Source organism: Nothobranchius furzeri, chromosome 5 (genome assembly GCF_043380555.1).
Source record: "Nothobranchius furzeri strain GRZ-AD chromosome 5, NfurGRZ-RIMD1, whole genome shotgun sequence".
Classification (NCBI taxonomy): domain Eukaryota; kingdom Metazoa; phylum Chordata; class Actinopteri; order Cyprinodontiformes; family Nothobranchiidae; genus Nothobranchius; species Nothobranchius furzeri.
Window position 1 is genome coordinate 59785979 of NC_091745.1, and position 71322 is coordinate 59857300.

Below are 71322 nucleotides of genomic sequence, written 5' to 3' on the forward strand. Positions count from 1 at the left end.
TTACCTTTTTGGGGCGTTGCCGTGATGGTGGGGTAGCTGGTGCTTTTCAGGACTTTATGGGGTTGGAGTGGGGCTCTCATTTGCAGCTGTATACAGACGGCTCTAATGATCCTGATAGTGGTCGGGTGGCGGTGGGTTTGGTGGTCCCACACCTATGCTTCAGCTTTGGTTGTTGGCTCCAGGACCATTGTTCCGTGTTCACGGCTGAGTTGGTGGCTATCTTATGTGCCTTGCGTTGGGTGACGGAGCATGTCCTGGAGCGTGCTGTTATCTGCTCTGACTCAGCTGCTGTGTTGGAGGCTCTGTCAGGGTCTGGCTCTGGCTCCAGGCCAGACCTGGTGATTTCTGCCAGGACAATGCTGCATGATCTGCGGGCTTGTGGCAGTGAAGTTTGTTTTGTTTGGGTTCCTGCCCATGTGGGGATGGTGGGCAATGAGAGGGTGGACTCTGTGGCCAAGGCGGCGCTGAGGAGTACTGTTGTGGACCTGGAGGTTGCCATGGGCTCTCCTGAGTATTGTTCAGCGATAGGCAGGGAGGTCATGAGATTGTGGCAAGCATCGTGGGATGGTGGGGTTTTGGGTAGGGGCCTTTACGGGTTACATCGTTTGGTGGGTGGCTGTGGGTCGGTCCTTGATCTTTGGAGGAGAGACTTGGTGGTCCTCACTCGGTTGAGGTTGGGGCATTGTGATCTTCGAAGCAAGCTGTTTTTGGTGGGGAAACACGTGGATGGGAGGTGTGATTGTAGGGAGCCTGAGTCTGTGTGCCATGTTCTTCTGCACTGTGGACGGTATGGTCGTGAGAGGGAGAACTATTTTCAGAGTTTGAGGGCCATGGGTCTGTCAGTGTTTTCTCTGCGGACCTTGCTGGGTGTGGAGGACTGGCGTAGGGTGTGGGCCCTGATGTGGTTTCTGCATGTGACGGGGGTTTATGAGAGGCTGTGACGCTCTCTGGCAGTGTGTTTGGGCGGTTGTGGCAGCAATACGCCTTTTGGGTGTCTAGCCTACCTCCCTCACTGAAGAAGAAGAAGAAGAAGAAGAAACATATCAGACCTGGGCCAGAACCAGGACACGTTTAACTCTCTTTAACTATCGGGCTAAACCATCAACCCTGTTCCAACAGTCACCTTCCTGGAGGGGTCACCCAATAGGACAGTGGGAGGGTCAAAGGATTACAAAAAACCTAACTGCTGGAAAGGTAAATACTAATTAAATCATATTTACTTTTGTTTACAGTGAAAACAAAAACCCACAATCAGTAACATCATCAGTAAATTTACAGATTTTAAAACAGTTTTATAAACATACATGATATAATATATGAGCCAGTTAACACAGAAATCATATTTATGGTAATTGCATCTCAATTAACATATAAATAATTAGCTAACACCACACATGCATGAGAATATGTTAACTCCACTCAGAATGGCTGCAGCTGGGAATCAAACCTGCAAACTTCTTGCAGTAATTCAGAATTTATAAATCTTATTTTTATATTAATTCTCAGTAAATTAAAAAAACAAACCAGGTCCTGGTTCAAGTCCTAATTTTAGAAAACAAGATTGCTTTTTAAATGTATTCATCATGGATCTGAATAGTTATACAAAAATAAATCTAACAGAAAATAATTATTTAAAAATAAGATTCTGCTCGAAAGCAACAGATACATTTTATTTAAAATAAAATAAAAACTTTCTGTAATCCAAATAAAAACTAAAATACATTTACATATAAAATATTAATTTGAGTTTTTATGTTTTCTGAAGACATGTTGCCAAAAATCAATAGTCACAGATCTAACAGACAATATAATTTATTTCAGTAAAATAAAAATGAATATTTTCTTCTTCTGTTTTATTGATTTCAGTAACAGATTTGTTTGTAGAAGCAAATTCCGATATGGATTTATCTCCGAGAACTAAAAATATCAGGTTTTCCTCGATTTAGCTAAAATATCTGAGCATAAAAACCCTCTAGATTTATGATGTGTTACGAGTTCCTTTTTTCTAAATTCTCATTTTGCTGGAATAAAGCTGTTGTTCTGATTAGAAAAACAAACATTTCTGATTTCTAACCTAGATTAAGGGTCATGGGTCACTGTGTGACAGTCTGATCAGGACCTGCATTCTCCGGACTGCTCAGTGAACAGATCTCTGTAGATGCATTTGTTTTACTGTAGAACTCTGACGCCTCCAGAAGAACTGATCTGGAATCAGTCTTTTTCTGTCTCCAGGTGTGGAGGAAGCCCAGCACCAGGACACAGAGGCAGGCGGCCAGCAGGAAGGAGACCACCACCAGCTCGCTGTGGTAACTCTTGGCAATGAATCCTGCATGTTCAGAAAATTCATAACCTTCCTTATTGGACTTGTTTTTGGTTGAGAGATCCTCTGCAGTCATGTGGTCTCCTGGAACTTCTGTGTTTTCCGATCTAGAATCTTGTTTCCTGTTGATTATTGTCTTTGTCTCCAATTCTTGTATGAAATCTGAACTTCGGGTCGGTTCCTGAGTTTCAATGTCCTCGAAACTTTCTTCTGGGCTTTGTGACACCTCAGTTCTGGGTAAATGCCGTGGGTTTGGAAACAGCCGAACGTTGTAACTCACAACAACTTCCCTGAATCCGTCCTCCTCCGCCTCGCAGCTGTAGGTCCCAGACGTCCTGGAAGAGGCCAGGAATCTGAGGCTGCCGTCAGCTGAGTGGATGAAGAGATTCTCAGGTAGACTTCTGCTCTGAGAGAAGGTCCAGGTGAGAGAGGCCCGGTTGGAAGATTTCACACATGGAAGCTTCACAGCTTCATTCAGATGAACGCCGACTTCTGCTGGCAGGAGTGAATCAGGAGAGACAGGAAGACGGTTCAACAACAGCAGAGGCTTAAAAGGATACTATTCAACATTTTTTTTATTTTTAAAATCATTATGTTGAGCCAGTATGTGATCAAATGACCCTTTAATGAAAAGTCACTCAGACCCCCACTGTATCTGAATATCAACAGAAGCACTTGCAACTTCAGAGTGGCGGGCTGCCACCTTTTGGACTCAGAAAAAATTGAGTTGACATGCTAGCGCTGCAGTCTGCTTCCAGCACTTTTTCTGCATGTTTTAGATTGTGAACACAGCTGATTTGTTTCATTTAGTGTTGAACCACTCCTGTAGACACCAATGAAGGCTGAGGAGACATGTCAGCTGTTAGATTAAGGTGTTAAAAAGACAAATGCACAGCAAGGAGATACATTTTGGTTTTGGTTCTACTAAACAGACACTAGGGGGTGCTAAAAGCAAGCCAAAACTGCCAAGCATTCCTTTTAAACAGGAATTTTTCTCAAATATACTGGAAGATGTTACCTGTGACTTCAGTGGGCTTGTTTTCCTCCTGGCAATCCTCTTCCACACTTCTGCTTTCCAGGTTTTGAACTCTGAAATATAAACCAAGAGCCTATCAGTCAGAAGTCAGGACTTTAGTGATTTATGGAAAAAAATGAACACATTAAAAAAATGTTTACTTTCTCTTTCCATTAGAAATTTAAATTCAAGATTTCAAAATTTTCATCTAGAAAAACAGCAGAAATTTGCTTCCTGTTTCAGGTCCAGCATAGAAACCCCCAGAGGTCATTTTAATCTGATCAGTCAGAATAATGAATGAATGAATTCAACTTTTTTGCCATCAAGGTGCTCATTTACACCGTCAGGTAATAATATCCCTTTAATTTTAGAAAAGTGTAGCTTTTCTCTAAATTCAAGACCTTCTATTAAGTGCTTTTATTTTTAATTATGTAATGTATTAGTTTATTAATAATGGCCAAAATATGCCCACATGTCCAAATCCTCTTAATATTTTTTTTTTGTTTTAATGTTTTCCTGTCGAAAAACCAGAACAACCGTTCACATCTTCTCCAGTTTGAAATGTTTGTGATGTGAACCCTTAAGCTGCTTTGTGTATCAGCTGATGTCTCATCAGCCTGAGCAGGACAGACAACTTGATTATGTTCTGTTATCAGTAGCTGATTTATGATTATTCAAATATCGTGTCTAAATTCACTTCATATAAAATAATTTTTAAACACTAAGAAATAAAAACGTGTTTCTTCCAGACGTTCTGGATGATGATGATGGTTCACTCACAGGTCCTGATGATGGGCATCTGGACTGGTGCAGACCTTCGTGGTCCGACTCCACCCACACAGAGGATCTCTGGCCAGAAGGCACTGGCCACAGCTTTGGTAGGTTGAACACCTGGCCACAGACACAGCCGTTACACCCGCAGACGTCCCCACATACAGGACTCCCTACAGAACCAGAGCCACTCAGAAATCAGAAATGATATTTCTTATAAATCCGTTTATTGACTGGTGTTATAATAACAATAATTGTCTTATATTTTACTAATAAATTACTCATAAATGTAACCACTGCATGGGATATGACCCGGTGCTCCTGACAGCCAGGTCACCGCTGCTGACGTGTTACAAAAGCTGCTTTGCTGGGGATCTAGGGTTACATGATGAAATGGGTGAATCTCTTAATTCTGATTGGCTAAAAGCAACACAACTCTCCCACTGCCTCGATTCGCACTGAAACACTGATGTTTTATCTTCAAAAATAAAACACCACTGAAGGAGTTTTGCCATGTTATCTTTCACAAATGTAACATTCATTTTCACCGCTATGCCGATGACACCCAGCGTTACTTTTCCTTAAAACCCCAATCTCCACTTCCACCCCCCTCCATCTCTTCCTGTCTAGCTGAAATTAAATCTTGGTTCACCACAAATTTTCTCAAACATAACTGTGACAAAACAGAAATCCTTTTAGTTGGCACCAAATCCACCTTATCCAAAGCTCCCAATTTATCCCTTACAGTTGATGCCTCCTCTGTTTCTCCTTCCATGCAGGTTAAGAGTCTGGGTGTCCCCCGCAGATTCAGATCGATCCCGATCGATCGATCCCCCCCCCCCCCCCCAACCAAGGCCAGAAAGAAAACAAAGTCGGAGGTTAAGCGCTTGAAGCCCATTTTTCCAATTACACTGAATGCAGCATGACGTAAACAAACATCGACTCCAGAGGCGCCAAAGTGGTTGCTGCAAGGATGCAGGATGAAGCGAAAAAGGCAAGCAACGATTACTGCGTATTTAAAAAAGACCAACAGTGTAAGCAGGCGGGACCGATCTGTCTGTTTATGCATGCTGGTTCTAGTTTCAGTACGTTGTTGTCAGTGTTGGGACTTACTCGTTATAAGCGCCAAAGCCTCACTGCTGACTTTAACAAGTCTCATCTACAAATATGATGGTAAATGGTAAATGGCCTGTATTTGATATAGCGCCTTCTAGAGTCCTGGAACCCCTCAAGGCGCTTTACAACACAATCAGTCATTCACCCATTCACACACACATTCACACACTGGTGGGGATGAGCTACGATGTAGCCACAGCTGCCCTGGGGTGCACTGACAGAGGCGAGGCTGCCTAGCACTGGCCCCACCAGTCCCTCCGACCACCACCAGCAGGCAAGTTGGGTTAAGTGTCTTGCCCAAGGACACAACGACAGCGACAGACTGAGCGGGGCTCGAACCTGCAACCTTCCGATTGCGGGGCGAGCACTTAACTCCTGTGCCACCGTCTATGATCCCTCATGAAGTTACTACTTTACATCATAAGATAGTGGAGATGTGTAACCTTCAGGCTGAGCAAAGTTTTAGACTTTTTAGAGTTTGAAAAACGCCTCCCGCCGAGAGGCTCCCAGTCGGAAAGAGGAGGAGATGCGCACAACATGAAGAGCGCAAATATTAGATAAAACATATAATTGCCGGCAAGGCTGGTCTTTGTTGACTAATCACTTTGTCTGGTAATGACTGACTCTGATTATGAAGCAGAATATTGACTCTGATGAAGAAATTCACTCATCCAGGCGGGAAGATTGACGCTGCTGCAGCATCAGACAGCTGGTGCTGCACGAGAGGTGTGTGGAGTTTACAAGCCCCAAACGTTGGGTTTGATGTTTGTTTAACCTTCTGAGACGTGATGGATATAGAAATTATGGTATAAACACCGCAAATGTGACAGAAGTAGCGACAATGTAAAAAAAAAGCTGTAAAAAGAGACAGATGCCGATGCGTTAAATATGGAAGTCAAGTGTGCCACATAATCATAAAAAAAGTAAAATATAAAATTTAAAAAGAGATTTATATATTTAAATATAAATAAAAACTTTCTAAATATAATGAAAATTTCTAAATAAAGCAAAAACACAAAGGAACATCTGTTGGTCAGGCTGAAAAGTTTGGGAACCACTGTTCTAAGTGATAAGTGAATATCTTTGTTTAAATATATTTTATGTGCAGTTTTTTAGGGTTTTTATGTTTTCTGTAAAGATTGGTATGCTGAAAATCATTTAATGCTTTGCATAAAGCATGAGGTTTTGGTTAGTACTTCATTGGGAGAATAACAAATGACTGAATTAAATAGTGGGGTGCCTCTGTCAGTGCGCCCCAGGGCAGCAGTGGCTACATCATAGCTTATCACCATTAGTGTGTGAATGTGTGTGAATGGATGAATAATACACTGTAGTGTAAAGCGCTTTGGAGTCCTTACTCTGAGAGGTGCTATACAAGTGCGGATCATTTATCATTTATTATTTATAGTGTTGATCAGGCAGAGCTTTGTTGCTAGCGTTCCATTGCATAATGGCTTCAAACACGTATATAAAAGTTGGTTTTTACGTAAACCATTGGATGAAATTACACAAACTGACTGAGCTCTAGTTAAGGCGCTTGCAATAGTTTGTGTATGTGTACGTGCGTGCACGTGTGTGTGTGTGTGTGTTTGGGGGAGGGTACATTGGAACATTGTCCCCCCAGTTTGAAAATCCTATCTGTGCCCCTGCCTGTCTGACCTCATTCACATCTCCCATCCGTTCCCTCAGATCTTCATCCTCTATCACTCTCTCTGTCCCACCTTTCCGTCTCAGCACTATGGGGAGCAGAGCCTTCAGCAGCTCACTGGAATTCTCTCCCTCAAGCCACCCGTAACTCTGACTCGCTCTCCTCCTTTAAATCTAGACTCAAAACCCACCTGTTTCAGACTGCATACTGCTAGTGTCACCTTTTCCATCTTCATTGATTTTATTATCTAGTTTGTATTTTTAGGCTTCTGTGTGTGATTTTTGCTGTTTTTAACTTGGTTTCTTTGTTGTTATTTTATTGTTGTAAAGTGTCCTTGTGTCCCTTGAAAGGCGCTTTAAAATAAAATGCATTATTATTAGGCCCGAGCAGCGAAAGTGCTGCAAAGGCCTATTGTATCTGCTCTGCTTATTTTTCTTCCGCCAAGTAAATTGGCTTTTTGGAGGCCTTAACATACCCGAAAACTCGGGAATTTTTGCACACATGTCAGGCGTGGTGTAAAATTTTGTATTTTAAAGGTCCTAAAAAAATCTCAATAAAACTAGCTCCACAGCACCCCCTAGAATGTGAAAAATACCCCCCTCCATAAACCTTATGTATGCCCTAGTGGTGAGATGTGAAATTTATTGGGGGGCTCAGAGGAGACACTGAGTCAGGGTGAGGTGCGGATGAGGAGACCGTTCGCGGTTTTTGGTGTTGGGGTGGTCGACGTTTATGTCCCGCGGACATGACCGGGTGCACCGGGCTGCCGGCCAGGCCGGAGCGGCGCGGAGCTGCGAGGGCCGAACGACATTGCTTGCAGCTTTAATTATTATTATTATGTTGTGGAGTCACTAATGATAACGGTTAGCTTCTCCAAGCCAGGACTGGTCCTGATCTCCCCTGGATGCTAAATCAACACAGACAAATATTATATATTTATCAGTGAGCCTCACCTTGAAATCCATCTCATGTAAAGCGATCTCAGCAGCTCTTCACCATTTTCAGTACCTTCCGGGTGAGCCGTTTCAGGGTTCTGTCACTTGAAGGAAAGGAATCTCTTACGAGCCATGCCCACCCATGCCCTATTGGCTGGTATGAGGTGAGGAGCTCAGATATCTAGGAGGGGCTTGGAGTAGAGCCGCTGCTCCTCTTGAGATAACAGGTGGTGGTGGTGGGGTGGGGGGGTTCAATGCTAGTTTTTCTTGTTGTGATGTCACAATAAGAAACTTTTTGTAACAGCTCATTTTAAGTCAATAATTCCTAAAACAAACCAAGACCAAACGCGGATAGATGAGTTTTTACTCACATTTGGAGTGTTTATAGATGCAGTAGAGACCCACATGGCAGCTCAAAAGGATGTAAAAGGTGAGTTTTATATAATATGTTCTCTTTAATTCAGATTTGATAAACTTGGTGTTACAGGGTTAGCTTTCTGTGTAATTTTGTTCTTTATTTTATTTCCCAGTAAGAAATTCCTATCTGAATCTTTTGTCTAAATTTTTGTTGACAGAAATAATTTCTGAACTTAAAAGAAATCCACCCTAACTAGAACGAGACCTGAGAAGATCCCCAGATTCAAATGTTTTGTATTTACCTTGGAGGCCGAAAGGACCATGCTCCGGACCACCTGAGGTTGGGTGAAGACCTGAATCTCCTCAATGATCCAAGGGCCCTGATCCAACAAAACCATCTTGTGGAGAAACCCGGTTTCTAGGGATCAAACACGATGATTTATCAACCAAATAATGAAAGTTTAGGTTAAAGAGATAAGCATCTCACCTGTAAGAAGGAAGAGGACATTGTAGTGTTGGCTATTGGCTGCCTGTGTCCTCATTACAACCACTCTACTGTACTTCTGCTCAGAAGAAACAACGACCTGTCCAACAGGATTCACGCTCCTGCTGGTCAGGAAATTCTTCCTCACCTCGGCCAAATTTGAATCGGAGGAATTCGCTAAGCCGCACTGTTGAGAAAAAAAGTCCCACAACAAAATAGGCAAATTGTTTTTATGAAGATTAAAATGTAGAAACCACTGAAACTAAATTGGGTCAGGCAGCAACTCTGTGACAAAACACTGTAATTTCATTTCAAAACAATGATGTCAGAGCTCAGCAGGTGAGTGAAAGGGATGTCATCACCTTTCCCAGGTAGGGATGGGTAACCAACTGAAGTGTATTTATGTTCTTATAAGCTCCAGAGAAGACAGATCTGATGTCCTTCAGCCTGAACGTGCACACCGCCGACGCCGTCTGAGTCGACCTGAAACATGAGTCAGAGTTTTGACGCAAAGACCTGACAGAGAGTTAAAAAAATGTTTGTTTATATTTATGAACGTTTGCAGCAAGGTTCTGGAAAAAACCTACGGAAAACCAAACAGGGTGAAGAATTAAAATATTTGTTACAATTCCTAATTTTTTCCCATCTGTAACTGTGAGAAGGCCGAGCTGCTAAAATACGAACTAAATCTGAGACTGTGTGGTGAACCTCAGTATGCAGTCCTTCTTATAAACATCCACGTCTTAATTATGTCTATCAGAATGGAGATGCGACTAGAAGAAGGAAGAGCCATCTCAGAAATATCAAAGTGGTCCTCTGCACTTTGTCTTTTCACCACATAGTTATAGAAGCAGAAAACACATTAGCCCTGTCCCAATTCCCACACAGCAGCCTTCGGGTCATCTGTAAGTATACTTGGAGGAAGTGCATTTAAGGCTACGAGAGCATAACAAGATTGCAAATAGTTGCAGAATTGGGATGGAGAGCACTGCGTCATTGAACGAGACTTCTTACCAGGGGCTGCTGGTAGCCGTTTGTTATTACATTTCTGGCATATTTTGTCCAAAATGACACCCCATTACCGTTATCACTTAACATTTTTCTACAAACATGGAATGCATCTTTCCAACAGAGAAAATTTTGATTGTAATCATAATTGAACACAATATTAAAATATTCAATATTTCAATAATTACACTTGAAAATAAATATTTTCAGAAAGGTCACTTCAATTCAATTCAAAGATACTTTATTAATCCCAGAGGGAAATTAAAGTTTTAGTATACACAATTCTGAGATCAGACATACATACATAGACATAGACACATGACAAGAACTGGTGACTGTGGTCATTCCCAACCCGAGTCGCGCTACGTTAATAGAGATCAGAGGGTTTATATGAGGATTGAATCAGGTGGAGGGAAAACAAAGGCACTTCAGAGTTACCATTCACAGGGAGGGCAGCTTTGCTATGTTAAAAAAACACCTCAGACAGAAATGCAACAGACTTCAGACATTACACAACATAAGTGTCCACTAGGTGTGGAGGTAGGGTTGGGGACTCTCCACACATCAGTGCATGCAGCCATGATAAGCAGCACTCGTCACCTCCATTTGGACAGGGGAGGGAGGTAGTTGGGTTTAGAAAGCACTAGGGATGGGTACCGAATTCGGTACTTTTTAAGGTACCGACCGAGCACCGATTCACTTCATTTGAAACGGTGCCTCGTTTCGGTACCCGTTCTTCACAACAATAACTTGCCTAGACAGCTGCGCATGCGCAAGAGCGTTAAGTCATCGGCCGCTGCGAGCGAGTTGTAAACAGAGCAGCATGGTAGAAAGAAAGCACACTAACGCTTGGGTCCACTTCACTAAATGTGATGGGTAACTGGGTGATGATGACAAAGATCTAAGTGAGACATCCTCATCTTAATCTGCTCCGGTAGGTAAATAAAATGTAAGATAACGTTAGCTTGATTTGTTAGCTTCCGTTTCACTAATGGTGCGTTCACTTTCTCCTCGGAACTCCGAAATTCCGACTAGAAGAACACGAACGCGCACTAAAGTTTGGCTTCACTTTACTAAATGCGACGGGTGATTGGGTGAAGATGAAACCAGCGACAACGATCCAAGTGTGAGGCATCATCGTTTTAATCTGCTCCAGCAGTTAAATAAACTGTTTAAGATAATGTTAGCTTGATATGTTAGCTTCCTATGCCTCCATTGTTATCATCTAATGGTGCGTTCGCTTTCTCCTCGGAAATTCTAACTTCCCAGTAGGAAAAATCAAAAGAAAAAGGACGGCAAAAGGAATGAAGATACACAGTAAATTTAGTTCACAGTAAAGATGTTTGCTTCAGTTTAATTATCAGCTTATAAAACTACAAGGACAATGTTAAAATACAAACAGTTGTATGTTATTTATCGTGATATTTATGAAATATGGTTATAAATTGAGAAAAATATGTATCTAATTGTAAAAGAATTAAAATATTAAACACTCAAAAGTATCGAAAATTGGTACCGTTAAGTACCGGTATTGATTCGTAGGTACCGGGAATTAGTACCGGATCGATTCAAATGTCAAAGGTACCCATCCTTAGAAAGCACAGTGACTCCTGGAAATGATTCAACGGCCTTTACCGGTCGCAGTCCCGCCCAGGCTGGGATAGGGAGACACAGTTGCCTTAGCGACGGCAGCATTCCACATTTCTTCTGAGGGGGAGTAATCACTTCAGCCTCACAGGCTCAAAGGCACCAGATTCAGATAAGAAATTGTTTTGGGGCCAGACAGAGATCATTTCCTTTCTGTCTTAAAGTTCTGTTGGTCCTCAACCCCTCTAAATCCAATAATGGCATAATTAATCAATCCCAATCTGTGCTGGCCCGTCAACTTTCTCCTTGATCAAATCCACCTTCTGTGCCAGAGTCTGAATCTCAGCCAAAGTTCCAAACTTACGACTCATCTCGACAATTATATGAGTTTGTGCGTTCACAGTGTGGTGTAATCGATCCCTGAGCTCCGGGATTGAGCCAATATTCCTCGACAGCTCATTAATTTTCCGGTAAGCCAGGTAACCACTCAGGCCAAAAAGCAGTAAACCTGACACCAACACCCCGAATATCCAGACGTCTTCAGAATCCTCTACAGACAGTTGAGAGGCAGATCAGGTTCCACTGTTTTCAGGAGTCCATGATATGCCCAGCTGGCTCTGACCCAGAGGGCCATCCGGGAGCCACTTCTCCCGTTCTCATTGTTGAAAAAATGTTGTCAATCGCATTGAGAGACCAACTGACCAGATCCATTATTAATAATTTCCAGTTTTCAGAAAAAATGCAGAAGTGCCGTACACCCAAAGACAGACAAAGAGCCTTGGGATAAGACAGAGAGGAGAGGAGGAAAAAAGCGTCTGTACTCTCCAAGAGCCGGAAGAAGTTTTTTGGTGGTAATACCCTTCACTAAAGTCTGCTTCAATGGATACTACGGCAAGGGCACAAGTGGGACGGGGCCTTGGTCCACATTTAAAAATTGGGACACCTTAAGCACTCGCAATCCTGGATGGGAACACACATTTGAGAAGTGCAAGAGCGGGAGTGCAAGGCCCAATCCCAGTACTCGCACTTCCACCCTTGCACCCTTCAATTGCGCGATCCCGACCAAGGGTGTGAGTGCATAGGGTGTCTCAATTCTCAAATGCGGAAGTTTATCACACCCCTTTTGCACCCTTGATCTGCACTTTACCCAAGTTTGCAGCATTGCGGTCTTGGGTGAAGGATACCTACAATCCATTGCTGTGGGAGAAAAGGCTCAAGTGCCTTTTCTGAAAATATGTATTTTTTAATGAAATTAGTTCATTTTAGGAGGATTAGTTGATGCTCTGAAACTTTTAGACAAAGCTGCAATCAATGTAAATTTATTTCAAATAAGTGTTTGAAGCTCGGTCATCCGGGAGGGGCTCGGAGTAGATCCGCTGCTCCTCCACATTGAGATGAGCCAGTTGAGGTGGCTCGGGCATCTGATGAGGATGCCTCCTGGACGCCTCCCTGGTGAGGTTTTCCAGGCACATCCAACCGGGAGGAGACCTAAAGGGAGACCCAGGACACGTTGGAGGGACTATGTCTCTCACCTGGCCAGGGAACACCTTGGTATTCCCCCGCAAGAGTTGGCCCAAGTGGCTGGGGAGAGGGAAGTCTGGGCCTCTCGACTTAGGCTGCTGCCCCTGCGACCCGACTCCGGATAGGCGGAAGAAAATGGATGTATGGATAATTGTTTGGTTGTTTGTTTGAAAGTTGTTAATAAAGGTTTTTGAAAAATGTATCACAGCGACCAGCATCCTAGCATGCATTGCGGTCGATGACGCAATGCTCCCCATCTCAATTCAGCAATTATCTGCACACTTGGGTACTACGCACTCAAAGCGTTACAGCGCACTTTCTCCAAGTGCACTTTGCTAAAGACCACAAGGCGAGTATTGAGATTGGGCCCAAATATTGTAACTTGGCCATGGTTGTTTAAACGTTTTCTTCCTGTTTCTGTGTAAATGCTCTTTTCTTACCACTGAGAGGTGAAGATGCCATAAAACACGGTTTCTGATGACTCACTGCCCTCTGGTGGCTGGAGGGTGAACATATCCTGCAGAACATTGAATGGTGGGTGTTTGGGCTTCTGGCAGTTCAAGGTGGCTTTAGCGAAGGAGGTCCACTTCTTCTGCAGAATCCTCACTCCACCAACATCATCCTGTGGAACAAACAGTTTTACCTCCATCTCCTAACTCCACCATCATCTCGTCAGGTTCCTCTCACCTTGCAGACTTGAGCCACCCGAGCAGTTCGAAGCTCATTCGTAAAACGGAATTCTTTCCCAACTTCATTAAAGAAGAAGTAAATCTTCTGCTGCTCTGGATCAAATGAGGAGCTCACAAACGTTGGTTCTGAAACACATAAGTAGATGATCGAGAAGGTCTGACTGTTTCTGAGAGTCAGAAGCATTCAGACTCTGAGAGAGATAAAAGTCAACGTTTAAAGATCCCCTTATTGGTTCAGTCAAACCTTTGTAAGACTAAAACAAAAGCAAACCTTCTGACAAAGGTAATGGATCATCTGAGATCAAAAGAGGAAGTAAAGATTTACTGAAACATTAGTGTGATCGAGGATTAAGGTTCTCTGAGGTCAGCAACTAAGTTTGAAGTTTTAAATCATTCATTTCATTAACTCCAAAAAACTCTTCATGTGTTTGATTCTGTCATCACATCAGCCCCACTTATGGGACCTCCTGCTGGGCGTTGGTGTTTGACCAGATCTTGTTCCTGAACTCAGCCGGTGGTTTCCACCCTCACCACTCAGTAAGCTGATGGGCGAGTCCAAGCTGACGTCCGGACGTCTGCCTCTGCTGAAGTATCGAGAAATCTGTGGTTGGTTTCCCAAGAAGTTGGAAGTTGTGGCTGTGTAGAGTTCCTCGTCTGCACACGCAGAAACATAAATAACAGATAGAGCCTTAATCAAACAAAAACTCCACTCAACCGGTGCAATGTTTTCACCAGTTAAAACCAGTTAAACATGAGACTGATGCTATCCAGCAGAACAAACACCAGAGCTCCTAAACCTCTGATCCAAGTACTTTCAAAGTGTTTGCTTAGATTTTGAAGTACCTTCATAATGACTGATGTACAACAAAAACTCCAGTTACAAGTTTAAGCATTTTCCCAACCTTGACACCCCCACCCCTAAATAAAAACACTCGGAGATGGGTCAGACCTACCGATGGTGATGGCTGAGCTCCTCTCATAGGGACTGAATGGACAGTGACCTTTAGCTGCACCCTGATCTACCAGCGTGAAGCTTTCAACATCCTGAAGGACACAAACAGAGGCTGAACCAGAGAACCAAGCTGAATGTTCTGATTCTGAGTCTACACGATCTGCTGGGACTTACAATGAAGGCGTAGTGAGGGCTGAAGGCGTAGCTGCCACAGGCATAAAGGTGAGTGGAGTTTATTGGCTGGACCACATGGACAAAGTTGGGACAGTCGACCTGAAGACAGGCAAAATAAATAAATAAAACATCTGAACTACCTTAATTACCCTGCTGCTGATTTTCTTAAATACCTAATTTATTTATTGCCTGACAAAATGAATAAATAAAAATACATACACAGGAATGCTGGTATGTTAAAGGTGCAGTATGTAAGAATATAGTGAGGCTTTTACAGTGAGAAAATCCCAAATGAGTCTAATGTTTCAGTCATTTTGGAAGGAAGGTTATACTGAAAAGTATTTCATATTCAGCTGGCTGAGGGGACTGTCAGTTTTTCTCCTTTCAAATCAGAGGAAGGAGGGACGTAACTACTGTTTACCATCAGTGAGTGTGGGGTTGCCGTGTCTCCTGTGAGCTAATACTGCAGCGCCCACAACTGTAATATAACGACAGCTGACAAAAAGCTCCAGAGTTGTTAAAAGTGGTTGCTGTAACCAAATTTTACCACAGGATGTCCTTTTACTTCATTTCTACATAATGCACCTTTAATGAAGAAATAAAGCTTTTAAATAAATATTTATACGGTAATTAAATATAATTATCAAATAGTTGAGTTCTTACATTTCCATTAATGGATGTTTATTTGTGATACATGCGTTACTTTATATCATAACTGTAGTCTAATGACATCACCTGGAGAGTTGGCGCCATGAAAACATTCATTCTTTCACGTCATATTTACCATCAGACTTATTAAGGATGTACTTTAAAACTACATGACCAAAGTGCTGCCTACAAAACAGAAACTAGAAATATTTGTCAGATTTTCTGAAAAATTCTGGATTTTGAGCCACAAACCAAGATTATTAGAATAAATGATTAATAATCACCTGTGAGTTTTTCCCTTTCATCCCACACTTGGATATCTCCTCCGCAGTCGGTCTCCACGACACCTGAAGACAGGAGCAAGCACCTGAGTATAACATCAGACAGGATCAGAGGAGTTCTCACCTGAGTCAGTCTCACCTGCTTCTTCAGCCTGATGACATCACTCTGGCTGATGTCCAATGAGAGAATGGTGTCTTGTGCCCCGACATAAAGGGTGGAGACACCGTCGCTTAGCAACAGCATGTTGGTGTTCTGAACATCAGGAAGGCTGAAATGGACAAGAGGTCGGTCGATGGAGTCTGAAACACACACACACACACACACACACACACACACACACACACACACACACACACACACACACACACGCATACACACATAGTCAATGAACCATCAACCTTCTAAAATGAGTCTGAAGTGTGTCTTAAATTCAGTTTTTAGAACAAATCGAGGGCAGAAAAATGTTTAGATACTTATGTCCAAACAGACAGGACCAGCGAGGTCAAATGGGTCCAAATCAGCCCAGAATTATCCAAAAAGGATGGAATATTCACATAAACAAAACTTTAAAAAGAAAAGAAAATGTAATGTGTCAGAGTATAAAAACAAATCATGGTAAATTAAATGAGACCAAAGGAAGTTGTAAGTCTGTGGTGATCTGACTAAGAACCACCCTGACTCCGAAACGAGCGGGTCTAAATGTGTCTGGTGACCAGACCTGATCCTTCTTCACCTACTAGTTGACACAAACGTATTGTTTTCACTTCAGCAATTCTAAATGAGTTGATTCCTCTGAAAAACAATAGACTTGAAACTAAATGCAGAGGAATAAATAACACCATGTCTATAAGTCAGATGACTGGCAGATACCACTTCCTGTTTCTGAGGCCGAAGCAACGACGGTAATTCTAGTAGAGAGGAAGTGGTTAAGAGCTGCAGAAAAGCTGGAAGCCTCCACAAAGATAAGAGTTTAATCTAAGGGTTAATCTTCAGCTCGTTACTGAAGCTGCTTGCATCTACATCTACAGTCTGTAATGCAACAAACAATCAGCTGAGTTTCTCTGGATGGTGTTAAAATTCATCTAAACCAGAAGGTAAAAACCACTAAATAACTAAATATAAACAGCTTTGTTTGCCTAAAGGCTTTAAAACCTAGTAATAAAAATCAGAAACTTAATCCTGAAGCTTCAGTAGCGAGGAAGTTGTGAGCAGCTACACCTCATCAAAAGGTTGAGGAGATTCACAAGTGGCCTCTTCCTGGAGGATTCCTGGACACCTCTTAGACCTTGAGGGAGGAGACCCCGGGACAGAACCGGACCACATTCAGAGCTGCATGGAGCTCTTGAGTTGTACTCCCCAGACCTATTTCCTCTGTGATGTGATCAGGTACACGATTTCACACGTTCAGTTGTTTCAGCCTCTGCTCCCATTATAAATAGCTTCTGCCACCGAGTTGAAACAATCTGTTGTTCTTTGGTCCATAATGACGACACGTCAGAAACATAAAATGGAGGTTTCAGGTGACGTTTGTGTTCATTTCACTTCCTGTGAGGAAATTACAACATTAGATGGAGCAAGAGTTCAACATGCGGAATAACGTGAAGAAAAAACTTTAAAGTTACTAAACTTTAAGTTTCTTCATTTTTAAATAATGATTTACCTGTTTAACTGACAGGTCGACCACTAGGTTGTTTATCTCAGATAAAACTAGAAATAAAAAAAACTACTAAAAGCATTGAGAATCATTAATAACAGTAACTATAGAGATCACACTAATCAATTATTCATTAGATACAAAATACTGAAATTTCCTGACTTGGTAGAGTGGAAAATATTGCAAATAATGTACAGAGCGAATACAAGTAATCTACCAACTAATATTCAGAAAATGTTTCATAAGAGAGTAAGTGGGTACATGTTAAAAGGAACTGATGTCTTTGAGAAACCTAGATTCAGAACCAAAGTGAGGGAATGTAACATTTCTGTAAATGGTGTAAGATTGTGGAATGCCATTAACAAGGAATTTAAAGAATCAACTACACTTGCAATATTTAAAAAATGTATAAAATCTAATGTATTTAGTAATTATGAAAAGAAGAATTATAATGTCAAAGATTAGACGTGAAAATATTATAAAGTGACCGAGGTTATATTGTGTTTGTTTGGCGGATAATTTTATTTCGTAAAAAGGGGCAGAAATCATAAGATTTTTTCTTCTGTCTGCTCCTTTTCATTCAAATGTTTTTTTTTCAATATGTTAATGTATCCTGTATTTGTTTGTGTTTATTTTATACATTGTGAATGAAATAAAAGATAAAAAAAAAAAAAAGAAATGTTTAAAAGGTTTTGGCCTCTGAGAGACTCAGACTAAATAGTAAAACCTTGTTATAAAGTCCTAATCATCACAGTAAAAACTGAAAGTCTGAGTACGAATCCCTGAGGAACACCTTTAGTAAAAACAAGATGCATCCTTCCTGATTTCATTGATTTAAAATTTTCTCAGACTTTTTTTAAAGTCCGGGAGAAGTTGGACATCAAACTGAGAGCAAATTGGGACATAGTTCAGAGACAAAATTTCCTAAACTGCAACACGGCAGTCACGCAAACGTTTATGTGGTTTTAACAAACCGCACACTTGAGTGACTTTGTGTTTTTACTGTTTTTTGTTTCCAGCCATACTCCAGTTTGGAGTTTTAAGAAAGTTCAATAAATCAAATAAAATGAAACTACTTACACCTTCTAACTTTGGCTCCTTCATTATTTTGTTCTCTTGCTCATTTTACAGAAAATATCAAACATTTGCATGTTTGGTTTATTTCGCACCTAAATGCTTCTGGCAACACTTTAGTCACCGTGAATCACACAATATCATGCCTGCAGAAGCTGTTAATGACATTAATTTCCTGTTTACACATAAATGTTTCATTTTTATTTTCATTCAGAAATTAAACAGATTTCATTACAAACCTGAAAACCTGCCATGATTTTAATGTTTTAAATTTGCAAAACGCCTGCCAACACACGCCGGTATGCTCCAGAGCAGCAGACTATTGTCCAAATGGTCCAAACTAAAACAGTCTCAGAGCAGCTGCTGATGGTCACAGATCTACTTTTAAAACATTTATTAGTAAAGCTAAACAAATGGAAACTACAGTATAAATTATAAATAAGAAAGAAACTTTTTACTCATCCCACTTAGCAGGCAGGAAGTCCATTTGGTGCATTAGAGCAGCTTTAACCACTTCGTGTTCAGTGACACGACAAACGAGGAGAAAACAGGACAGACGAGACTGGACGGAGTCAGAAACACATAAACCCACGTAAGGCTGGTAGAAATGTTCTGTTTGATGGATGAAAGATAACTAATAAAATGTGTTATTTTTAATTTGGAAATAAAAGAAATAAAGCATCAGCTAACCCTTTTAACCAGTGGACCAACCGGTCAGTAGAGCAGATTTAACCTTATTACTATTAGGCTATTATTATTATTATTTATTACCAGTCCTTATTACAAACATGCACTCAAGTGAAACAAAAAAAATACTAAGTGAAAACATTTGGAGATGTGCAAATAAGAAATTAAGCATGATTATCTTGTATTCATTTAATAATATTTGTAGTTAATTATCAATAAGGATTTTAACAGGTGTTTTCAAATGTTTGGGGGCCAGGGACCCCTGACATGTTGTGACCAGGATCACCATCTGTTTTTATTCCTGGGGAGTGTAATCCTCACAGTTTAGCTGGAAGACTTTTAAGTCTGTTGTTGAACCAAGGCCAGTTAGTGAGGAGACGCCTCGGTGACCTGGCTGGTTTCACAGCTTCATTTGCTGCACATGAAGACATATTTTGGTTTTCCATCTTCATTCATGAAGCCAGACTTCTGATTTCTGCAGGTTCCGCTTCTGTTACTTTGTGAAGTGGAAAAATTTAAAATTGTGTTGGTTGTGCCAATTAGCTCGACCTCAGGGGATGCATACACCACACGTCTTCAGGTCCAGCTACGGATGTTTTACAGAACCCCAACTTATGGCTCATAGACCCCTGGGGGTCCAGGGATCCCAGCTTCAGGGGTCCTGCTTTTTAGTCCAATATGAATAAAACCAATGAAAAAATAATACAAATTTGTGCTATTTTTTGGAGGTCAAAGGGTCAAACACTAAGCTCTTCAGGTTTACTTTTCTGAATTTCATCTTTCTTTTGATCGTTTTTGTAAAGTTCATTTAGAAGATTTATGATTCCCCACAAACTCACAGGACTAAGACAATCAAATTTCACTCAGAACTGTTACTTACCGATGAGGAAGGAGATGCGAGGAGGCAGAGCGCTGGCGGAGCTCAGGACGAGTCCCAGGAGGAGGACTGAAGGAGCCATGCTGGAGCAACAGGAGGTGCCGAGTACTGAGGTTTAATCTGATCCAAAATGACGAGAACAGCAGCAAAGTGTGACTTCTGTCAGACTCACCCACAGCTTCCTCCTCATGCTCACAGGGGAGGAAAGGCACTTCAACACGAGGAGCGGAAACGATTCAGTGATGCGTTCAGAGACAGAAAGTCATCCCGAGAGCCAATCAGGACAGAGAAGCACAAAACACACTTAATCTGAGGATCCGAGATGTTCTGATGGTCCAGCCTTACCCAAAAGCCTCAAACTGGCCTGACTTCTCAGACTGGACCACAGTCATCACTAGAATCATAAGGAACAGGAAACTCTTTAATTAAAAACTCATTTATTATTGGTTCATATATGAAAACTAAAATGAAAGAAACCAGCCGGATCAGAACCAAGTCACAGAAGAGCTCCAGAAGGGTCTCTGGCGTCGCATCAGAAACACGTCCAGCTGAGGTTAGAGGGACCTCAGAACCAGGTAGAAAGAAGACAACCGGACCCAAGACGTCTGTAGTCTGCTTCGATCCGGTCCAGATGAGTTCGGGTTTACTAGAACTAGACGTTTCATCAACAAAAACAAGCCTGAGTGAATCCTCTCCCCTATCATCAGAACGGAGTCAGATTTTCAAAAGGAAATTCTTATGAATTTATTAAAAAACTTTATTTGTGAATGAATCCAACCAAACATAAGCAGCAAAATCAACAAACAACAAGTAAGACTTCAGAATGTTTTATCAATATTTCCTCTATAAAATAGATTTAGTGTCCATATCTCTAAACTTTTATTGTGAAAGTCTCAGAACAATGTTTCCTGGAACTGAATAAAACAATAATAAAAAGCTCAAGACGGTCCAGGAGCAGAACCCGGGTCCAGAATTCTGTAACTGAACAAAAGTCACAGGTTTGATTCCTGTCCAGTGTGTCCTTGAGCAAGGCACTGAGCCCTGTGGCGCCAGAAGGGGGTGCAACAGGACGACGGTAGCAAGTTTAAATCCTGAACGTTTTCATCCTTCCTGCTGAAGTGCTTCTGAGCAAGGCACTGACTCAGTCACTTTTATATCCAGTCTGAGTTGAAGGATTGAATCCGACAAGTGTAAACAGATAAAAGGACTTCATCTTCATCAACTCCTCCTCCTTCATTCCAAAAGTTCATGAGAGGAGTTGAAGGTCAGAGAGGAGGAGACGATTCAAACTTTGGAGGGACTGCAGGTCGGGTGGGGCGAAGAGGAGGCCGTCTGTCAACGGAGAGAAAGAGGGAGACAGGAAGCGGTGTTAAAACATAAACGATTAAATCTGAGGCAGATCCATCTTTTTATCTTTTACTGAGTGAAGTTCTGCTCTTCTCAGCCTGATTCAGAGAACAGGATCTTACCCTAAGTGGGATTTATCTGATTAAATCAACCAAACTTCTGACTGCTGATTCACTTTCACTCAAGCAGCAGGAAGTGCCGCCCCCGCCGCTTCCCGTCATCTTAAGCATTGACCTGAAAACCTGCTGGGGTTACTCTGCAGTGTGTGTGTGTGTGTGTGCTAGCTGTTACCATTCACCTACATAGTTTATGCTAAACTAAAGCAAATAGAATTCTGCCAGATCAGAATGACTGGGATGGTTACAAAATGATATTTCCCACTAAACTGTAAGGGTTTATGCAACAGATTAAACGGTTCAGGAGAGGTTGGGAACAGCTGCTCATGTGTGTGTGTGTGTGATAGTCTTACCTGGTTGGACCAGCTGCAGGAGCAACGGCGCCGTGGGTGGCCAGTTTAGTGGTGGGGGCATAGCCGGGGTTGGCCGGGAGGCCGGGATGAGGAGGCAGATATGGCTGAGGAGGTGAGACGGGAGGGCGGGGCTTTTTAGGCACTACAGGTTTAAGTGGAACAGAAACCTGAAAACAAAACAAAGTTGAGAAAGTTTAGGCTTGATGGAAAACGGGATCCAAACGTTGTTTTAATGAGACAGAGGAGCAACTGGATCTGGTTAATCAATACAGGAAGGTTCAGTCATTTATTTGTCTTGATTCTGTGAAACTGTCAGGACAGACGCTGATTTCTACTCCTGAACACAACCAACTCAGATCCCCCCAATCAACCCAACCAGCTGATCTCAGTAATCATAAGGATCCATTCACAAGCACACCTTATCGATCAGCCTTCTGTTCTACCAGCAAGCAGCATGCAGCGTACCTGTGCAGGTGTCACGGGGTCAGGGGGGAGAGGCTTGTTGGGCGGAGCTGGTCGACTCACCAGCGGCTGAAAGGTTAGTGAGGAGGAAGAGGAGAACGATGAAGAAACAGGCCGACAGCAAAGAGCAGAAAGGTTAAAAATGAGCTGCATGCAGGAATAAAATATTAGAAAAATAACAAACGACTTTATGTCACAACAACAAATTAATATGACGTTTTTCTGACCAAATATTTTTTCATTCAGAAAACCAACCATCTCAAACCATCCAACAAAAATACATCCTCGGAAAAAAACAAGAATCATGTTTATAACTGTAACTAAAAGACGTTTAGAAACAACAAACAAACAAACAAACACAGAGAGTTGTTCTGAGCCAGAAACATAATCTGATTCCACTTATTTCAGGTTTAGAAATCACAGAGTCCACTGTGTCCAATTTGCTGAAAACGTTCTGGTACTGGGACTAAAAATCTGCCAGAGTCCAAAGGAAAATGGCTGCAGACCTTAAGAGGGTCTGGACTGGAACCAGAACCAGACTTGAGCCCTCATTCATCAAACATTCGTAGAAGCTCTCCTATATTTCATCCTACTCATGAAATTTAGAACATTCGTATGAACGGCCAAAATCCTGATTTATTTAACGTGTAGTTGCCTCTCGAGGAGGACGTGGCTTTATGAGGGATGTTGGTAAATACCCAGAAACTTGTCGAATTCTGATTGGCCAAATTTGGCCAGAAATCATAACAAAGTAGTTTAATAAAACAAGAATTACTTCCCAAGTAATTCAGTTTCTAGCGGAGTTCCGAACCGGCCAATTCAGAACAAGCATCCTTGACGCATCTCTTTTGACATACAGTAAAACCCTGTTTGCACGATGCAAGCTGGCACAGCCAGACGGCTCCATTAGAGCCACATCCACTTTGGACACAAACAAGCATTCCAGCTACTGTTGTGACCTGGAGACATCTCAAGACTGGACGGGTCGTATTGGAGCTAATCTACTGGCTCCAGGTGCCGTGAGGTCCACCCGACTTCTAACAGTCCGGATCTGCTGGGGGGTCTCCGCCAGGGTTTGTAGACACAACAGATTGCATCTGATGCTGTTTTACTAATAATCAACTCTCTAGTTTATAGCAAACAACAAATTATTTTACACCCAGATTTCACAATTTCTTTCAGATACAAAGATTCTGATAAACATCTAGCTTACATCGCACCACCTACACATCACACTCCATCACCGCATATCCACTCCATCACATCTCATTATTTATACCTTGTCATGTATAATCATTAGTTTAGAAAAGGATAAAATTCCTTTTTAACTATATACCTGACTCTGTCTGAATTAATACGAAGTGTGTTTATGGTCCTTGAACAAGTAAAAGTAATTATAATCTTCTGATTAAACATTCAAAGATCAATCAGATTGATATTTCATAATTATATGGAATCATCACGTTATTGGTCATGATTAATTTGCAGACGTCACATTATAAAGTGTGACCGCTACATATTCGTCAATATATGTAAAGCAGCAATTCCTTATGTATTACTACATATATCGCTATTTATTACACTGGTATATTGTCTAATATATTTCTGACACCTCAGCTTTTCCTACATTTTTACATCCATGTATTGCTTATCAATATATGGTTACCGTATTTTCCGGACTGTAAGTCACACTTTTTTTCATAGTCTGGCTGGTCCTGCGACTTAAATACCAAATCATGTAAACCGCGCTCCTGTGGGCCGGCTGCGGTCCAGGTTTCAGCTCCTCTGCCCTGCCATCACCTGCTGGAGATCGTGGCGAGCTGCTGCGGGCCGGCTCCGACCCAGGAATGAGCTCCCCCTGTCCCGCTGGGAGGGCTTGAAACACCACCATCCTCTGCTGGAGACCGTAGCGCTGCTGCGTCCTGGTTGTTTATTCTGTTATTGTTACCGGTACTTGTCTTGCAATGTGAAATGCTTGGTCTCAGATTTTGTAAAAAAAATAATAATAAAATTTCCCCCCAAAATGCGACTTATAGTCCAGCGCGACTTATATATGTTTTTTCTTCTTCATTATACATTTTATGGCTGGTGCGACTTATACTGAGGAGCGACTCATAGTCCGGAAAATATGGTGCATATATTTTTCTTGCACAAGGGGTGGAGGGATGGAGGCACTGGTTGCTGAAGTTGAAGTTCCCTCAGCTTGGAGGTAACCAGTGGAAGAGAAAATGCCACCTGGGAGAAAGTGACAAGGTTGGAACAGAGGAGAGGCCCTTGACAGAGATAAATCTGGAAATGGTTTATCAAAACTGAAACAAAAAGAAAACATGGAGTAACGGACTGGGTGTTCCATTCTGTTATTTGCAGGAGTGTAAGAAGCTGTATGCATGCTCTGTTTGGAGTTAGTTTTGTTCGTGTCTGGATATGTTTGTTGTCTGAGTGCAGAGCTGTCAGTCAGTTTGGTTACCTTGGCAACATGTTTATGATAGAGGAGCAGAGTGGAAGGAAGTTCGGAGGGGTTCTTGTGAGAAATTTCACAGGTAGTTTGTGACACGGAGCTGTTGTTTTTGTTGACCTGAGAATAAATTCTTCTCCCTTACAACACCTCAGTATTCATAATGTTAAAATGTGGCTCAGTGATGATGGCTGCGATCAAGCCCCCACAATGCGGCTCAAAAATTGAGGCCAACTCGGAAGTACCAAAAATTGCAGTTCCACCCTCATCCGCTGGGGGGCTGGTGTCAGAAGCGAGCAAATCCTCATTGACTCCCATGTTAAAAATACCAATTTCACAGCAGAAATGAACATGTTTACAGCCTGGTACCAAAACATGTTTTTGGTTAAAATTATCTAGTTTACACTCATGACAACTCTGAGGGGGTGAATTTTTTTCTCACTCTTCTGTTTAAGTGTATAATTAATGAGCATCAGACCCACGTGACCACAGAGCTAGCTCCGTGGAAAGGCCTGAGTAGAGCCTCGGTCTGGCTTGGAAACTGTTCCGGGATTTTGAGTCTCTGTGTGTGTGTGTATTCTTTTTTGGATATTATTTGTGCAATTGTTGGACAAAATGACTTGCTGTGGCATTAATTGCACTAATAGAGCGTCCAAGGAGTCTCCACTTCATTTTTTTCTGTAAGTAAAATTATATTTATGTATTTTAGGTCACTGCCGAGCTGAGCTTAGATTTTAACATGTACTGTTAACCATGAAATTTAAATGTAATAGGGTCAAACCCAGTGCATTTAACATAATGCTGCACTTTAGAAAATGGGTTGAAATATAACATGTTGGTGGAGCTGGGTTCCGACTATCAGCTTGTGGAGCTCTCGGGAGACCGATGTTTTCCACCCGTTTCTCCCCTCCCCGCAGCCCGGCGCATCTCTGTCTGATCGCGGCTTCTGTGTGCTGCGCGGGCTGCCGGCTTTCAGCAGCTTTCGGGAGACCTCTGTGTTCCACCCGGTTTTGACAAGTCTCACCTTTATGTTAATATTGTTTTATTTGATGCACTCCACTTTGAACTGCACCAATCCAGCAACTGCTGTATTTTAAAAACTAGTATTAAAGGTGAATAAACCAATATTTGCACAAGAATAGATTTTGTTTTAAACTCTCAGTGACACACTTTGCAGGGTGGATTTGGCATTTAATTTTTCTTGGTGTCTGGAAAAACATCTCCTTCTGCCCCCTTTATTTTGGTCCAAGACCATTACTGGGCTGGCCCTATTAAAAACATTCTACACCCCTGCTTAGTAGACTTAATGAAGTATTTTTAAGCCAGTATAAAATGACTGAAACACAAATTTACATATTTGGCACTATTTACCAATATCTTTGATTTAATTTATTTGTTAAGAACATCAAGATGCATTACAGTGAACATTATGATAAAGTAAATTTTTCTAGTGCAGAGAGGAGACAACCCATAGAAGCACTGATTTGATCTCATTTCAGAGAAAAATAGAACAGGTCAGATGCATCTAATAAATAAAATTACTAACATAAACTCAGGAATCTGTTTCTTTGCTTCACTGTTCTGGTGCTGAAAATATCACTAATGTTGATCAAAGGAGATACACAGATGAATGCACCTTATTTATTATTTGGAAATTAGTGGGTGTGGTTTACATCAATACATTATTTTAAATCTGAAATTGATATGGATTGATCAGAAGTTGCTATGTGTGTTGTTTATTTGAAAACTATTTACAGAGCAGACTCAGAATTGAGATTAAATATTTCTGATCACAATAGTAAAGAAACTGTTACAGAACAAGTTTCTGTAAAATCAGAACATTAATATTTAATTGCATGAATTAATGCATCTGAACTCATGCAGTAGGAACTAGGAAATATAAAACACTAGAACCATTTTATTTTAATTTGATTAAACTGATTTTTTCCTAAAGTTGTTGACATTTTTCCCACACACAGTTAAACAAAACAATGTTGATTGAGGTGTGTGTGTGTGTGTGTGTGTGTGAGTGAGTGAGTGAGTGAGTGAGTGAGTGAGTGAGTGAGTGAGTGAGTGAGAGAGAGAGAGAGAGAGAGAGAGAGAGAGAGAGAGAGAGAAATTAAAAAAAATAAAAACCCGACCAGAGCGGAGGCAGTGACCGATGCAGGCACGAGCCGTTTTCAGCTCTGTCTTGTCAAATGCACCACATACGTTACGAAAAAAGTAACTTTTAAATATTCAACCGAAAAAGAGGCGAGCTGAAGAAAACCTAGGGAGCACTGAAGAAACGTGAGCAACAGTGAAGAAAGCACAGAGAGATCCGTTTGTGTGTGTGTGCGTGCGTGTGTGCGTGCGTGCGTGGATGGGCCGGACAGACTGAGCTCCTCCCGGCTGCAGTTTTGTATGTCGGGAGGGGCGGGCGCTCTATGTGACTGGCCAATCACAGAGCTTGAAGACAGTCAGTTACCCAATGAGGATTGTCCTTCAGCACGATTACAGATATTTTCAAGTTTTAATAATTTCATGCTGGTACTCATCAAAAATGTTTTATCCGTACCGGAAACTAGTCTGAAATGAATATCCGGCTCATCCCTAGCTGTAATCACCCTGCCCTGCCTCCTCCTTGCTGCCTGCCGGCTGTGATCACAAACAACAACAGAGTAGTTCCCGCTGCTTCTTCGGGAAATGGCACAAAAAAAAAAAAAATATATATATATATATATAAAAATCAATCAATAAAACTTGGGATCTTGTAGGCGTGGCGCTGGGATTTCAGCCGTGGCGGGCCGCCACGGCTACGCCTATGTAAGGGAAACACTGAACTGGATCGGACTTGTGTGGTTGGTTTGTTGCTGTACTAAAGGGTCCCAAATGATGTCATAGCTCCAGAAAGATCTCCTTAGGGAGGCGGTATCTGCTCAGGAGACACTCTGTGGTGTGAAGTGGAAGAGAGACTGTCTGTTAGCTCCTGTCTGCTTGTGAGCGTGGCAGCTACGCTGTTGCTGTGTCAGGTGGAGTAAAGCTGTGTTATTGCAGCATGAAATGTGACTGTGTGTGAACCCCATAGTAATTAGTACAGTTGATAAATGAGGGCCCAGGAGTTTTAATCAGAACCGGATCAGGACTCGTACAGGACTCAGACAAACACAGGACAGACGGAACCGGAACAATGACTGTACCTGTTTGTTGGGGTTGGGGGGGTCAGGGGGAAGAGGCTTGGAGGGGGGGGCGGGTCGATGTTTGACCAACTGAAGCAGCAGAAATAAAAGAAAAGCGAGTCAGTGAGGATGATGATGTTTTTCTGACTATATGAAACGTCTGAATCGGTTGCTACCCGGTTAACAACCCGGATCAGACTTGGGCCCTCATTTATCAAACGTTCCTAGAAACTGTCCTATATTCCTACAAATGAACTTTATAATGTGTGTACGAACTGTCAAAATCCTGATTTATGAAATATGTCACTCGTACGCACATCCCTCCGCAACCATCTGATGATAAATCCCACCTGTGCAAAGCCAGATGCTCGTGTCCATTCTTAGTCATTTACATACAGAAACACCCTCAACTAACCATATTTGGTCATGCTACATCTTCAGCACATGAGGGAACTTCCTGAGTTTTTCCCAAAAGAAAAACATAAAATAAAAACTCTATTGACAGCGAGATCGAGACACTGGCTGCTGAAGCGCAAAAGAACCAAGCAAGCTGCAGATGTTATTAACGCGGTCGGGAAAGAAGAGAGGTTCCTGTCAGAAATAAATAAAAACTTTAATATGATAAATCGTACAGTAACAGGTTGCCATTTACATTTTAGGAGTCTTTCTGGTAGGAGTTAGTCTTATTTGGGAATGTTGTCTGAGAGTGCAGCCTCTTCTGAGCTGTCATTCAGTCTGGTTGCCTTGGCAACATGGCATATATGATCAGGGAGCAGAGGAGGTTCTGGAGGGTTCTCATAGTTGTAAAATAAAATATAAACTGAAATCAGATTTGTGTGGTTTATCTGTTGCTCCACAAAGGGTCTCAAATCACAGCATAACTCCAGAAGGATCTTCGGGAAGATCAGTGCACTCACGGAGGATATGTTCCCTCCCTCCTGCTAAATCCTCCAGATCACAGATCAGCCACGATATAATGTCCGATTCCTGTCAATCAAATGTGTCTTTTATTGGTTTTAGCAACAAAGAAAGAAAGCAGTTTTTCCACCGACATCATTATTAATAGGGTAAAATAATTAGTGGATGAGGGACATGTGTGGACGACTTAAGACCTTCAGTACTGCTGTTTCCTCATTCTACCACTAGATGCTGTTCCTACGCATGGTCAGAGCTGTACTTATATTTAGGAACATTTCTACGCATAAGTACACATTGGTAAATATTAGGGATGCACAGATGGATCGGCATTTGATCCCAATTGGCCGATAGCGCCCCTATCGGTTTTGATCAGAGTTTTCAAAATAGATCAAAGCAGACCGATCAGGTAGGGTTGTCACAGTAACCGGTGTAGCGGTAAACCTCGGTAAAAAAAAAAGTTGACGATAATAATTGTCAAGTCTTGCCTTAACTTGTGTAGAATCCCCGCTTGAAAGGGATGGCAGAGTCTTTGCAGCTTTATATGACTGGGCTTTACTCAAGGACCACACAATTATTCCTTGTCGTCTTCATTTTATTTTGTTGTTTGTAGAAGGCTTAGGATTGTGGTTGGTCTTGTGCAGGTAAAAACCTCAAACAATTCAAACAAGAAACATGTAAATGCAAATGGTTACGACAAACCCATACTATACATTTTACTAAATTCAAATTGCACAAATACTTAACTGAGAACCAACAAAATAGTACATCACTTCAAGATCATTGTTTTTTATTGTAACTATTTAAATAGTCAAATGTTTCTCTAATCCATGCAGTGCAAATATCTTAAACATGTTTATTTATTTTTTAAACTAATCAATGGTTTTAAACTTTTAGCTCAATCCATCTAAAATTTACAAAAGCAGATGAAAAAGTCTATCAAATGTTGCTAACAAAGTCTTAAAACACAGTGCTTTGCAGTGCAGACTATTGATGTCAAACAATATGGCCATGCCACATCACCATGCTAGTAGGCCGGTGGCTAAGCTACAGCCAACCAGAAAACAACTCCAGCAATAAAGTTTCTTAAGTTTCTCTCTTACCAGCTGCCTTCCTGCTGCTTGAATCAAGGCTCTGCCAGCTCCACACAGGCTTGCCACATAAGCAAAAGTACTTCACATGGACCAAGGTTTGGTACCTGTGATTGTCTGATTACTAAAACTGGGCGTCGGCTGGTGCATCACCTTTTATAGTCCTGATCCTACCACTGCCAAACACAGTTCCACTATAATTGTTTCCAACTAATTTACATTTAAGCAAACATTACTTCCCCATTTATCTTATTTTATTAGACTTTAAAAGCATACATATATAAATTTTTTCTTTTTTTTTTTTTCTTTTTTAACAAAACACCTCCCACTCGACATTCCCATGTGACATCATTGGGAAGGTCGCGAATTCCATAGTCATTATCCACATAGAACTTTTCACACATTCATCAGGTTTGTCCTTGCTCTTCTTTGGGTAGCAGAACAATAAGTCTTCTGACATCCCTTCGGAGAATAGTAAAATTTGGTACCTCCTTTATTTCTGAATGTCTTGGACGTTGTTTTGGTTCTCTTAATCCTTTCGCCATCGAAACACTGCAACTGGGGACAACTTTAATTTCCACATCCCTCACGATGCCTTTGCGATCAGGGTTTGTAGCCACAACTTTTCCCAGAATGAATTGGCCTCTGATAGCATTCTGATCACACACCCAGACGATGTCGCCGACAGAGACATTTCTTTTTTCTGTGTGCCACTTTTGTCTTACAAACAAATTTGGACCAGCAAGTTGCCTCCAGTTCTTCCAGAACTTTGTAACTTCAGTTTCCATCTCTCTTAACCTCTTGTAAGGGTAGCTGGAAAAATCAAAGTTCTTTAAATCCCCACCCTGGGATGCTCGTCCAAGCAGAAGGCTATTGGGAGTAACATACTGGATACATCCCTCTCTGCTTTGCTCTCTTGCGGCTATCGGTCGCTCATTTGCAAGGTTGGCAGCCATGTAGAGGGTAGTGTGAAACTCACTATAGCTGAGCATGTTCCCTTTGGCAAGATTTCTGAGGGCTCTCTTCATGATTCCGACAGCCGCCTCAGCACTTCCATTTCTGTGCGGCGAGTCAGCTGGGAGCACAGTCCATGTCCATTCTGTTCCATTTCTTGCAGCGCTTTCCTCAAGAGTTACTTTATTCTGGGTGTTAAGGTAATTGTAGAGATCCTTCAAAACAGGTTTAGCCCCAACAAAGTTTGTACCAGGGTCTGACCAGATTTTCTTTGGGTGGCCCCGAATTGCTGTGAACCTTAGGTAGGCCATCAAAAAACTTTCTGTAGATAGAGTATTAGCTATTTCAGTATGAATGGCTCTACTTGCCATACAACAAAAAATGATTCCCCAAACCTTGAGTGTAACTCTCTTCTTGACTTCATCTCTTACATGATATGGCCCAAAGAGGTCTGTTGAGACGTACTCAAAGGGGGCTGAAGGCTTAGTCCTCTCTGATGGTAGGTCTCCCATTACTTGCTAACACTTTTGAGCTCTTGCTTTTCTGCAGATCAAACAGCAATCAACAACTTTTTTAGCAATTCTTCCTCCCTTTACAACCCAAGCCTTTTGTCTCATCTTTAACAGAGTTCCAGCTATGCCATCATGAAATACTTCATGGGCTTCCCGGGCTAACAGAGTTGATACCCAGGAACTTTAGGGGATTATTGGAACGGAAATGTTGTCTTCTCTGAAAATTTGCACTCTTCCTCCACAGAGAAGCAATCCAGACTCTTTATCCCGATAGACAACCAGTCGGTCCAGTGTTGCTGTTGGAAAGGAAATTCCTTCCTGGACCGTGAAAAGGATGTCTTTCAAGGCACTTTCTCGCTCTCGTACAGAAATGACTCCATTAAGATGGATCTCCTCCCACTTTGGTTTCTTTAGAGTTTTGTTATGCCCGAGGAACACCTTAGCAACTCTCCAGGTATATGCAACTGCTTTGACTAATTTGAGAAATGAGCTGAACCGATTGAAATTCAAAAGATTCTTCAAAGAGATGGGATTTCTTCGTTCCGAGGAGATTGGGCTGTTTGTTGGTTCTCCCTGTTCCAACTTAAGTTCTTTTGCTTGAGCTCTCGTCAACACAGCAACAAAAGCCTTTTTCTGAAGCTTGGTGATGTTCTCTCTAGCAGCATTTCCAAGCTCTTTTGGTGATTTAGTTGGCCAATCTTCTACAGGTGTTTTTAGGAAGGTCGGACCTTGTTGCCATCTAGAATTGTCCTCAAGATTTTGGGGGCTAGCACCTCTGGTGATCACATCAGCAATGTTGTGATGACCTGGAATCCATTTCCAATCTTGGATCTTTGAATTACTTTGGATTTCACCTATTCTGTTTGCAAAAAATGTTTGAAAACCATAGCTTTCTCGCTGTATAGCTCCAAGGACTGTTTGGCTATCGATCAGATGATACCATTGATGAATTTTAATTTGACTGTGCAGCTCAAAGTACTTTTTAAGGCGGGACGCGAATACTGCACCACAAACCTCCGCCTTGACAGCATCACCTTTTTGGTCCAAAGGGGTCAGCTTGGCTTTTGACTCTACCAGCTTTATGATTGGGCTCCGATCTGACTCCCACCTCAAGTACAGAACAGCTCCATAGGCATGCTCGCTCCCATCCGAGAAGGTTATGGCTGTTGGATCACCGCTGAAATGCAAGGGGGTTAAAGCTCTGTTAAACTGAATCTTATTGAGCTGAGTATATTCTTCAAACAGCCTAATTGCATCCTCTCTGAGATTATCAGAGAGTGCTAAATCCCAGGTATCTTTAACCTGATTACTGGTGAGTCTTGCCTCCTGGAATGCTCTCCGCACCAGAATCGCTCCTTTCTGCTTTGCGGGCGCAACCAAGCCGATTGGGTCATACAGGCCTGATATTTGGCTGAGAAGCTCCCGCCGTGTCAATGGGTTTGGCGTCAGATTTCACTTTGAGTAAGATTTTTCCCCAATCTCAATTTTTTCTTTCTTTTTGAAAAATTGATGCTGACCATCACATGAAGCTTGTCATCTTCTGCAATATATCCCAGCCCAAGTGCTTTGTTTTCTTCCTCTTTCATTTGGTTTGGGAGGATTATAGTTCTCACCTCTGACTTGACTTGCTTGCCAGTGTACTCACTCCTCCCACTTTGACCGGAATATACCCAGGGCTTCAGTTCAAACCCTCCAGCTTTCAGGATCATTTTCACATTAGCTGTGATTTCCCTCAATCGAACTGGGTTATTATGGGACACAAAAATGTCGTCAACATAACTGCTGAACTGAAGGACTTTCCGTTCCTCCTGAAGGTGAGAGAAAGGGGGTAAGTTGGCAGTTTCCCTCATTGCCAACTGCGCTATGCATCCTGCTGGCTTATCACCAATGTTGACTCTTGTAATTGCATAGTCTCCAATCTCCTCATTCTCTGAGTCACGCCATAGAAACCTATGTAGATGTAGCTCTTTCTCTTCTAGCCAGACGAAGTTGTACATCTTTCTTATATCTCCAAGTGCAGCATAAGTTCCTTCTCTGAACCTCAAAAGGACAGCACGGATTTGATTTAAGACATCGGGACCTTTCACCAGCAAGTCATTCATGCTTATCCCTTGGAACTTCTGACTGCTGTTCCAGACCAGTCGGATGGGAGTCGTCACTGAATGTGGGTTTGGGGCGATGAGATGGCTGATGTACCATACTGGACCCTCCCACCCAGTGATTTCTTCCTGGGTAAGCTTGATTGCAGCTCTCCGATCAAGCATATCATGGACTTGCTCAGTGTAGGCAGTTTTCCACCCAGGCTCTTTGCTCAATTGTTTCTCTGTTCGGAGGAATGTGGCTTCAACTGCTTTCCTGTTTCCAGGTAAGGATGCTGGATCACTCACCCAGGGGTAGCTAGCATGCCAATGGGGTTCATCTGTGTGGTGGTCTCCTTTAACATAGGTCAAACCTTCTTTCACAGTTTCCAGCTCTCGTTCCTCAGCAAGGATCATCTCTTTACCACCCGGATGACAACCACCACACCGGCAGCTACCACACTTTGGTACACAAGCAGCACCAATGCTGTCCCAGTGCCACCATTTTAAGAAGTCTTGACTTGTTGTAGCCGTTGTTGACATCTTAACTTGATTAGGGTTCCACTCATTTAAAGGGTGTTTTTGTGGTGTTTTCTGGCCGAGTTCCTGGTACTTTATAGCGGCTGTCCTCATTGACCTTGCGAAGTGTGTCTTTGTCATATGAGCAGTCATGGTTATCCCCTCAAAAAGTTCTGGATGGGTCCCGCCGACCGCCTTGCCCAAGGGTCCATCCCACAAAACAAGGTCCCCCACAAATCTTTTCCTTTGAGGGGCCAACTTCCCTTCCCTGTGGCTGATGAGCAAGTTAATTTCACTTGGTCGATTTAATTCCTCCAAAGATACATCTGGGAAGATTTGTTGGAGTTGCTCTGCTGTGACATGTTTGTGAATGGTTGCAATGTTATCAAGTCCATAACAAACCAATTGATGTGACTTTATTACTCCTCTCTGGGTCATTACACGAATTTTTAGGAGGTAGCGTCTAGTCTTGACATGGATTTTCATGCCGCCCACTCCGTGCACCACAAGTGCAATTTCCTCACTGCAGAGGTTTAATTTTCTTGCTGCTTTATGGGTGATATAATTGGTATCAGAGGCTAAATCAATCAGCGTTCCAATCCTTTGCCCATAATTTGCGGTCACTTCCAGAATCATCATGAGCACTGGTGCCTCCTCAAGTCCACTTCCCATTAAGAGATTAGACTGATCTTTTTTAGCCTTCCGAATTCCACAAGTTTTAGTAATAGCATTAGTAAACACATGTTTACAGTGTTCTGCTAATTCAGGTGAAAGCCTCCTGAGAAATTCTTCCTGGTCTTCAGTATACTTTCTCATGGAATCGCTTTCTTCTGCTACAAATCTGTTTTTTCTTTGAGTTGAATTACTCCTTTCAGCATGTGGACACAGATAATAATGGTGATCAGGATTTTCTTCACCTTTACAGCTTTGATTTCGGCACAAGTAGGTTGGTTTGCAGTACTGTCTTTTGTCATGAACCTCCATACATTTCATGCATGCTCCAGTTTTCCTCAAAGCATCCTTCTTCTGCGCTAGCGTTAGTGTTCGGAATTTCTTACAGAAGTAAAGTCTTCGTTTATGTTTTGGATCTCCACAAACAACGCAACCAACGGAGTCGCCTTCCGATGCAGCTGACTTTGTCCTGGCAAGTCTTGGTTCTGACCTGACTCCTTTTCTACTTGGCTCCTCTTCCTTTAATTGTTCGAGTTGTTCTAGTTGCTCATAGATGTCCTCTTGTTTTTTCAGAAATGCCAACAGGTTGTCGAATCGATTTGCCGATGCTACAGAGTTCTTTTTGTCAGCTGCATAAACAAGCCATTCCTTTTTCAGACTTTCTGGAAGTTTTGTTTCTATCGATTTGGTCACAAGAGGGTTTTTTTATTGCTCCAGTGTCCCCAAGGTCACTCAGATCTTCAAGTGCCTTCTCTACAGCCTGGATTAACTCAACGATGCGTCTTGGTTGGTGACCTCTCACTGCAGGGATTCTCTGTAGCTCCTCAACTATTTCAATGGTGATGGCTGTCCGGTTCCCAAACCGGTTCTCAAGGACACGGAAAATATCATCAGATGTATTGTAGGAATTGAGACGCAGGTCCTTAGAAAGTTTTTCACTAATGCTATCAAGTAGTTGTGCTTTCTTTACTTCTTTTGAACCTGTTGGTTCTCCTTGTTTTTGCAGTGCCTCCCAGTCCTTCCTCCATCGACAGAAGTCACGTTTATTTCCTGTGAACTTGGGGAGAGACGTTGGTTTTAATCTGATGATTTGCAGAGGTTGATTTGGAAAATTCATCATTTGACCATCTTTTCCTTCATCATCCTTTGATTCCATTTGAATAAATTCTGCAGTTCGGGAAACCAATTTTGGGAGTATGAGGTCCAGGTCTCTTAATCGTATCTGAAGCTCCTCTTGAACATCACGAGGGATCCATTGTCTCCATCGAGAATATGCTTCCTTTGCAGATTTCAAAAGCATTTGTAAGTGACTGAGGATGAAATCATATGCAGCCTTCCCCGCCTCGGGCTTTATGGTGGTAGCATATGTACTTTGGTCCTCTGCTACTTGGATTTCAGTTCCTAGTTCAGCTTTTCCATACATCCTCCACAAAGTTTCTTGGATGGATGTTTTGACCTGCTTCAGTCTTTCCTCACAGTCTTTTGTCGCTTCATCTAGGTCTGCTTGTTGATCAGAGGTTAATTCAGGTTCTTCTTCATCCAGTCCATCTTCTGTTTCTGCAAGAAGTCCAGCACCAACCTCGTCGTTTGCAGTCATAACTTTTTCAGCTTCTAGGGAAATTTTATTAAAATTCTCCTTAAGCTCTTCCTCGGACATGTCCTGAAGCTGTCTGGTTATGTTGTTAGCTAGACGGGTGAAGGATCTTTTTGCTGATGTCCTTTCCGCTTTTAGTTGTTTAACAGACTTTTTGGCTGGTTTTCTATCCATCTCGATGCTGAATCTGCAGTGAGTTTTCCCCACCAGTTACAAGCTGGATTTTACTCCGGTGTTTAACTGGTTTTTACTGTCAAGTCTTGCCTTAACTTGTGTAGAATCCCCGCTTGAAAGGGATGGCAGAGTCTTTGCAGCTTTATATGACTGGGCTTTACTCAAGGACCACACAATTATTCCTTGTCGTCTTCATTTTATTTTGTTGTTTGTAGAAGGCTTAGGATTGTGGTTGGTCTTGTGCAGGTAAAAACCTCAAACAATTCAAACAAGAAACATGTAAATGCAAATGGTTACGACAAACCCATACTATACATTTTACTAAATTCAAATTGCACAAATACTTAACTGAGAACCAACAAAATAGTACATCACTTCAAGATCATTGTTTTTTATTGTAACTATTTAAATAGTCAAATGTTTCTCTAATCCATGCAGTGCAAATATCTTAAACATGTTTATTTATTTTTTAAACTAATCAATGGTTTTAAACTTTTAGCTCAATCCATCTAAAATTTACAAAAGCAGATGACAAAGTCTATCAAATGTTGCTAACAAAGTCTTAAAACACAGTGCTTTGCAGTGCAGACTATTGATGTCAAACAATATGGCCATGCCACATCACCATGCTAGTAGGCCGGTGGCTAAGCTACAGCCAACCAGAAAACAACTCCAGCAATAAAGTTTCTTAAGTTTCTCTCTTACCAGCTGCCTTCCTGCTGCTTGAATCAAGACTCTGCCAGCTCCACACAGGCTTGCCACATAAGCAAAAGTACTTCACATGGACCAAGGTTTGGTACCTGTGATTGTCTGATTACTAAAACTGGGCGTCGGCTGGTGCATCACCTTTTATAGTCCTGATCCTACCACTGCCAAACACAGTTCCACTATAATAGTTTCCAACTAATTTACATTTAAGCAAACATTACTTCCCCATTTATCTTATTTTATTAGACTTTAAAAGCATACATATATAAAAAAAATTTTTTTTCTTTTTTAACAAAACAATAATAACAGTCTTGTTTTTTTAAAACATATATTATCTCGGTGGATTACCGTGGCTGCAGTGTAGGCGCGGTGACCCTTACCAGCCACCGTATCATCTGCTGAAGTTGCCGGCGGTACATGCGCGCTTTGATGTTTACAACCAAAACTTTCTTGAAGCTAAAGCTGAAATAATGGCCAAAGGAGGAGATGGCAGCGCTCAGGAGGACATTTATTATCCCTCAAAGAAGACAAAGTGGGAAGTACGGGCATTTTTTGGATATTTGAAGAATGCCGAGGGACAGCTGATAGAAGACGGCTATCCTGTTTGCAGCACGAGCAGAAAAAGTGTTTGTGAAAGGCAGCAACGCTTCCAATCTCATGACACATCTGCGTGACCATCACCCACAACTCTACAGTCAACGCAAGGCAAGCTAACGTTAGCGTTTTAGCTAAAATGCGTGATCCGAGGATTTGGGTTGAAGGAGAATGCAACGAGTTGCTATATAAAGCAGCCGCAGCGCCCGCTACCTGCATATAAAACGTGTCACGGAGACCCCCATATTGAAATGACGCTATGCATTAAGGGGCTCCCAGGGGCAGATAAGAGTTGGTCTCTCTCCGAAAGTAATTATGAATTAAACAATGATTACTGCCTGATGACATTTTCCCACATCTGCAAAGCTCACTGGAAGGACACAAACCGAGGACAATATTTTCCTGATATAGGGTTTATTACTCAAGTAAGGGTAAAAAAGTATCTGATTAGAAGGCTACTTGAGTACTGAGTATCATCTGATCTAATATTTTTAAATGATGACATCAAACAGACATAAAATAAGAAGTTATGGGCAAATATTAGTATTTTAAAGACTAAAGGGAAAAAATGTAAACAAATAAACAACATAATTACAAAATAACACATTTTAGGCAAAATTTAGGCACAAACTGAGGACAATATTTCCTGACATACAGGGTTTATTTAATTGTGTGAAAATGTAGCACGTTTAAAAAAAATACAGCGATAATACCGAAAACCGTGGTAATTTTGGTCACAATAACCACGAGGTTAAATTTTCACACCGTGACAACCCTAATACAGACCATTTTAGATTAGGTTACATTTCCTTTATTCCCAGATTATGTAGTTTGTAGCACTCATTATAATGTTGTAGAAAATTTCTGGCCAATCCACGTGATCGGTATCGGTGATCAGCATTCTTTGATATCGGTATCGGTGATCGGCAGCAAAAAACCTGATCGGTGCATCCCTAGTAAATACTACACAATGTGTAAAATCGGTCCTACTCACGAAATACGCACTGATCTGTTCGTAAGTATGGTTGATAAATGAGGGCTCTGGAGGGTTGGATTTTATTTTATTCTAACTGATAATGATCGTCCCTCTGCGTATTTTTACTTTTTTTTTTAATGTTTAAGTTAAAGTTAGAAGTAATACAATAAAAACTAGAAGTGCATCAAAAATCATCTGGCCAAAATTCAGCATGACTGAAACCCACAAATCAGAGGTTTATTTGGTCCGTGAACACACCACTGCCTGGTTCATGCAAGCTTCTTTGCTAAATGCTAATTCATGCTAACAATCAGATTAAGAGGAAGTGTTCTGAGTTGGATCAGAGTGGGACAAGAGCCAAACATCTGGATTAAAAACCTGACTTGATGCATCAGAAAATAAACAAAAAAACAGAATGAATCAAGAGGTTCTGATTTGTTGGTTTTCTGATCAGCACGCTGCCGAGTTCTACAATCATAGAATTTGGAAACTTTTACTGAAGTTTATTTGTAGGAAAGAAATTCAGTTTCCAAAGATTTTAAATGATCATTTCTAAAGATTTTCTTTCATTTTTGGAAGCAAGCACAAACTCGTCTGGACTGGGACGACAACAAACACAAACGACAACAACAACAACAACAAGAGACCAACGACCAACACCTGAAGCACACTAACACACACGAGAACAGGTTCAGGTGAAGTTACCTGCGGTGAGGGGTTTAGGGCGGGGTCAGGGGGGAGGGGCTTAGTGGGAGGAGCAGGTCTGTCATGAACCTGATAGGAGAGAAAACAGGAAGCAGAAGCAGCAGGGGTGTTAAAGCCAGAACCAACAGGAAGTAAAAATGCTTCACTTCACCTGGAATATGAAGTAACTCAGAGGTTTAACTCAGATTTCCTCTTCAAACATCGTCTTGTTGTCAGGACAAATTTTAGTCTGAACGAAGTTGGAAATTACTATACGTATTGTTTTATTTTTTTTTTAATTAAGAGAGAAAAAATAAAAAAATAAACATCATGTCAGACCTAAACCTATACACTTCCAGTTCCAGCTGCTGCGTTTTCCTGGAGGTTAGTTTCAACTTTATAATTTTAGAGGAAATAGAAAGTTTTGCAAAGTTCAGAACAGATCTTAACAAAGTAATTTTTACAGGAATTAGGAAAATATATATTTTTCCCACTGATGGGGTCATGAAAAAGCTTCAGAATGAAATAATGCCACATGACCCGCATGGCCAGGTTCCGTTCACACGGCCTTCTCAGGAACGCAGATGTCTCCAAACACATGGGCGGGGCTAATGACAGGCACAGAAGTCTATGTTGTTTTACTTAAATTAGTAAACAAAGATGGCCGTGAGCAGTGTTGCTCACAGCTTTCTTATCTCTCACTGAGAGTGCTGTCAGCTCATCTGTTTCTTGTGGGAATAATTTTATAACTGATCAATAATTAATTATATTTTCCTGTTTTTAACTCAATTTCTTCTTTGCTTGTTTTCAATTCTGTAGGATGTCTTTGTGTTCCTTGAAATGCACTTGTAAATAAACAAACAACATATTATTAGTATCTATATTTTTTAAACAACAGCAGTGTTGGGAACGTTACTTTAAAAAAGTAATTAGTTATAGTTACTGATTACTTTGTCAAAAAAGTAACTCAGTTACTAACTGAGTTACAAGATCATAAAAGTAGCTAATTACCAACAAAAATAACTAGTTAGTTACTTTTTTCATTAAAGAATGCAAGAATTACTACAATAGTGAAATATAAATGACTATTGACTGGAACATAATAAAATGTATGTCCAAATGTTTTATATAAACCTGAATAATTTCAATAAATAAGCACTTAACAGGAGGAACTACTAATAGGAACATTACACTAATCTAGACTATTAAAAGGTCACTGTGTGATATTTAACAAGACCCCAATCAGCTAAAATTTAAAATTGCAAATAGAAACACCTGTAAAGCTTCCCGAGCCTTTAAATGGTATCTCGGTCTAGTTAAATTACAGAAATAAATGTAATTTTGCACAGTATTCTAATTTTTCCAGATTCACATAATTGTGTGTTTTTAGCAGCATTTCTGTTGCTGCTAATCTAGTAATGGTTAAATAAATAAATAAAATCCTTTAAAATTACACTAGAAGAGGCACAAATCTGATGGAGGACTTAAATGTACTAACATGGGTCAGACCCAACCACAGAAGAGCTGAAGCTGGGTGGTAAACACACACAGGTAGTTCTGATAACACCTGAGCTCCATGACGTCTGAGACTGATGCATCAGTGTTGCAGCGGGACTAAAGACATGATCAGGAACAGGTTACAGCTGGATGATCTAGGAAGGTAGAAGATCAGGACGTCTGAGCGGTGAACAGGTAAGCGGACCTTCGGGACGTCCCGCTGTCACGCCAAGAAGGGCACGGCTGTAGACCCGCAGATTCGCTGCTGCAGATTCCCACCTGCAGCAGCGAATCTGTGGGGGGTCTGCAGCCGTAGACTATTCATCATGTCTTCCTCGTTCTTCACGGGCCATGATGCTCTTGGATGAAAACATCTGCCTCTTTAGCTCCTGATCAGCTGATGACAGCTTCAACACACCGCGCTGCTTAACGCACGCATTTCCTTATCAGTAACAGAAACGATCGTTTTGACGTGGGCCGCTGCTGTAAAAAAAAGTGAAGCGCGAACCGGAAAAGCTTCTGCCGATCACAATTCAACAACGGATTATGAAAGAACGGATAACGCTCGAAACACACAGATTCTTCCTGATGTGAGAGGTGAGTCTCCACTTTGTTTTGGTTGTTTTGGCGTCGACATCATCCTAGCGCGCCGACACCTCTCTCTCCCTGGCTGCAGCTGAAGTGTGGCGGTCAGAAAGCCTGTTGCTCAACGTTCGACAAGCACATAGTAACGCACAACCTTCCGTCCCCAGTAACGGTAACGGCGTTGCAACAGTGGGAAAAGTAATTAATTAGATTATTCCGTTACCTATAAAATAACGCAGTTAGAAACGCCGTTATACTTAAACAGCGTTACTCCCAACACTGAACAAGAGTTACCTCTTTTTGGGGCGGAGCCAGTGGGATGTCAGGCTGAGGGTTCAAGTGGTATCTAAGAGGTCGGACCTGCTCCCCGTTCCTGCCGTCGACTCGCTCCATCACCGGAGTTCTAGATGAAGGAAGTATCATTGTTTAAATTTCAACAAACACACACACACACGCCCACACACACACACCTGACTACTGACACAAACACTTTAGAACAGATCAGTCTTTAGTTGATGAACTTGAAGCTGCACTAAAACTACCCAGAAGCCTCTCTGCCTGGTCTCATTTGTGCTGATGAAGGCGGCTTGGTTTGTGTTTGGAACTAATCCAGGTCAGTGCAGCTTTAAGTGGTTTAACTGTGGGACTGGTCAGTCTGAGCGGTGAAGGAGGCCACGCCCACAGTAGAATTTTGTTTTGTTGTTTTTTGAACTGAAAATACAAAATAAAGAGCAGAACTTCACCTCTCTGACTCTACAGGGACAGACTACAGACCGGGACCAGCAGGTCCAGCAGTACCTGGAGACGTGGGCGGGTTCAAACTCCAAACCCCACATCTCACAGTCAGTCACACTGCATTGTGGGTAAGAAAACAGTTTCTGCTTATAGAGAGCTGATCTGATCTGCTGGAGTCAGCAATTCAAACCGCCCGTGTTGGCATTACCGGTTGTGCTGTCGAACTTTGTGGAACGGGCTGTTGGGTCCCAGACAGCAGACCGCCCGTCGGAAACGAGGGAATCGGAGAGCGAGGAAGAGAAGGACAACAGGCAGGATGAAGAAGAAGATGACTAGCAGGGCGACTCGGACAGGATCCGACTCTGAACACAGAAACAGGAGGGTTACACGCCGAGACACAGGAGCTGATGTTGTTCTTCTGTGGTTTTCAGGGTGAAGCACCTCCAGCTGCTCTGGTCGGGCCGCTGTTCACGCTGCCTCCATGACCCGAGTACCTGCAGTCAGGTGGAGCCCAGCCCACTTCACAGTGACAGTTCTTATTACTGTTACACACCTGCAACACAAAAACAACACAACACTGCTGTTCTGCTTTATTGCATTAACTCATTCACTGCCAATGACGACTAAAGTCGTCATTTGCATTTTTTTACTGTTTGAGCATCGGAACGAGCCTCTGCGCTGAGAGAACAAACATCTCAGCCCTGAAGCCGATCTTCATTCACAGACGTCACACGTCATGTGATCAGGAAGCAGAACATCCATGTGTTCGGAGATCGTTTTGGGCCGTTCCTGTAAAAAAAATGGAGGCGCAAACCGGAAAAGCGTCTGCCGATCACAATTCGACAACGGATTATGAAAGAACGGATAACGCTCGAAACACACGGATTCTTCCTGATGTAAGAGGTGAGTCTCCTTTTTGATTTGGTTGTTTTGGCGTCGACATCATCCTAGTGCGCAACGTTCTGGGACTCTTAAAAAAACTGTAAAAACGGTGAGAAACGCTGGCAGCAAAGGCCGTTAGCGATCAGGAAACGGCTGGCAGTGAATTAATTAAAAAGGTTTCTGAAGGTCGTTCTTTGATTATTTCTATTTGTTTAAAGGGACTTTACTGAGTTTTGAATTTTTATGCTCGCGATTGCCCCCTCAGGCCAAAAGCGTAATGGCAGCTTCAATAAGAGGCTCGTGCACGAGGCGCACATGCTGTACGTGCACACTCCTTAACGAAAATAACAGCTGAGACAGTCCCGTGTGTGTGTGTGTATGTGTGTGTGTGTGGCCCGGAGGAGAGAGGACAGGAGAACGTGCAGCTAATTAATTAAATAATTTGGTTCTGTACCTTTTCTCTTCAGCACAGCCGACAAAGGTTTAAGATGGGTCAGTCCTCCTGCATGCTCAGATCATTCCCTTCCCTTGCTTGAAAAATTGTTCCAAAATGAAAGTTGAACCCACATCTTTTTTATCTGTGAATTCAATGCCGTTCGGCGAGTCTCAAATAAAAATTTGGGCATCTTACTGTAAAAAAAATATAACATTAATGTAAAAAATAAACTCTAAATAAACTATGTTCACATCCAGAATCGAACCAGAACTTCTGCACGGGAGTCCGACGTCTTACTAGATGAGCTAAAGCACCAGTGATGTCTTTTGTATCTGTAACATTTATATCCTTGATGACAGCTGAAACAATGTTCAAAGAACGGTTCGGAGCGAAAATGGCTATTTTATTGCTAATTTGCAGGAAATATCTAGAAAAAAGTAGCTAAGGGTCCTCAGAAATGTAGCTAGGTTCATTACTAGGCGTTCGGAACAGCGACAAAGTCGCTGAGTTGGCACTGCCTCACTCTCTGCTGCTAAAGCTACGGATAGCAAATGCTACGGGCTATGCCTGAGCGTGAACGCGCATGAAGCAGCCTGCTCGACCCGAGCAGCTCAGCTCAACTCTCTTTTTCTGTGATTTTACAGAAAAACAGGCAATCACAGTAAAAGTGCCAGGGCTCATTCTACAGGACCAGGGCATTGCAGGAGAATGTATGAAGAAGAAATTTATTATTTCTATACATGTTTTGGCTGTCAAACTTCCATAATGCCCCTTTAACAAAAACAACCAAAAAATGTATTCCTATTAAAAAACCTCAAAAACAAATAGTTTGTAAAATTTATAAAACTGAGGAATGACAAATGGAACAGTAATAGAATAAAAAAAACACCATAAACACAGATATATTCAGTCGATTTTCTCTCATTTTCTCTCTCGGATGACATCCTTTTTTCATTCTTCTATCAGACGCGTGGAGCCTGGTTCTTACTCACCCCGTGACCATTGCACTTCCTGCGACATTCGTCCACTCCGAACACGGACGCATCCTGACATTTTCGATTCAAACAAGCCTGCAGAGACAGAACCAGGCCCAATCAGACCTCCTCTATGAGACCTTGGACACAATCACTAGCAGGAAGTCTCTGTCTGACCTTGCCGGGGCCACAGGCAGTGCCCTGGGCCACAGTGGCTGGGTCAGACACGTCATCGTCCAGGTGAAAGAAGGTCCCTCTGCAGACCAGGTCGCTGTTATTGAAGCGAACGGTGAGAATCTGAGCAATGCTGCCCAGCAGGGGGCGCTCTGTTCCCCCTTGACACTGAATCCTCCCACAGAAAACGTCCCTGAAACAAAAACAAACAGAGGACAGATAAAGGCCGTGTTCGAGTTGAGCAGCACCTTGCCTGGAAAACAGACGAGAGCAGACGGACGCAGCAGTGGGAGTGGCTAAAAGCCGGTGTTTATGTCGGACAGATTTCCCTACATGTGTAGCTCACGGGTGACGATGGATGAAGACATTGCGTTAAGAGTTCATACTTGTTTTATTTATAATTTTAATTTTGGTGCCTGTTAGCAACCGAAACACATCCTCACGTGCTTGTGGATATCATATATTGTCTATGAAGACATGACTGTAATAATAAGTAAAGGTTATCAGCTGTAGGTTTAGTGTGCTCATAGGAAACGTGAGAAAAGAACACAAACACATTTCTCTTTATGGCCTATATAGTCGTCATCATCAACGTAACATGATTTACAGAATACATGTGACCAACTAACATTTCATGTTCTACCACCAGATGTTTGGATCAGAATGTGAACCAATCAGTTTTTAGATCAGGTAAGAGCCAGGCGTTTCCCGTCATCCCCTAGGTTTTGCTGCCAGTGAGAGCAACTGCAGCACCTTGCTCCAAAATCTGCGGCTGCCATGATCTCATGAGGATATCGTTGCCTACGTAGGCATGACGTCAGAGCAAGTCGACGTCAAGTCGGACACAAATCTAACCGGCACGCACTGCTCGCCGATCACCGCTGATCTAATCTGCGCAGAACTGGCTCATCTCGAACACGGCCAAATAGATCAGACCACAGGCTGAGGGTCACACACAGAGGCATCCTGGGATTTGTAGGCTGAAGACTGTAAAGATGACTTACGAGTTTCCACAGGGGATGTAAGAGCCGTTGGTCAGCTGACCACAGTTTCCATATTTGTTTCCTTGTTTGTTGACGGATGAGAAACACACAGCTGGAGCGCTGGTGGCGTCTGAAAACACAAACTGTACTTTAGATCTGATCAGCAAACAGAACCGGTAAAAACTCAGCATGAACAACATTTATCCCAGTATACACCCAATTCAAACTGGTTATGGCTACGTTTTCTTACTTGGCCCCCACAGCATCTGGCACTGTGTGTCCATGTTGGTGCAGATTCCTTCGTAGCAGTAGGAGGCTCCATCCTCGCAGGGCTCGCCGTTCTGCTGGAAGACGTTGGGGGGGCAGTAGGGGGAGGAGCCTGTGCAGTATTCAGGTAAGTCACAATCTCCGAGTGGTTCACGGCACACCAAACCAGCCGCCCGCACCTGAGACCAAGAAAAAGGAGATTTACGTCTGACTGGTGGCAAGGACGGGACGGCTCTGGGACATCTAGGACAACCAACCTTACAGTCCTGACAACAGATACCGTCGGATGAACATTGAGCTCCAGGAACCAGCTGACAGGTGGAGGCATTACAGCACGGGTCCTCACACTCCTGACCAACCAGAGCACAGCAACACGTCAACAGGATCACCCTGACATCACCAAGTTACTTAAAACAACGATTCAAGCTGCTAAATTGTTGCAGGTTGTTGTTTTTATTCCACTTCAGCTCTGATGACATGACAGAGGTTATAAACACACTCAGGTGATATCAGACAGACGGGTGAGCAGACAGACAGGTGTGTACCTCCAGCAGGCCGCAGTCACACTCCTCTCCTTTCTCCACGTACAAGTTTCCACAGCGAGGTCCTCCCATAAGGCGGTCGGGCTGCGGCACATTGAACAGACACATGCCGCCGCCGTGCAGCAGGCTAACAGACAGATCTGCAGAGCTGCAGCTGCTGAACAGCTGACCGGGCATGAACCTGGGGTCAGAGGTCACAGGTGAGCCACAGCACAGGAGACCGTTTAAGCTTGTGACTGAGCAGCCTTCTACTCCATAAACATTTACAGACTGAGAGGAGCAGTTTAGAGTCCAGATCAGGTTCTCACCCAGTCGATGGCTCCATGATGCAGCCCCCGAGGCGTGGCTCGTTCTGGCAGGAGCAGGAGCGCTCAGTGGTGTCGTGTCTCATCCCCAGGTTGTGACCGAGCTCATGAGCAACAGTAGAGGCCACGCCCAAAACACTGACCAGGTGATCCTGAGAGAGAAATGAGATGTAAACAGCAGGTTTACTTCTTGGTAGAAGCTCCTCGGAGTTGTGAGGAACTAAAGTCTTTCTGGGATGTGAACGAGATAAATCTGATCCTTTTGGCTCCAGATTCTACGGTTTGCCTTTCTGCTGCTTCCTGTCATGGAAACATGTTTCTGAGTGTTTTCATCAACAGGAACTCTGACTAGAAGCTTAAATAACAAATATTTTGAGTCAGGTCAGTAAATAAACGATGCTCTGTTGTGTTTGTCCCAACATTTTTTATTAAAGCTGTGAAAAATGATGTCCCGCGTCGGTTAGGACATAATAAAATGATAATGCAACCAAACTAAACCAGGTGGTGAACGAGTGAACACCTCAGACCTGACACACGGAAGCTCTCTGATTGGCTGAGGTAATCACATGACTTCCTCCTGCCCGCTCACACGCAGCAGGTGACTCTGGTCACCAGAATCACATCTAAAGACAAACGCACCACGCTGACCCCGCCCGACCGGTCTCTGGAGCACATGGACGACTGAGATGCCATTCCCACCGTGGTCCCATCAAAAGACTCGCCCCTGTGAAGGTAAAAACAAACCCAGAACCATCAGAACCAGAACCATTCGAAACCTTCAGAAGAAGCATATTCTGGGTCAGAACGTTTACATGATGAGCTGGGCGTTGTCATGACGAAGACGAGGGAGCAGGTCTCTGGTTCTCCAGTCCAGGAAGTTGTTCAACGTGTCGGTTGGACTTTTCTCCACCCGGATCTTATCGCGGTCACTCCAGATCTCCACACCGGTCAGCGCCACCCGGACTTTCAGAGGACGGTAGAACTGAAACAGGAAGAGGAAGTGGTTTGGTTCTACTGCAGCATCAACAGGAACCCAGAGGAACAGGAAGTCTCACCCAGTCCACCTGGTTGGCCACATCCAGCAGGCGGTAGATGATGGTTTTGTTGCTCCTCTGGTAGTTCAGAAACTATGGAGCAGATAAGAACATCAGGATCCCGAATGTCTTCCTGAGCTGCATGTTGGTTACAAACGTTTACCACAGACCTCCTGGTGGTCGGCCACCAGAACCAGCTCGATGAACTTGGTCTCAGACAGGATGTCCCTCTTCTTCTGCAGACACAACAGAACCAGACCAATCAGAACAAGAGGTTTCGTGTTCACATCCCATAATCCTGATCCTCGTGTTTAATGAGGAGTCAAACACAGGAATGTTCCTGAACAGAACCTCCTGATTCTGCTCTGGTACCAGAGCCAACCCGTGGAGGTCCTTTTGTTTGTCATGTTTTTTTTGTTTTTTTTTACTGATGCTGAATAAATAATTCTGTTGTTCTTCAGAAGCGTGTTAGTCTCACCCGCTGTGTGTGTGTGTGGTTGTAGGTGAGGGGGGGGAAAGAATGAGACACTCCACAGCCTCCAGCAGCGCTGTCCTCCAGAGGGACGGTGGGGAACAACAGGTGGACTTCATCACCTCCTCCTCCACTCCCACCTCCTAGACTGTCCTCCTCCTGCTGAGGGCTGGAGCGATGATGGTCCTCCTCCTGCAGTTGCGGCTGCAGCTCGAAGCTCAGCGAGGAGTTCAGGACGATGACGCCGCTGCAGGAGGAAACAGGCAGCGATCAGCTGATCGGCACTGATCCACGATAAATAAAATATTAAAGTAAATAATTAACATATGAAGACAGTAAATATCTAAAGGTGTGGAGACCTCCTCAGTGATAAGAGGCACAGCCAGTGTAACATTTTCCCTTGTTTATTATCATATTCTCTGCATCAGAGTCACTAACGTGTCTTTTTTCATTAACACTTCTCACTAACGTCTTTTCTAGATATTCCTATTAGCTTAAAATTTTACATTATTATTTATGAGCTGTGGTTGATGCTGTTCAGGAACAAACAAGTTATAAGGCTCTGCGTTTGCGCTTTGACACAAACGTTCTCCTCTCCAAAGTTAAGCGGTGGGGGGGGGGGCAGTTCTCTCTGTGGCACCCTTGATGGTTAGGGCAAATTCTGCTCTATCCCCCTGGCTTGCTTGCCCTGCTCTAACCACATGTGATCGCTGGATGGTAAGCTGGAATTTGTTTAATTGTGGCAGTGAGCGCACAGCCACGGGGGACAGGGAGACTAGTGACGCGGCAGCACTGGAGCGAGAAGACACAGCTGCTGCAAATTCCTGATCAGACCCATTCTACATTTACTCACAGGACAGAACGATGTTCACGTCAAAAAACATCTGAACATTAAAAAAGAACGATAGCATGGAATTAAAAAAACTGATTTTTTTTTTTTTTTTGGTTTTCCTCAACTTGATTCTTTGTTTTTCATGTATTCATTTATGCATCTCAGGCTGCAGGAAAGTTCAACAAAAGTTAAAGATGTAAAAAAAAAATTTTTTTCCAACATCAGTGATTTCAAAGGGAAATGGCGTCAGATCTTGGAGTAGATAAAATAATTAAACCAGACTCTTTATTGCTGAAAGAGTTTTTTTTATCTATGCCAGGGTTTTTGCTTTCTGTTGTTTCTGGTTGATCTGAATGATCAGATCTAAGAGCTGGAAACTGTAAATTACATCGATAACAGTGTTTTCTGTGTGCAGAGTTTCAGAACGCTGCTGGTTGATCCTCTAACCTCAGAAATCCCAGAATCCAAATAAATCCACTAATCCTGCTGCAGGTCAGAGGTGGCTCTGATTAACCTGCAGAGGGACACAGATGTCGTCACTCACGTTCTGCTGCAAACAGAACTGGTTCTGTAAATCCTGGACTCTGAACCAACCTGATTCTGAGGTTTCAGGTTCTTCTTTGCCCTTTGCTGCAGATGGAATCACATTTTCCTCTGAATATGTAAAAGGTTTAAATGTTTGTGGATCAGCGAACTGAGACTCTGCACACCGAGCCGTCAGCGATCCGACTCCCTTCAATCCTGCATTTTCTCTGTATTTAAATGAGGACAGAAAAGTCCCCGGTTCAGCAGCGAGGAGCCGTCTCTGCCCACTCCGGGGTGATTTTACCGCTTCGTCAGCAGTGTTTTGCAGATTCAGCGTTTTTAGTTAGAACAAGATCAATGCTGGGAAACAACAGCGACCTCCTGTTTGCTTGTCTCAGCCTTTTTGTGACCAAACTGGGACACAAACTCTGATGGTTTCATTCAGAATATTCATTCATGATTGAAGTAACAGAACTCAAACCGATGCGTTCATCAGGACAGCACCTAGAGCTGCGTTCAGCCACTTCTGAAGAACTAAAAATCTAAATCATTAACTCATTCGCTGCCAGCGTTTCCTGATCGGTAAAGCCCTTCGCTGCCAGTGTTTCTCACTGTTTTTACGGGGTTTTTTAAGAGTCACAGAACGTTGCGCACTAGGATGATGTCGACGCAAAAACTACCAAAACAATGAGGAGACTCAGCTCTTACATGAGGAAGCATCCGCATGTTTCGAGCTTTATCCGTTCTTTCATAATCAGTTGTCGAATTGTGATCAGCAGAAGCTTTTCCGGTTCGCTCCTCACTTTTTTTACAGCAGCGGTCCCAAACGATCTCCTAACACATGGATTTTCTGCTTCCTGATCACGTGACATGTGACGTACGCGTACGGAGATCGGCTTTAGAGCTGTTTGTTCTCGCGGTGCGGGGTCTCGTTCTGATGCTCACACAGTAAAAAGATGCAAATGGCGACTTTAGTCGTCATTGGCAGTGAATGAGTTAAATATCGGATTAAAAACTGAATCAGATAATGAATCCTAAATTTTTGGGATGAAATTCTGGGACAAACCAACCTGGATCAGGACGTCCCCAGTGAGGGTTTTTAGTTAGGAATTCTGAATATTAAACTAAGATGAGCCTAAAGACGACGTCATGTCCTTAAGAAATGAAGAGACACTTGTTAATAATTATTGAGATTCTAAACCTAAAGAAGGAACAGAACAGGGGAGTTTCAACTTTGTTGGTATTAATAAAATAATGTGATTTAATAAACCAGCCTGTCTGTGAACAGGGGTCAGGGGTCACTGACCGGAGTCCGGAGCAGGAACTCAGTGCCACTCTGGACTGTGGGAATCCTTTCACGCTGCCGTGATAATAACAGTGAGTCTGAGGACACAAACGACATCCATCTCAGCTGTGTTACAAAACCCCCCACCTGGACCGTGGTGTGTTCACTGACTCACCACAGGGTCGGTCGTCACAGACACTCCGGTTCCATTTGGAAGGTAGAAGTAAACGTTGGGAGGTTTGGGCAGCAGGTCGCTGCAAACACGAAAGCAAGAGTGTTTTAGAATCAGAGCGTTTTATGGGCTAACTGGATCTAAAACGGAACTCACTGGTTCTTCTCCAGATCCAGCAGGAGGACACGTCCTCCCACCTCCAGCCCACAAAGCAGCTTGTCAGGGTGACCGTCCTGAGAACAAAGAAACAGAAAAATAAAGATCAGCTAGAACTGAACATTACACAAGTTACAGATCTATAAAAACGTTAAAGATAAATCAGGAATCAGGAGTTTTAACATAAAGCAGGTTCTGGTTCTGGGTGGATTTGTTTCTTCTGGTCATTCAGAACTCGCTCTACATAAAGAATCAGCTGATTGTAGCTAAAACCCTGGTTCTGTTCAGACTGAGTTCTCTTTGGTGTTTTCTTAGATATGAATAATGACCCAGAGCCAGACAGAGGCTTGGGTTGCCGGAACCAAAAATCCTGTTTAAAACTCATTCTGTATCCCCCTGCTCATCCCTTTAGTTAGGAGCATATTTCTGTCTGAATGGTCAAAGGTCAGCGGGGTAAAAAATGTACAGGTGAAGGTTATGGAATAAAAATAAGCTGAAGACCAAAGATCAACTCCCTCAGACCTCCAGAACTGTGAGGCTGGACCAGGGGTTTAGACAGAACCACACCACTTCCTCCTTTCTGATCCTTAAGGATATGGGTGGGACCAAGTGCATCCGTTGTCCAATCAACGTGACTTCCTGTTCATTCATGGTTCTGCTCTTTGAAGAGTAAGACACTTCCTGTCTAGCAGCTCCTCGCTTTCTCCTCTCAGGTCCACAGGAAATGAAGGAGTGAGAAGCCTTTAGCTTACCTGACACTCTGACATCAACACCCAGCTGATGAGGCTGTTCTCATGTTTATTTGTTCATTAAATGGAGAGATGAGTCAGAAACAGGAAGTCTGGTCCAGAATCACCAGCATGAACTGACTTCAGAGTCTGATATGAAAAACAGCTAAGGGGTGGAGAAGAATTCCACTCCGAGGCGTATTTGTTTTCTACACCCTGGCTGCACTCTGGAGCGGGGGGAGGGGTGGGGTCGTATCATCACAAAGCAGGGTGTGTGTGTGTGAGTGTGTGTGTGTGTGAGTGTGTGTGTGTGTGTGTGTGTGGGCTGAGTCATATTCCCTCTGACTCTGAAGAGGAACTGACATCCAGCAGATGTTCTCACCTCTGATTGGTCGGTCAGATGTGGACAAACTAACTTATCAGAACCAGAACCAAGCAGTCAGGACAGATAAACTATCTAAAAAATGAGCTGGTAGAAAGTTTGACAGGCAAGAACTGGACAAAGATTTTGTTTTTAGGTTTAAACCGTCTGGTAAGGAGAATCAGCTGATTAATTTGAAAATCTGGCCTCAAGTTTGAGTGTCTTTCAAAATAAAGTTAAAAACCAAAATGAGTTGTGAGGGCTTGGTTAACAAAACTTTGGAGACCATCCATCCATTTTCGTCCGCGTATTCAGGGTTGGTCACGAGGACAGTAGCCTGAGCAGGAGGCCCATACTTCCCGATCTCCAGCCACCTGGGCCAGCTCCTCCGTGGAACCCCAAGGTGCTCCCTGGCCAGCCGAGACACATAGTTCCTCCAGCATATCCTGGGTCTTCCTTTAGATCTACACGCAGTTGGACATAAAAAAAACCTTACCAGGTAGGCGTACAGGACGAATCCTAACTAGATGTCCGAGCCACCTCAACTGGTTGCTCTCGACATGGAGGAGCAGAAGGTTTACTCTGAGCCCCTCCAGTGACCAGTGAGAGCTGGAGATCACACTTCCAGAACCTTTAGGAACTCTGAGTGAATCTCACCCACCCTTGGAGCCTTGCCACCAAGGAGTTTTATGACCATCTCAGTGACCTCAGCCCCAGAGATCAGAGAGCCCAACATAAAGTTCTCGGACTCTCCTTCCTCACTGGAGGTCTTTGAAGTACTCTGACCACCGATCCACAACGTCCCAAGGGTAAACAGCACATCATCCACTAAATAAACAGAGTTGGTATCCATCTAACGTTGATCACTATTCACAACACTTTGATCTACTTTGTAATCAGGTCCTGGACGTGGTTGCCCCTCTCAAGCTTTGCAAGTCTCGGCCTAGGAGGGAGCCATGGCTCTCTGATGTCACACGGGCTTGTAGGCGGGCGTGTAGATCCTCTGAGAGAAAGTGGAAAAAGGATGGCCTACAGGTCTCGCGTGAGTTGTTCAGAGCATCTCTGGTTGCTTATCAGGATGCAGTGAGGGCCGCCAGAATGGCCTATTTTGCAGACATCATTGAGACAAACTCCAATAATCCTAAGATTCTCTTCAAAACGCTAAACTCAGTTCTGGTGTATCAGGAGCCTAGCACCATGTCTCTTACAGCTGCTGGAAACTCTGAAGCTTTTCACAAATTCTTTGTTGATAAAGTGTCGGGCATTAGAGCAGCTATTTCTGGTAACTCTGTTGACCCTGTTCCAGTTCCTCCATTACCACCCACCCTGAGCTCCCTCAATACAGTTTCATACCCTGAGCTGAGTAAGCTAGTTGCGAGGCAGAAGCCATCTGGCTCTCCACTTGATGTTCTGCCGCCTCGTCTCTGGAAGGCTGCCTTTCCGTGCCTTGGCCCTTCACTTGGTCAGATTATCAATGGGAGCCTCAGCACAGGTGTGGTTCCAGCTGCTTTGAAAGCAGCAGTTATTCGGCCGACCCTGAAGAAACCTGGTGCTGATGTCTCTGTGATAGAAAATTACAGGCTTATTTCTACCCTGCCCTTTACATCTAAACTGCTTGAGAAAGTCGTTTATCAGCAGCTGGTCTCACATTTAGCTGACTCTGATCTGTTTGAGGTTTTCCAATCAGGGTTCAGGTCTGGCCATAGCACAGAGTCTGCTCTACTGAGGGTCCTAAATGACATCTATCTATCACTAGATCAGGGAACATCTGTGCTGCTTCTGTTATTAGACCTGACAGCAGCCTTCGACACAGTTGACCACTCGATTCTACTCGATCGCTTGGAACGATGGGTTGGGATCAAAGGGTCAGCTCTGGACTGGTTTAGATCGTATCTCCAAAACAGGACATTCTGTGTTAAACTGGGTGATGTTTTTTCTTCTTGGGAGGGGCTCCGGTGGGGGGTCCCGCAGGGGTCGATCCTTGGTCCTCTTTTGTTTGCCATTTATCTGCTACCTCTGGGGTCAATCTTTCGTAAACATGGCCTATCATTCCATCTGTATGCTGACGATTGCCAGATTTACTCTCCATTGTGTCAGGAGAAAGGTCACTCTATTCAGTCCTTTGTCTCCTGTGTTAATGAGGTGAAGTCTTGGCTAAAGTCCAACTATCTACATCTGAATGAGGGAAAGACATAGCTCATTGTTTTTCACCCCAACAGCAGGAATGTGGATCGTTATGCTGATCTTGGCCCTCTTTCTCCATACTCAAAACCAGTTGTTACCAGTTTGGGGGTGAAACTTGATGTAGGACTTAAATTTGATGCTCACATCAATTCTGTGATCCGGTCCAGTTTCTTTCACCTGAGACGCCTTGCTAAAATCAAGCATATGCTGTCGAGAGCCCACCTGGAGCGGGTACTGCATGCCTTTGTAATTTCTCGGCTTGACTACTGCAACTCTCTCTATGCAGGGTTGTGTCAGTCAACACTGCGTCGCCTACAGGTTGTGCAGAACAGCGCTGCCAGGTTCCTGACTGGGACCAGGAAACGGGACCACATCAGTCCAGTTCTGGCCTCCCTGCACTGGCTTCCGATTTCCTATCGCTCACAATTCAAAATACTCGTCTTTGTTTATCATTTCTTCCAGGGTGGTGCTCCCCCCTATCTGGCCACACTCCTGAATAGACATTCCCCATCACGCGCTCTGCGCTCCTCTGACCAAGGCCTGCTCGCTGTCCCTCGGTCTAGGTGTCGTACCCGTGGGGACCGGGCTTTCTCAGTCCTAGCACCGTTACTCTGGAACCAGTTGCCACCCTCAGTTAGGCTGTCCCCTTCTCTGCCAGTCTTTAAGAATCACCTAAAATCACACCTCCTCCGCTTGGCGTTTCCAGAACATGTTTGATTATGGCCCTCTATTATGTTGAATCCATTCCACAGTTTTCATTGGTACACTCAATCCATCCACTCAATCCAATTGTGTTTCACACATTTGTATTTTACCGGAATGTTTCATCTATTTTGTTATTTCCATTTTGTATTTTGTAATTTGAATTTATTTTATTGTTGATTTATTCAGTATAATTACTTACAACTGTACCATGTTCAGCGCTTTGGGCTTCCTGACAGGGTTGCGGAAGGCGCTTTATAAATAAAGCTTTGATTGATTGATTGATTGATTGGTAGTAAGATTAAAAGGCTGTTTTACTGTCTAACGCTGTAAAACGCCTCACAACACATTTTTGTCAAAATAAATGATCACTGTATATTGTTAATTAATTCAAATAATGTAATATTGATTTAGAGTTGTAGTGTGTGTGCTGCTTTATTTTATATGTGTACTTATTTCAGTCTAATTGTGTTTCTCATGCAGAAAAAACAAGCAACGATGGACAACTACATGGGGAACAAGACATTCACCCCCCAGCAATGCATACCACTTACAAACTCTATTCTAGATTCTACATTATTTTTTATGGAATTTACCTCTTATATTTTGATGCCAAAAAATTATTCTGGACTCATATTTTGCACTGTTTAGCTCATTTTACACCGCTGACTGTGTTCATGTGCAATAAAATAGATTGCAGTCAACTGCACAATTCTCTTATGTTTTTCTTTTTCTTAACTGAAATGTATTCATCACTTGTATAGGTTAAATAGCTAAACAATAACAAACCGATTAATCAGAAAAAATAATCGACAGATTAATCGATTATGAAAATAATCGTTAGTTGCAGCCCTAGTCCAGAGTTCATTTCAAGTGTGCTATTTGCATTTGGAATCTGTTGCTGTCAACTGTCAAGATGAGATCCAAAGAGCTGTCACTATCGGTGAAGCAAGCCATCATTAGGCTGAAAAAACAAAAGAAACCTATCAAAGATATAGCAAAAACATTTGGCATGGCCAAAACAACAGTATGGAGCATTCTCAAAAAGAAGGAACGCACCGGTGAGCTCAGCAACACCAAAAGACCCGGAAGACCACAGAAAACAACTGTGGTGGATGACCAAAGAATCCTTTCCCTGGTGAAGAAAGCACCCTCACAACAGTTGGCCAGATCAAGAACACTCTCCAGGAGGTAGGTATATCTGTGTCAAAGTCAACAATCAAGAGAAGACTCCACCAGTGTGAATACAGAGGGTTCACCACAAGATGTAAACCATTGGTGAGCCCCAAAAACAGGAAGGCCAGATTAGTTTGCCAAACAACATCTAAAAAAGCCTTCACAGTTCTGGAGCAACATCCTATGGGCAGATGAGACCAAGATCAACTTGTACCAGAGTGATGGGAAGAGAAGTGTATGGAGACGGAAAGGAACTGCTCATGATCCTAAACATACCACCTCATCAGTGAAGCATGGTGCTGGAAGTGTCATGGTGTGGGCATGTATGGCTGCCAGTGGAACTGGTTCTCTTGTATTTATTGATGATGTGACTGCTGACAAAAGCAGCACAATGGATTCTGAAGTGTTTCGGACAATATTATCTGCTCATATTCAGCCAAATGCCTCAGAACTCATTGGACGGCGCTTCACAGTGCAGATGGACAATGACCCAAAGCATACTGCAAAAACAACCAAAGAGTTTTTGAAGGGAAAGAAGTGGACTGTTTTGCAATGGCCAAGTCAGTCACCTGACCTGAATCTGATTGAGCATGCATTTCACTTGCTGAAGACAAAACTGAGGGGAAAATGTCCCAGGAACAAGCAGAAACCGATGACTGTTGCAGTAGAGGCCTGGCAGAGCATCACCAGGGATGAAACCCAACGTCTGGTGATGTTTATGTGTTCCAGACTTCAGGCTGTAATTGACTGGAAAGGATTTGCAACCAAGTATTGAAATGTATAAGTTTGATTTATGGTTCTTATTCTGTCCCATTACTTTTGGTCCCTTAACAAGTGGGAGGCACATATGCAAACTGTTGTAATTCCTACACCGTTCACCTGATTTGGATGTAAATACCTCAAATAAAAGCTGACTGTCTGCAGTTAAAGCACATCTTGTTCGTTTCATTTGATATCTATTGTGGTGGTGTATAGAGCCAAAAATGTTAGCATTGTGTCGATGTCCCAATATTTATGGACCTGACTGTAGCTAATCCTAACCTCTGAATGTGTGTAACTGACTGAAACATCTGGCCTGCATCTGTAGGAACCTAAAGGTGTGTTTGGGAGCTCGCTTGTGAACGGCTCTAAATCTAGAACTAATGAGATGATGTCATCCTGCCTTACGTTGTTCCTCTCTCTTTTTCAATGAGGTCATGTCTCTTGCCCAAGTTTAGATGACATCAGAGCTGCAGACATTCAGGGTGGGGTTCAGAACAGCCGACAGGGTGGAGGTAGCTGGCTGAGTCGTGTTTATGACTTTGCTTCAGGGGAGAGAAACACTGAGGAGGAGCTTCACTTGTGATGCTCATGAAAATCTGCTCCAGTTTGAGTCTTTCCCACTTTTCAACGTTCCCGTTTGGTCAACCGAACCTGACTCCGAGCCCGACTGAAGAGTTTCAGCTCATATAAAATATGTATAAAAGTTACATCCTGGTGCTTAAAACCAGAACCGGTCCCTTCTCCTACATGCAGATGTGTCCTCCCGGTTTTTGGTCGAGTCCAACACAGTCAACCTTTTGAGGCTCTTCCACTTTCTCCTCCTGGACTCGCTGTTTCCTCCTCGTTGGGTGGAGGGGAGGTGTGTGTGTGTCTGTGTGTGTGTGTGTGTGTGTGGGGGGGGGGGGTCTACAGAAAATGATCTCAGAGTTTCTGTCAGCTGCACAGGAAGTGCCCGTCTTCCTGTGGTGGTTCCTACAGGAAGGTACCGGTGAAACTGTCCAGCTTCCTCTCTGCTGCTGCTCAGAAACCGTCATCACTTCTGTCTGGGATCCAGGAGGAAATTGAAAATCCTCATCCAGAATAAACTTAGCTCTTCCAAATCCAGCGTGTCCGTCGTCACGCTTTGTGATAAAAACTAAAATAAGTCCCTCACACTTCTACTGAATTCTCACAAATGAAGTGAGTTGAGGGCAGAATTCCATGAAAAATTAATTCATAATTATCCTCCAGGTTGATTTCACTCAGATCGTTCCATCAGATTTAGGATTTTCCAGAATCATGGTGATTAGACCATGTTAAGACAACCAAAGAAACTCTGAACTAAAATATTTTTGTTTGAAATCAGACAGAAACCAGAACCTGGACACAGCCTAGGAATCAGCCTCTCACATCAACACCACAAAAATACTCTCATTGGGTCACCATGGCAACAGGTAGAGGAACTAATCTGCTTCAGTTAAAATGTTTTTAGCAACCTAAATATTAATCTGTCATCAATTAGAGGAAATTCTGCAGCTGATGAGGAAAGAAAATCAAATTTTGGCCAATTATTAGTTTTCATTTTATGTTATTTTTTTGTGGTACAACTTATTTTGGACTGGGAAAATACATTAGTTTCTAAATTTAATCTCAAAACACCCAGATCAAGACCAGTGGAACACCAGAACCAACCTGCAGGACCGTTCAAAACAACCAGAACTAGTTAAAAACAGCCACTTAGAACCAGAACTTTTTGTTGTTCTGACCTGAAAAGCTTCAGCCAGGCTCCGTCTCTGTCCGTCCACCAGGATGAAGGGATGGGTTTTCTCCAGGAAGGAATGTCTCCTGTCCACACCTGAAGACACAGACATGGAGATGATCTTACCTCCATCCTCCTCCTCCATTACCTGCTTTAAGTGTTTAAATCCTGATGAGATTTTAGCAGAGTTTCCAGCCTTCTAATAAAATAAAAACTTCCAGTTCTTTAAATTCTATTACTAAGGTTTATGTTGCTTTATTTCCGTTTATGTTTACGTAACAATTTAATAAACCACTTATTTTATTTCCTATTTTGCCAAGCTAAGAAAAATCAGAAAATAACTTTTGTTTAAAAAAAGATATATACATGTATAAAAAAGTTACATTTTTATATTTAAAATGATTAAAGTGTCTTTTATAACACTTCCCCGTTTATCAGTATTTACTTATCAATACAATTAAATCTTTTATTTTTTATAGCTTAAATGTTTTTTGTGTTAAAAATGTCCTGTGAGCTATCTCAGTGTGAGCAGCTCCCTCTCACCGGTACCGGAAACCGTTACCTGTCACTGCTTCGTCCACCTGGTCCTGATGCAGGACTCCTCCATCCCACGGTGCGTTCAGGGACCTGCAGACAGTGAAGGCAGCGCGGCCGCCCAGCAGCAGGAGAAACAGCAGCGGAGGCGGCAGACAGGCGGCGCCGCTCATCCTCTCTGCGTCACCGGGAACCAGCAACAGGTTGCGGCTGAGGCACTTCAGTGCCGTTGTGGTTACCTCACGGTGTCGGAGCACCGGGACAGGATCCACCGAAACTCCATGGTGCCCGTTTTTGCTGCAAGACCCAAATTAAACATCAAAATCCGAGTCGGAACCACCGCCGTGACCGTAATCGGTGACGCTGCGACGGGATGGTATCTGCGTAGTTCCGTGAGAAACTCCCCTCTTCTATCACCAGAGGGTCCCGTTAGCAGCAGGAGGACTGGGTCCGGTCCTGGCTTTAGAGTTTGAATGAACACCTGGGAGTTCGGTTTGTCCGTTTGGAGGGCGCGGAAGGCGTCTCATTGAGTGAAGGAACCGGACCACCCGTATTTTTAACTGGGGACGCAGACGTCACCCCAGCTGAGTCAAGCTAACCGGAACTAACAATCAAGGCACCGGAAATGACATACGTTAGCCTTCAAAGTAAAAATCAGTAAGTGGTGATGTGACAAAAAAAAGTAAGTGGTAATGTGGGAAAATTGGTGTTTTAACCACTAAGCTTATTGATTGTATGTTAACAAGTTATATTATAAACAAAATAAAGCGTCAGTAAAAGGTCTATGGTTTATCAGGACATGATAAAAAATGTCTTACTGGTCTCAGTAAGGTAAATCCAAACCACTGCAATGCTTTAGGGGAAAAAACAATACCATTTAGAAGCACAAGCAGCTGATCTCAGCTTTCTGGTTGATATTTTGATATTTTGAGCTGGCTCTACAGACTGCAATGAGCACCATGGACTCACCAGGATACCAAGGTGTTTGTCGGGTCTAATGTGAGATCATATGATGTGTCTGACAGCTGAAGATGGAACTAAGTCATGAAACTGAACAACAAACTCAAACAAAGCAGATCTGAACTAGACAAATTGCCATTTTCATTGCAACAGTCCAAAGTTCAGCCCAGAACCTGAATGGAATGCGGTGGGTGGACCCACACAACACAGAATATCTGCAAAACTCAAAGAACTGTAGAAATGTTGAAAAAAAGAGTGGACCAGAACTCCTCAGAACCATGTGATAGACTGATAAGGTAAAGGCAAGAACAATTTAGTTATGCTGCTGAGGAAGGTTTTAGCTGCTGGACCTTAGAAATGACATCCAAACTAATAATTGAGTACTTGACTATTGAGGTATTTTATTGATATGGATTTATGCAAAATCTGTTTTATTTCTTCATCTTAAAGATGTATAATTGTTTAATAAAATCCAGTGTGATTCAAAAGGTTTTTATTTTGAAAAATCACACAGGATGTAGTATTTATAAACATATTGCCTTAAGATAAAGTGTTTGCCATAGTCACATGCACCACCAGGAACACAAACACTAAATTTCACTCCAAAGTCTTCATGCTGCTCACACACAGTGTGTTGTTTTTATTTAAAAGCAGCACATGGGGTAAAGGGGTCAAAGTTCTGCACAGATCTGAGTTAAGGTGGTATCTGAGTTGCTTTTCCCTCATTTTGATAAAAAATTAATTATTAATATTTTATAAATCTGCCACAGATGGAATATTTCTAGGCTATTAAACCTTTTTACACTTTTGCGTCACACTTTAATGACAATATGTATCATTGTAAATCAATTCTTTAGGGGTTTGCAAATTATTTCGGTAACACTTAAAGGAGACATAACATGAAAACCCCACTTTTTTATCCATTAACACGGTGTGTTTCACATTTTAAGTGTCTAAGTGAGCAAAAAGGCTTATATTATTCACTGGAGTTGCTATTTAGATATTTAATAATTAAGTTTTGGGCATATTTGTCCACCCGTTCAGTTTTTACATTATCTATTACATCAGTAATTAATTTAGTGAGGATAACTACCAAATATGGTAATGGCCCTCGGCTAAACACAGAGCCAATCCGCCATTTTTTCTTCTCGCTAAGATTTTTTGTAGTCCTATTTGAAAAATGCAGAATGTCTGGTTATTTTAGCCACACACAGCTCAAAACTGTTCCTCGTTTTAAGGAAGGTTGGTGTGGCAGTATTTAAACCCAGGAGCTGATGACACTACTGCTAAAAAAACACAGAAGAAAAAGTAGTGTGTTTGTGTTTGTGTGTGTGTGTGTGCGCGCGCGTGCGCGTGGTTCGTTCGTTCGTGTCTCCAGGCTAGTAAGTACTGAGGGCTTCATCTATCTAAAAGGAGTCATTTTTATCTGAATGTGGCAGCACCGGGACACAGCAGCAGAGCGGTAAGCTTCATATAACTCAAAAATGTCGACAAACTTTACTTTAGATTTACGGGCATTAGCAGCACTAAAGTGTTAGCATCCGGCTTGCTATCGCTAGCACAGTATGCTAGTAAAGTTAGCACCCAGATTAATGTGGATTTGGCTGATTTTCGTGGAATAAAACGTGATTTCTGATCAACGCCTTCTTTTACACCAGATGATAACCTCCCACTGATTATAACAGCAGAGAGCCTGTGTGTTATTCTACGTGAGTGTGATGTAATCTTAGCATCCAGTAAATAAAGTCCCATATCAGCTAAAATGCAGCGTGACAAAGTCATTAAAGTGCGTCAACACAGTGGATTTAATAGAGTAGTAAGTCTGTCTGCACTGCTCTCTAATGAGCTTCCTTTCATAAGGAGTCATTTGTATAATTTTAGTGTCACTATTTTATTACATTTGTAAGAAAATATGAAGTCACTGCAGCAAAGTGAACTTGTGAACAAACACAAACGTGACTATAAACATGAAAGCTAAAGAAACAACTTTCCTAAAGCTGCTTGTAAACAAAATATGTCATTAAAGTTATTGTCTATCATTGCAGAATATGGCGATGACATCATGGAACTGGTCTTTGGAAAAGTTTTCCCTGAACCAACTCCGTTTCTAGATGAGGTAGAGAAGATCTGCATCTCACCAACCCTCTGATCTCAGTATTCAGACAACGGAGGTCTCCCACTGTTATCCAGGACCAGTTTGAAGCCCACATACTGCCCCTCCCTCATCATCAGGAAACATCAATCCGTATCCTGAGGACAACAGAAGACGGCAGGAGGACAGGAACTCTGAGACCTAGACACCACCAGCACCGAGACACAAAGCACCTGTGTGCACAACGCCTGTTTAACTACTAAAACCTGTTTATTATATTGTTCTACTTATTTGCTGTGAGGTTAATACTTAGAAAATTTGTATATTAATGTAAACAATTAAAAAAATCACTGATTGTATGTTTTCTTTTAGATGTAATGGTCCAAACTCAGCCTTGTAGACATTTATTGCATCCTGTAGGTAAATACACAGAACAGGCTCAGGTCCAGGATGACCCAGCATGCTCTTCTTCCATTCTGGCTGTTAGGGATTGTATCAATAACTCAATGCCTACTGATGTTTTCACCTAACGGTATTTATTTAGAATGCAGGTAAGATTTAACTATATTTGTTAGCAAAGCAGACTGATCTTGGGAATTTCACTGCAGCACTGATGTCCACCTCTCTGTACACATTAGAGAGAATTACCACTTTACAGCTAAACACATTTAATAAAGATATAGGCTACGCATTGCAGACAATAAAAACAAAGTTCTAAGCATTAGAATTATAATGATCACATTAAAGAACATTTGGAGGAATGTTATTTATTTTTGACTAGAATCTCAAATCTTTAAATTAAAATGTAACTGCTTTTTATCCATTTACAGCCATTAAGACACCCAATATGAAATAAGACTACTTATAAAATTATTTATAATTATATGTATGTATATATATAGATAGAGATCTTAATAAAATATATTCTTTTAATGGTGTTTTAATGAGCTGTATCATTTTTTTAAAACATTTTTTATAGAAATAAGCAAGCAGCATTCCTTGTGTGTGTGTATGTACAGTCTATGGCCGTGACGGATGTGTGTGTATGTGCGCGCGCACGTGCCTGCTCGCTTGTCCCTCCGTCGGCCGTGACGGGTGTGTGTGAGTGACTACAGACAAATGCATGAGAGCGTTAGCAGCCTTGAAACAGCTTGATGAACTACTCTCCCCACATGTTTTAAAAATGCTATTATGCTATGCTAAATCTGCTATGCTAAATAATGATTTCTCTATAGAACTACAAAGTCTGACTGGGGGAGGAGAGTACAGGTCTGCACTATGGAGGGGGGCGGAGTTTACAGCTCCTCCTCCAGTTTAAAGAGACAGTACCCCAAAACGGCTCGTTCTCAAGACTCTCCTCAGAACAGGGGTAGATGAGGGTCTGTAGAGCAACAATAATGAGGAAATCAGACCAAAGAACTGCAGTTCCACTGTATTTAGACCCCAACTGAAGGATTTAGATGTAAAAAGGAATAACTTAAAAGAATGTTATGTCTCCTTTAACAATAAAGTTTCTTTTCTTAACTTTACTTAATGAATTATTAAGCATTAATACCCGAAAGGTCCCTTTATTAATATTGCCGAATTGTTAACTATTAAGTGTCTGGTTAGGACAAAGGGCCCAAGAGGGGAGTCTGCTTAGTAGTGCATTATTTACCCTTAACATTAGTATTAAGCAGTTGTATACTTTATTTAATGTTTATATTTGTATTTAGCAGACGCGTTTGTCCAAAGCGACTTGCAAGTGATAATCGGCATATTGCCCTTGAGGCTAACAACAACAATAAAAACAACAACATTGATATCAGTCATGGAGAGTAGGGAACAATGAGTGAACAGTAGAGAGGGGGGACGGGTGCAGGCAAGGTGCTAGTTAAGAAGATGCTCTCTGAAGAGCAGGGTCTTCAGGAGTTTCTTGAAAATTGAAAAGGAAGCCGCAGTTCTGGTAGTGCTTGGTAGGTGGAATGATCCATGAGAAAAGTCTGGATTGTCCTGAGCGTGGTGTAGGCACTGCTAGCCGACGATCCCGTGATGACCGGAGCGGCCGGGCCGGGACGTAAGCAAGAGGATTTGGGTAGATGGGAGCCATACCATCTCGGACTTTGTATGCTAGTTTTAGCAATTTGAATTTGATGCGTGCTGCTAGCGGTAGCCATTGGAGCTCAATGAACAGAGGGGTGACGTGTGCCCTTTTTGGCTGATTGAAGACCAGATGCACCGCTGCATTCTGGACCATTTGAAGAAGTCTCACAGTACAGGCTGGAAGACCAGTTAGAAGGGCATTGCAGTAATCGAGGCGGGAGATGACAGTAGATTCAGGAGCTGGGTGGCATGTTGTGTTAGGTATGGTCTGATCTTTCGTATGTTATACAGCGCAAAGCGGCATGAGCGAGCAACAGAGGCAACATGTTCTTATATATATATATATATATATATATATATATATATATATATAACTATGCCCTGATGTGGGGGCTGGGGGGGGGGGGCGTCGACATGGTCGGGACATAGAAGGGGGTGCGCGGCTAAATAAGTTTGGGAACCACTGGTCTACAGCAGCAGAAGGCCACACTGAGTACCTCTCCTGTCAGCCAAAAACAGGAAACTGAGGCTACAATTCACACAGCCTCACCAAAATTGGACAATAGAGGACTGAAAAAAAGGTTGCCTGGTCTTCTTAGGTGTGTTCTTGCTGTGTCGTATCTCTAATTCCATGCTGTAGTTCTTTTTTAAAACACAGAGAAGTTTTGTTTACCTGTTTTCCCGCTACATTTCGTTTGCGGCTGCAAACTTCCTCAGGCTGACACTGATGGTGGCGTCACCATGGCGTATAAACGGAGAAGGAAGTGACGCCACCATCAGCGTCAGCCTGAGGAAGTTTGCAGCCGCAAAGGAAACGTAGCGGGAAAACAGGCAAACAAAACTGCTCTGTGTTTTAAAAAAGAACTACAGCATGGAATTAGAGGTTGCCTGCTCTGATGAATCTCTATTTCTGCTGCGACATCCAGAAGGTAGGGTCAGAAGTTGGCATCAACAACACGAAAGCATGGATCCATCCTGCCTTGTATCAACATTTCAGGCTGCTGGTGGTGGTTTATATGGTGTGGGGACATTTTTGTGGCACACTTTGGGCACATTGGTAGTTATTGATCATCTCAACTTCAACTTTATTTATAAATTGCGCCTTACAGGCAAAAACATGCCACCAAGGCGCTACACAGACCAAATAAAAACATAAAACATTAGGTCCAGAAAATAAAAACTTTGGATACAGATAAAAAAAAAACACAGTGAATACATGGATCAATTTAAGTAAAACAATAAAAACTAGTTAGAAAGATTAAGAGACAGATCATAAAAGTAGGTTTTTAGCCTTGCCTTAAAAACCGCCACAGAGGTGGAGGCCCTTATGCTGAGAGGAAGCTCGTTCTAAAGCTTAGGACCTGCCACAGCAAAGGCCCTATCACCACACGTCTTTAGGCGCGATCTTGGGACCGAGAGGAGCATGAGGTTCTCCAAGCAGAGTGACCGTACAGGGGTGTGTGGTTGAAGCAATGGCACCAAGTAAGGAGGGGCCAAACCATTTAACGTTTTAAAAACCAGCAAAAGTATCTTAAAACGAATCCTTACATCAACGGGCAGCCAACAAAGCGCAGCCAGGACAGGGGTAATGTGGTCATACTTGCGCCTGCCCTCGAGAAATCTGGCAGCAGCATTCTGCACCATTTGCAACCTCGCTATTGAGCCCTTGCTCACACCAAATAAAACAGAGTTACAGTAGTCCAATCCCACCGTAGTAAAAGCATGGACTACCATCTCAAGATCATGTCGTACAAGGAAAGGTTTGATCTTTGACAGCTAACGAAGGTGGAAAAAGGAGGAGGAGATCACTCCATTAATGTGGGTGTCAAAACAAAGGGCGCTATCTAGTTAAACACCAAGATTAGTCACTGAAGCACTCAGCTGGCCAATAAATTACCCACAGTCAATTAAAGAAGAGTCAGAATGTCTGTTTGGGGCAAACAACGCCACAGAGTTTTGGTGCTGACTATGTCATTCTCTTTATGACCACAGTGTACCCATCTTCTGATGGCTACTTCCAGCTGGATAATGCTCCATATCATAAAGCTTGAATCATCTCAGGCTGGTTTCTTGAACATGACAATGAGTTTACTGTACTCAAATGGCCTCCACAGTCACCAGGTCTCAGTCCAATAGAGCACCTTTGGGATGTGGTGGAGTGGCAGATTTGCATCATGGATGTGCAGCCGACAAATCTGCAGCAACTGCGTGATGCTATCATGTCAATATGGACCAAAGTCTCTGAGGAATGTTTCCAGTACCTTGTCGAATATATGCCACGAAGGGTTACGGCAGTTCTGAAGGCAAAAGGGGGTCCAACCCGGTACTAGCAAGGTGTACCGAATAAAGTGGCCTGTGAGCGTATATCAGTCTGCATGACTCACTTTTGAATAAAATTACTGAAATAAATTCACTTTGTCATGATATTCTAATTTTTTGACCAACACTTGTAGATGCAACGCCTGATATCAATGTAGTATGAATTTTTTCTAACTAATAAATCACAAATGATGTGGCAGCCATAGCTGAAACACACATCGTTACTTTTGAATTAGTTTAGTTTATTTCAAACAAAGAAAACATACATTTTTTTTAAAAAATACCACAAACAGAAAAAATACATATCATCCCTTCTTCTGTGTTTGAAAAGGAGTAGGCTGAAGTGGAAACTTATATGTCCCTACCCCTTTATACAAGTAATTTTTACTTGTTTACTAAATCTAACACAAAACCGACATTAAAACAAACAAAATGGTACAAGTCACCAAAAACCACCAAATTATATGGAAAAAAAACAACAAAAGAAAAAAAAAACATCTTTTTACAATTGATACAATTTACTTTTCCTTAGAATAAAGGACACTCACATATATCATCTATTTTCTACTATATACTTGTTCAGAATATGTTTTTTATAATTCATTTTAAACACATTTATATTTGTACTTACTTTAATTTCTTCTTCTAAATTGTTCCATAATTTAACCCCAATTATTGTGATACACATCTGTTTTAATGTTGTTCTAAACTTATGTATCTTTAAGTTTAGTGTCCCTCTCAGGTTATATCCTCCTTCTCTCTCTGTGAACAGTTTCTGTATTTTATCAGGCATTAATTTATTTCTTACTTTATACATTATTTGTGCTGTTTTGTATTTAACCAAGTCCTGGAACTTCATTATCCATGTTTTAATAAAAAGTTCATTTGTGTGATCCAAATATCCTGCATTTGTTATTAATCTGATAGCCCTTTTCTGCATTGTTGTTAATGTCTGTAAATGACTTTTGTACGTGTTTCCCCAGACCTCTACACAATAGCTCAAATATGGCAGTAGCATCGTATTGTATAACATATAAAGTGCTTTCTGATTAAAAATATACTTAGCTTTCCCCAATAAAGCAATGCCCCGTGCAAGCTTCCCCCTAACATATTTGATGTGTGGCTTCCAACAGATTCTGCTGTCTATGACCACCCCAAGAAATTTTATTTCATATACTCTCTCAATTTTTACATTATTAATTACTATATCTAATTCATTATGTCTTCTTTCATTACCAAACAACATAAATTTTGTTTTCTCTAAATTTAGTGACAGTTTATTTACATCAAACCATTTTTTTAATTTATTTATTTCCTGTGTGACCACATCCAGGACCTGTTGCAATTCCACCCCCGAGCAAAAAACATTTGTGTCATCTGCAAACAATACAAACTTCAAAACTTGTGAAACCCTACAAATGTCATTTATGTACATTATGAATAGTTTAGGTCCTAAGACTGATCCTTGAGGCACCCCACATTGTATCTGTCTTAGTCCTGATTTATGTTGATTTATTTTTCATTTAAATTGAAGTACAACATACGTGTGATTCAGGGCGTAAGGCAAAGCAAACCAGAAAATAGCCTTTAGCCTGTTCACTTGTTTCGGGGACGCATGAGCCGACCGAAAGGGGAGGAGTCTTAGGCTCCCTATGCCTAAATCAGGAATTTTTGAATGTGTTGTGTGTGTCTAGGAGCCAATCAGGTGGTAGTCATTCACCTGTGGCTGGAACACACCTGACAGAACCTGAATGGTATAACAAAATGATAAATGGTCTGTATTTGTATAGCATCTTCTAGGGTTCTACAAACCCCCAAGATGACAGACTGAGTGGGATCCGATCCTACAATCCTCCAGTTGAGACGGGCACTCCTCTGCTACCATCATCCCTGAAGCTCAGTCTCAGCTCAGAACAAGAGTAATACCAACAGAAGGCTAATAGAAGACATTGTGGGACATTTTTGAGGTGCACTACCAACAACTTTAGCTGTCTCTCATTCCACAGATGTCCCATCCGGTTCTACCTGGGAGTAAAGAGGACTGATCAGGCTTTACAACATTTTGTGTTGATGCAGTGGAGAAATAACTTTTTCCAAACATTGTGTTGAGTTTATATTTAATTATTTTTTATTATGTGTGTGTTGGGTCAGAGCCTCAGGTTTGAGTCCATTGAACCAGATAAAAACAGCTGGACTGAAACCAGATGTTCTAGCTGGCCCAAATCCGAGATGAATGACCAGTTATTGTGGGTCTGAATCAGATTTAAGGTGCTAGAGCTGTGATCCACTCGGCAGGCTGACAGCAGAATAATTGGTGCCTTCAGGAGGATTATCGCGCTGGTGAGGCCAGGGTGGTTTAGAGGCTTCACTCAGGGGAAGAAACTGATCCAGGGTCAGTTTGTTGGATCACACTGAAACCTTGAATGAAGCTAACGCTGCACGTGCTGCTGTAGATCAGCCATTACGTAACTCATCTGTACATACGGAGATAATCAGATCATGTGATATCACTCTCTCTTACACACACACACACGCGCGCGCGCACACACACACACACACACACACACACACACACACACACACACAGCTGAATGTAAGCCTCTGTTTTTTCTGCAGAGTGGATCAGTTTGAGCTGATTAACCTGCTTTAAAATTTATGTTTTGAACCTTTACACACTGTTTTATGCTGCAGAAGGATCCAGAAACAAACTAATGAAGATCATCAGACTTTAACACAAAGCGCTGAAGCTTTCTAAACTTCCATCTCTTTTGGCACAGAGCATTTCTAACTCAGCTTCAAGATCTATCTCCAAACCTAAAGAGGTTTTAAACCCTGAACTCTGACTTACAAAGCTGCAGACACATCAGTAAGACCTTCTCTGTCTGGAAAATCATTTTTATAATTACGAAACAATCTCTAAGGCTTAGGAAATGCACTGTAGTTACTACAAATGTTAATGAGTTATCTTTTTTTAACCATTAACCTGCTTTATTGTGACGTTTTTGTTGAACCCTACAAAATAAAAGCGTTAGGGCTTCTGATGCTAGACTGAGGACCAAACATTGCATCAGTGATGTTTTATTTCAGACACTGAGAGGAGAGGAGCAGAACATCCTCCCGTTTGGTTTGTCAGCAGACTCTTCTTTCTGTTTCTAACTGTCGGCGTAATGCGTCACCTCAAAGTCAGACGCTTCCTGTTTGGGATGATGAAAGAGGCCACGCCCCCACCTGTTCAGGCGTTGGAACACCTGCAGACAGAAAACAGGATTTAAATCCAGCAGGACAATTTTTTAATTTTAGTTCCTCCATTAATGAACATAATGAGTTCATAGAAGATAGATTTAAAAACGATTCTGGGTAGAAAGCATCTCATCTTCTCTTGTGAATGATCTTTCTGGAGATGTAACTTTTCAGATGAAACATCTGAAGCCTGGTTGTCCTCCAGGATTACAATGAGTCAGATGTTTGAAAATCTGACCGAGCTTCCAAACTACTGAGTTTACAGAACGAGTCAACGTCCATGTTTATATTCATCTGTGATCGCTGAACTATGGTTTACGAGACCTCCGTGAAGGGCTTGGAGGGGAAGAACAGACCTATTTACAACTGAGCAGAAAAAACGCTCACCGTCTTTGGCCCTCGACTGATGATTTTTTTCCTGTGAGGAAAGGAAATCCGTTTGTGGAGCTGCAGGTTGTACAGAAACAAAACTCTCTTCTTCTCCCTCTGAGAGACACAAAGACAAACAGAGGATGTTTCATTTCACCTGGAAGGTGATGATAGGCAGTACAATCAGATCTGAATGGTTTAAACGTTCTGTCATGTCTGCACCTGAACCTGTTGTTGATCATCACACCTGCTTCAGTCCATCCTTCATCAGGCTAAACGCTCTGGTTTTAGTGACTTCCTGCTTATATCTACACTTCAGATCGTTGTTAACCTACTCCAGGAAGTCTTTCTATTTTTAATGTTATTTTCTGACTGCCCTGGATTCCTTCCCACCCACCTCCAGCCAACATGGCTGCTGCCTGCTGACACCGTCTACATGTTTATGAATCACACAGAGGAGCGTTACCTGGAAGCTGAAGCTAAAAAGAAGAAGACACCCCCAGTGGCAGGTTCCAGTAAGGCTTTAAACCCAGCCCCTTCCATTTAAACATGTGGGACATCATTCTGAGTAAAAAGATAAAATTAGAATCCCCAAATATTAAAACAGGATTATTATTTTGGATTTGGGCTGGGTTGTCACGCTATCGGCAGTTTCCATCTGGGCCAGCACGGATCATTCCAGAAGTGCATGACATCAAACAGCGATATCAAACGTTATTTCCTTCTTTTTGGTTTAATGACAGATGGCATAAAATCAAGGGATTTTGTAATCTCGTGAGTTAAGTGAGGAGGATGGCTTCGGGGGATTTCGTGATCTTGCGGGTCAAGCGAGGAGCACAGCGGAGAAGTTGCTTTGTGGCTGAGACTCTCCCAGTGTGCACTGGAGTGCAGTGATTGTCGCGAGTAAACCTTTCCACTGCCATTCCGTGCCGCTGATGCTTCCCGTGTGCAGTAGGGGCAACGGAGAGAAGCTCCTGGAGCACTGCATCACTCAAATTTATCATCTCAGCTGATTCTGTTAACAAAATTGAAACTTTCTGTCAGACTTGACAAATTTT

General features: G+C 42.4%; 3 protein-coding genes across 14 annotated transcripts in view; all 3 read right to left on the reverse strand.

The window, feature by feature from the left end:
• Positions 1–1650: 1650 nt before the first annotated feature.
• Positions 1651–20000, reverse strand: LOC107374010 (semaphorin-4B). 3 transcript variants are annotated; one of them, XM_054740809.2, is made up of 15 exons: positions 19972–19990; positions 19803–19882; positions 15646–15806; positions 15510–15572; positions 14578–14676; positions 14405–14495; positions 13983–14105; positions 13450–13577; positions 13203–13384; positions 9009–9129; positions 8650–8833; positions 8465–8580; positions 4116–4279; positions 3339–3409; positions 1651–2815 (listed from the first exon to the last, which is right to left on the reverse strand). In XM_054740809.2, the coding sequence occupies exons 2-15, from the start codon at positions 19879–19881 to the stop codon at positions 2094–2096; spliced, it is 2304 nt and encodes a 767-aa protein (XP_054596784.2). In that variant the 5' UTR covers position 19882; positions 19972–19990; the 3' UTR covers positions 1651–2093. The 3 variants fall into 3 exon arrangements, with proteins under 3 accessions (XP_054596784.2, XP_015797642.3, XP_015797641.3); XM_015942156.3 differs by having other exon boundaries at positions 1651–2812; positions 19803–20000; XM_015942155.3 differs by having other exon boundaries at positions 19803–20000.
• An 842-nt stretch (positions 20001–20842) lies between these two features.
• On the reverse strand, positions 20843–59534 carry adam15 (ADAM metallopeptidase domain 15). Of its 7 annotated transcripts, XM_070550973.1 has the most exons (25): positions 59231–59534; positions 58676–58764; positions 51018–51094; positions 50865–50943; positions 50711–50787; positions 48054–48294; positions 47746–47811; positions 47597–47668; positions 47354–47523; positions 47181–47265; positions 46545–46693; positions 46240–46417; positions 45952–46044; positions 45678–45873; positions 45449–45557; positions 44448–44637; positions 44289–44366; positions 42420–42531; positions 42187–42340; positions 42042–42095; positions 41538–41646; positions 39183–39251; positions 22081–22146; positions 21616–21782; positions 20843–21131 (listed from the first exon to the last, which is right to left on the reverse strand). In XM_070550973.1, the coding sequence occupies exons 1-25, from the start codon at positions 59373–59375 to the stop codon at positions 21065–21067; spliced, it is 2892 nt and encodes a 963-aa protein (XP_070407074.1). In that variant the 5' UTR covers positions 59376–59534; the 3' UTR covers positions 20843–21064. The 7 variants fall into 7 exon arrangements, with proteins under 7 accessions (XP_070407074.1, XP_054596779.2, XP_070407075.1 ...); XM_054740804.2 differs by lacking the exon at positions 42042–42095; XM_070550974.1 differs by lacking the exon at positions 22081–22146.
• A 10183-nt stretch (positions 59535–69717) lies between these two features.
• Positions 69718–71322, reverse strand: part of dcst1 (DC-STAMP domain containing 1) — an 11310-nt gene continuing 9705 nt past the window's right edge. For all 4 annotated transcript variants that reach the window (XM_015949623.3, XM_015949622.3, XM_054740812.2 and 1 more), the window contains 2 exons: positions 70283–70381; positions 69718–69903 (listed from right to left, as the gene is read on the reverse strand). In XM_015949623.3, coding sequence (XP_015805109.3) covers positions 69839–69903; positions 70283–70381 — 164 coding nt within the window. In that variant the 3' untranslated portion in view covers positions 69718–69838. The remainder of the gene's footprint in view (positions 69904–70282; positions 70382–71322) is intronic.

Coding starts and splice junctions, on each gene's coding strand:
- LOC107374010 (XM_015942155.3), bottom strand. CDS start 19,881: ATGGCTCCTTCAGTCCTCCTCCTGGGACTCGTCCTGAGCTCCGCCAGC. Junction 14,496..14,577: donor GCCCTCACTACGCCTTCATT/GTAAGTCCCAGC, acceptor TGTGTCCTTCAG/GATGTTGAAAGCTTCACGCT. Junction 3,410..4,115: donor GATGCCCATCATCAGGACCT/GTGAGTGAACCA, acceptor TTTATATTTCAG/AGTTCAAAACCTGGAAAGCA.
- adam15 (XM_070550973.1), bottom strand. CDS start 59,375: ATGAGCGGCGCCGCCTGTCTGCCGCCTCCGCTGCTGTTTCTCCTGCTG. Junction 48,295..50,710: donor AGTTCCTGCTCCGGACTCCG/GTCAGTGACCCC, acceptor TTCCTCCTGCAG/CGGCGTCATCGTCCTGAACT. Junction 21,783..22,080: donor ACCCCGTGACACCTGCACAG/GTACGCTGCATG, acceptor TTTTGTTTTCAG/GTTTCTGTTCCACTTAAACC.